The following is a 72,089-nucleotide window of genomic DNA, read 5'->3' as shown; positions in this document are numbered from 1 at the left end:
AGAGGTAGCCGAGTGGATGACGACCAGCCGCCTGAAACTGAACTCGGACAAGACGGAGGTCCTCATCCTGGGCCCCTCACCCTCCGCCTGGGACGACTCCTGGTGGCCTCCCGCCCTGGGCACCGCACCCAAACCGACAGACCATGCACGCAACCTGGGCTCCATCCTGGACTCCTCCCTCTCCATGACCAGGCAAGTCAACAACGTTTCCTCGGCGTGCTTCAACATCCTACGCATGCTACGGAAGATCTTCTGGTGGATCCCCACCGAGACCAGGAAGACCGTCACCCAGGCCCTCGTCACTAGCCGACTGGACTACGGCAACGCCCTCTACGCCAGTACCACCGCCAAGCTCCAGAAGAGACTCCAGCGGATCCAGAACGCCTCAGCCAGACTCATCCTCGACATCCCACGAACCAGCCACATCTCCGGACACCTGAGAGACCTTCACTGGCTCCCCGTCAACAAAAGAATCACCTTCCGCCTCCTCACCCACGCACACAAAGCCCTACACGACCAAGGCCCGAGCTACCTCAACAGCCGAATCAACTTCTACGCTCCCAAACGCCACCTCCGATCAGCCAACCACGCCCTCGCCGCCGTCCCCCGCATCCGAAGAGCGACTACAGGAGGAAGGTCCTTCTCCTTCCTGGCCGCCAAGACCTGGAACTCCCTCCCGACCGACCTGCGCCGGACCCAAGACCACCTCTCCTTCAGGAAGAAGCTGAAGACCTGGCTGTTCGAGCAGTAGCGGCACCCCCCCCCACCCCCAGCGCCTTGAGACCCTACGGGTATGTAGTGCGCTTTATAAATGTCATTGATTGATTGATTGATTAGTTAGTTTTCCTGAACAGTTAACCACCACACACAATAAAGAATCCTTCCTCTAACATGATAACCTTAACAATAAAAAACACATTATAATAATTTCTACAACAGATAACTTAAAAAAATTAATGCAATGTCAAATATGAATGACGGCTGGAACATTCAAAATGTCCCCAAACCATTTACTCAGATATACACCATACATGGTGAATATACAAACATTAATATACCATTCATATGCTCCCTGCGGCCCAATAAACGAAGTTGCACTTACTGCAAAATACTGAACCACATTAACATTAAAACAAACAAACAACTACTCCCCACATAAAATAATAATTGATTTTGAAGAAGCCATGATTCAAACTATCCTTAAACCTTACCCACACACAGCTATACATTCATTTTAACAAAAGCATTTGGAGACAGCTGAAATATTCTGCACTGCAAATTTGAAAGTAAAATTGCACAGCCAATTTTACTTTGAAATCAAAATAATGATTGCACTAAAATAATGATTGCTCTAGTCTATGTCCCTTTAACAGAGGTAGATACCCGCTACAACTTACTTATAGAAAGTTCATTCTACCAACTAAACAAACACAAACAAAGGGCCTGATTACGATGCCAGTTGGACTGACATCCTACCGGCACTGTGGCGGAAGCAGGACAGCCCGACTAGTAGTCGGCGGTACCGCTGCCCACATTACAATGCGACCACCATCACAGCGGTTGCAATGTGTATACATTGTATTGCGGCGTGTGCTGTGGTCTGCAGCATGTGCTGCATTACAAAATACACACCTTACATATCCCTGCACTATGTGGCAGGCACCATACAGTGCCTGCCATATTGTGCAGAGACATATGGGGGTGCCATAGGTGCCCCCCAGGGCCCATAGCAGAGACCCATGGGAAAAGGGGGCCCTGAAAGGGGCCCCCAAGTGACTTTCTGTCTGCCTTTTCACTGTGGGTTAACTGCCAGGAAAGGGTCGGCAGAAAAGGGCATCCTAATCCCTAAGGCGGTGCCTGAGCAGGCACTGCCCCATTGTAGGGAATAAGAGTCTGACCAACGTACCCACGGGATCCTTGATCCTGTCAGACGTGGCGGTCATTTCCCCCGCCAGTCGTGATTCGACTGCCTGCATCATAAAGAGGCAGTCGGATCGGATATGACGTGGCGGGCCCACCGCCATCATAATCAGGTCCTAAGTACCCTAATAGACTACTTTGAAGGCACATTCATTGGTAGACTACACCGCTCTCAACAAAGACGCCAACCGAAATTTCAAATACAATGGTGAAATGTCTACGACAGCAGCATAGGTCAAGAAGCTAAAACCAGCAACGCAGTACAAGGATGTCACAATGGCTTCCAATTTATACTAGACAGAACCCGCCTGCAAATTCATATAAAATCCCACAGAAAGAACAAAGCTACCAATAACTACACATAGAACAATTAGTACCCAAATTAAAACTTTAGTAAACAAACCAATAGAATGTACTTAATGCTACAATGTAAAGTAAAACTCTTTATTAAAATCAAAGGATTAAACTACTTAGAAACAATAGCCAAAACCCTATTATTAAAACACTGTCTTCATACATAACATAAATATTATAATTAAATTATACAAAACACATAACACAACATAACATTATATAATATTACATTGCTAGCAAACTCTAACTAAGCCTAACACAGAACACTAGTAAACAAAATATCAAATTTGCACATAAACCTTCAAAAAAACTAGAAAGCAACTTATAATAACCATTTACTCGTACTTCCTATACCCCCTCCATTCAAAACCCTATACAAATTCTTAAAAAATGTCTTACCTGATCTGACGAACAGCAGTACCTTCCAGCAACTAATTTCCAGGAAAATGAACAGAAAAATGACACAAATAAACTGCAAGAGTTAAGCTACGGAAAACAAATGACAGCTAAATGGAACCAAAAAAATGTGGATTTAAATGAAAAAATTAAGAAAACGTTTAACCATTGTCAACATATTTGAATGTTGTGAAACATGAATAAATGTTATGTACACATACCAAATACTTGTGTAAAGTATACAACAAATAATACTATAAAAAATAAAAAAAAGAATATTATTTAAAATATATTTTAAATCATTTTAAACATTTCAAAAAAAATTCTTTGAAACAACAGTATATATGCTTAAAGAAAATCTACCACAATTTCAAAGATAAATGTTTGTTGTAGAAATGAACTATACAATTCCACAAGTTTAATTTAATATTAAAAGTCTGCTAAAATATTGTTCAAATATAGCAATGAAAGTATTTTTCCTATGTGTGCAAATATATATGCAAATAAAAATGAGAAATATACATTAAATAAATAGTACAAAAATGTAAGTAAAAATTACAAACTTTCCTTTAAAATTGTAGAAAATAAAAATATAACAAATATATGTGAGAAAATCTTACCTAACAGCCATCTTCCACTGGCTAACTCACCATCAGCTTGAATGTAATGAGAACGAGACTGATCTTCTATTTTTCTTAAAGCCCTAGAAACATGGCAGACTTTATGGCCAGTTGAGGCCCCCAACCCCGGCTCTCAGGGAAGTTCAGTGAATAATTTGGGTGTCAAATTCGAAGACTGTCTCTCTTTCTAACTCAGGTTAAAATGGTGGTGGCTACTTGTTTTAGATTGCTGCGTATTCCAAGGAAGTTTTTACATTTCTTTTCATTCACACCCAGGAAGCTGGTCATACATGCACTTATAACATCAAGGTTGGACTATGGTAATGCCCTGTATTTGGGACTTGCTAACTACCTTACTGATAGATCGCAGGTGGTCCGGAATGCAGTGGCCGGCACCCTTCTGGGCCTGCCTTTGAAAACACACTTGTCCCCGCACTTGTTGCTCTTTACTAGCTCCCGATAAAGAAGATATTTTGATTTAAAACTCTTGAGTTGGTCCACAGGGCTCTCCGTCACACAGGTGCATGCTGTCTCAGGGGCAGAATTGTTTCTACATCACCCCCAAGAAACCTGCAATCAGTCAATTCCCTCCTAGCCAGAATCCATTGGATTCACTGTACCAGAATTGAGGGAAGGTCCTTCCCTTTTTAGGGCCGTCAGCATGGAACAAACTTCCACTAGAGTTACGAACAATTGATGTAACCTCATTGTTCAGGAAAAACCTGAAAACATGGCTCTTTAAATAGGAGTAATTAGCTTAATGCACTCTGTATCGATGGTCCTGTGTGCAGGGCACTGGGACTCTCTTTGGAACAACTGTGCGCTATGCAAGTTGCTTTTCAATTCAATTCAATGCAATACCAGCTCCACTTAGGGGAAGATGTTACACACTAAAAGGATTACATTAACTACTCCCACTCCAAACTACATCAGTTCCAGGAAGGTGTTGGACCCAAAAGGTTACTTTTATTATTCCCACTCCAAACTAGACCATTTAAGGGAAGATGTTGGACACTAAAGGGGTTACATTTACTAGCCATACTCCATAGTAAAATATCTCACAATTTTTTTTCCAATACAGAAATTAAATAACATAACACACTCTTACCTAATAAATATCGTTATCATATAAAATAATTATCTGTAATTGCTAACAAATTAATTATACATTACATTCAATAGTATTGCTAAATAATAAAAAGATATTAAAATGACTGCATAAAATCACACATTAAGAAGTAACCAAATTAGAACATTAAAAACATTATTTAAGATTTATAATACCAGGTATCAATTATAATACACATATAACACATAATCATTTATGATTACATATATACCTATTTACATTATACTCACAATTACTTCATTTATAATATTTTAACTTTTCACTAGGTAAAAAAAATACATCATCTGAAAACAAAATCATGAAACTCGTTTGTTTTATTTTCTAAACATACATTTATTTTAATACATATTATGTGCATGCTATAACTAAAAAGTGACCATAAAAACATATACATTAACATTATTTTTATAATAAAATTGTACTTATTTTACACTCAAATTAATTAATAAATCAATACATTATTATTGTGCCCTAAAGCAAGATAATCAAATCACATATTGTGATTACATTTTAATAAATACAAATAAAACTATAAAATCATATGTTGTGATTACATTTTAATAAATAAAAAATTAAAACGTGAATGTTTAATTTATCCATTAGTAAATAATTACATGCAAATACTATATTTTGCAAACATAAAAGTACATGTTTTCAATAAAAATTGATCTTTTTATAAAACATGTTAACAAACTCAAAAACATTCTAAAATATTATACCATTACACACAAAGGTATATTTTTAATAAAAAAGTTACAGAAAGTATTTATAAATTAACTTATATAAAAACAATATAACTTAGAGCAATATTTTTAAAAACATCATTTTTACAACAATATTAAAAACAACACTATTCTTACTTTCAATATTCATGTCCGTGATATTTTTGTCATCATGATATTCTGGACATTATATCTATGTATTACAATATATTTTATATTTTGTCCAAACACCCTGGATACAGCCCTCAACCTTGTTCCACTGAAGGTTTTTAACTTCTGCAGTAAGAAATGCCCATTTTGCACAGTAACACGCATTTTCTACACATTTTTGTATCAGTTTTTTGGACTCTTCAAACTGGGCCCTGCCGGATGTGTGTGCTGTGACCCCTAAACACACTTGACATTGGTCCACAACTACCAGGCATATTTAACTTATCTATAAGTACCTAGTATATGGTAAAAAGTGTACCAAAAGCCTGTGAGTTGAATGTCACTACTGGACTTCAGCACTCATTTTGCCACCACTAAAGTGGCAATTCAAAACATGTTTGCAGGCCTAACATCAGTAACTTGGCTGTGCAAGTTTAAACTCCAAATTAAACTTGTCAAAATAGCCCTTTTTGATAGACTTCAACCCTCCTTTTAAGTATTAGTAACTCAGCCTTCAGTAGGCCTGAAATGTCCACGAGGCAGGGTGCATGATATTTAAACCTAGGACATGGAACTGTTTAATGTTAAACATGTCCTTTCACTGCCAATGACTCAAAAGCTATTTCCATTGTAGCAGGGTTGGCTTTCCCTAGGAGAGCCCTGGTATACATTATTAAAATGAATACAATTATCACCAGCTAGGAACCAGATTAAAAGTTAATCATTGGACTTTTTAAAATATTTATTGTAAATCCATTTCATTTAGATTTGTAACAAAATGTACTTTTAAAAATGTATTGTTTGCCTGCCTAAAGCCTGCAGAAAATCACTTGCATGTGCTTCCATCCATCACACAGAAGCTAAATAACTCTTTGATGAGTTGTGAATTGGAGGTGAGACAAAGGTCTTGGGTGTGGTGAGGTGTCCTGCACCTCTGATAGCATGACCAGCGGGCTGTGCCCAGAAACCTAATGAACTTCAAAGGATGCCTACCCAGTCACTGGCAGATGTAGCTAACGGATGGGCATGCCCTCTCTGTTGTCCTGCCAGCCAGCCAGCACTAAGCCCAATGGGAGGATTTGTTCATTTCCCTGTACACACTTCCACGGTGGGCACAAGAACTCTGCACTGGGGAAGAAAGAATCTGACATGTTTGTTTTAGGTTGAGAGGGAGCGCTGTCAGATAGTTTACAGTAAAATGCACAGAAAGTGCTGCAAAAGTGGGTAGAGTCACCACTGGGAACTTTTACCCCATTAATTATAATGTGGCCTGATGTTTTCCCCACTCACAGGCTGGAGTGGGGTCTCTCTAGTACCCTTCTCAGAATACTGCTGGCCTTGTGGAAGATAGAAGAAGGACTGCACCTGGTATTGTGACCAATGAAAAGAACCCTAATGGTGGAACTTGCTCTCACTTGTACCCAGGACCTAGAATAGACTCCAACAATCAGTTGGCTGGCCTCCTGTACAGCTAAAGAGACACAAAAGCTGTAAGAAGCCTGCTTTCCTGAAGAGCCCAGGTGACCTGTCCTGGACCCTGCTCATTGCTTCTCCTGGAATGAGTCCTGACCCCTAAATGCTGTTCCTGAGGTCTTGGGACCCTTGGCTGGTGTCAAAGTACTTGTCTTGCCCAAACTGCAAAGCTGGGACTTAGAACCCACTCAGAGATTAAACGCCTTCATCAATGACTGCATATGGACCCCACTCTTCAACAAACTCCCATTGTCAAACTCCTACTTGGATCCAAATTGTATCTTTCTCTGACAGCTCATAGGAGACCACCTTTTCACCAGAAAGATTTCTACGTCTGAAAGCAACTCTTTGACCAGGAACTATTTGGGCCTCGTATCCAACCTGCTCTTCTTTGCAGTCAACCTCAAATCTTACCCTTGTTCCAGTCTTGTGCTACCAGCTGCTCGTGGCTTGTGCTTTGTGCATTTTTTGGGACTGAGATTTGATTAAAATAAATTAAAAGCTCATATCCTCGCTTCCCCTTGTTGGACTTTTGTCATTTTAGTGTCAGGTTATTCATTAAACTATTCTGTATTTTTTGGGGATTGGAGTGTGAATTTTATTGTGCTGCATTTTGACTTTTTAACTGTTTAGGTATGTGTAAATTAATTTTCTCCAAGCCTGTTTGCTCTGTGCCATAGCTACCCAGAGTACAGCTTAGGTTTAAATTACTGAATACTTTTCCCGTACCTAACAGGTTAGTGACTGTATTACTGGTGGTGAATTGCCATCCAATAAAATGAATAAATTAATTTCTTACAAGGAGGTACCTACGTAAGGAAAGACAGCTTCAAACCAGATCATTAGTTCAGTTGTGGATTCCTCTAATCTTGCAACTCAGCACTACTGCCATTGGCTAGCCATGCAACACTCATACTGGCTAAGGCTCACAGGCCTTAAACTTGAAGTACTGCAGTGTATTTAGAATCTGAATTTTCCGGTACAAAACTTTTCAGAACTTATGTGATGAGGAGTTGTAGTGAATGAAGACTTATGGGTCGAATATGATGTCATTCGGAAAGGCACCGAACGGCTTTCGGTTAGTCCAAATCCAATTCAGAACTCGCCTTTCAGACCAACTCAGACACTTTTCCGGACAACTGATTATGATGGCTGGAAAGCATTCAGACTGTTCGAATTGGTTTCGAAAGGCATTGGGAGTAACCGAGTCTGTCGGAGCCGAATCTTAATGGTCTACAGACCACGTTTCCAGCCGAGCTATAAGGATGTCAGATTCGAACAGGGTTTCCTAATTGCTTGTTCCGACATGGATCGTCTGTCAGTATCTGACTTTGGGGGCCCCTAGCAGGCCACCCTTCACCCGGGGCCCTCCGAATCGGGCCCTTGGGGGTACCCATGGGTCACCCCGTCCTATGCATGCATAGTGTGGCAGGCACCATGGGGTGCCCACCACAATATGCAAGGTTTTGCCCAACCACCCCTTTTGTCAATGGGAGCCTATGTTTTTGTTCGGAACACAGGATCCCATTGAAGTTAATGCAAGTCCTACCAAATGATGTCCAGAAGCATCATAATCATTCGGTTGGACTTGCAGAACCCGATTTGTTCCAAAACCGATTCAGTCGGAAGAGTTTCTGGATGACATCACAATCGGCACCTAAGATGGAGGCTTTGAAAGCCTCAGACCTTGAAAAGGAAAATGTGTACAAGAAGCCTTGTAGGACTTACGATCCCCTTTACTTTGCATAGAGGTTTGCAACACCTTGTTCAGTGGCCTCAATATCAGCAGTCACGACATCAAAAATTATACTAGGGGAAGAAATTTTCAAGAGGCAGAGGTGGCCAGCAAACATGGGAGGCTGCAGGGAATCGTCCTGCAGGAGATCAAGTATGACTCCTCTCTTTGCCCTTTTCCGTAAGTTTCTCCAGTGAGGGAAACCATTGTGGGCCACTTTCAACAGTGGCAAAGCATCACAAAAGAAAAATGGGTTCTGAATATTGTGAAACGTTCTTGTTCTCTCAGGTTTATGTCCTCTCCTCCAGCCATGGCTCCAAAGAAGTCTCCTCTTTTCCAACTGGAGATGTTTCAACAAGAGCACTCTTTTGGTGAAACAAGTTGTGGAATCGGAAGCTTTTCCCAAAAAGGAATGTGGATTTATTTCTATAAATTTCAGATGTGAAAAAAGACACCAAAGCAAGACTGCACAATCTACTCTTAACTTGAAGGTTGTGAACACGGGGATAAACATGTAAATGTATCAAAAGCTGGTCTTAGCCCACATCTACCCTCAACTCAAACATGCAATTTAGATGTGCAAAATAGACCTTCGGGACACATAGCTGCATATTCCAGTGATATAGAAACATTGGAAGTTCCTGAGGTTTGTTTTGAGATATCAACATTAACAATATAAGGTCTTGCCAAATCTGTCCTAAGGCCATTATGCAAGTGTATTTCAGTGGTACCTGCTTTTCTAAAAAGACAGAATATTTATCTGCACATCTGGCAATAAAATTGTAAAGGTCTCAAGAAGCTTTGTTGCATTTCCAGAAAAGCTACATATCCTAAACATGCTAATTTTACAATTCAAGCATGCAAAGTCAATTATAATTCCATTTCAATCCATTGACTACTTGAGAGTGGTGCTGGATTCACAGACAGCAAAGATCTTTGTAAGAGATGCTGCTATCTATACATCTGAAGTGTTGAAATCTTCTGATGATTTCACAAGTATAAGCTTGTCAGATCTCATCCCTTCTGTAATTCAATGCACATTGAATTTTTCAAGTAACTTAGGCTCATGTCCACCACATGAATCCTCTTCAGCAGTGCCTGTAGAGTGGTGCCAGTTGGGAGTGTAAATTAGCTCTAATCCAAGCAGAGGTAGAGTCTCTATGGTGGTTAAAAGGGTAACTTTCAAAGGAAATTAATTTAATCAAGATACTGCAAGTCAAACAAATGTAACACATGCCTCTAATAGATTGAGGAGCTCTTGTGAATAATCTTCAAGAACTAGGCACATGGTACCCTCAAAGAAAGTCTGTAACATTTCAGCCTACTGGAATCAAAGAGAAACTCACCTGGTTATCAAATCTTTCTTCTGCCAATAAAGACAAATTGCTTGTTCTAACAAACAATATACAAAAAATGCATTTTACCTGAAAAAAAGGAAGGTGGTGTCAGGATTATTAGGGCGGCTTGCGGTCTAGGGCCCGCCCCACGCCACGTGCCATGTCCACGGCACTTGTGTGGTAAAGTGCATGGCTTTCCCTCAAGGAGATGGTGGTTTAATTGTCCATTATGATGTAATGTACTCCTTATGTTCTCTGTAAGTCCCCCTTGTCCGCCTAATGAGTGAGATTTGGCATTCTACACATGTCCGCGAGATGCGTGAGGTTTGGCAACCTCAACGCGTCCGCGAGATGCGTGAGAAACGGCAAGCGGCTTTAACACGTCCGCGAGATGCGTGGTATTTGGCAAGCGGTCGCATCCGCGAGATGCGTAGGCATTTCCAATGGACGCGTGTAAGGCAAAATCACCGGGCGTGATCACGTCAATGTACGCGACCACGCCCAGACCCCATTGCTCACTATTCTGGGGATTTCTATGGTGCAGCAGCTTCCTCCAGTGGCTCTTACTTGGAAGAAGAGCTTTGGAGGGTTTTTTGGATCTTTTGCAGAGTTCGAGCAGGCGCCAGCAAGAGGATCGTTTTGGATTGGCGTTTAGAGGTGAAGGTTGCTGAAAAGAAGTTTGGAGTAGCAGTTCTTTGTGGATTTAGGAGTTCCAGCAGCCACGCCCCCTTTTCCCAATGTATAGAGTAGGTCGTACTCTATAGGTAGGATCAGCCTAATTATTTCATGTAAAAGGTTGGCGCTATTTATGTAAAAGGAATAGAATGTTAAACCTTTGCTTTTGAGGAATAATGTGTTCTTTGGAATATTTTTCTAATGTGTTCTTTGGAATGTTTTAGAACAACTAATTTTGCAGTGATTTCAATGTGAAGAGGCAAAAGAATTTATTTTGCTGTAGTTATTTGAAACGCCAAGAGGATATGTACAAGGTGCAAAGAATTAATACAAGAAAAGAGAATATTTATATTGTGCAAAGAATTAGTATTGGTGTAAAGAAGAATATTTACAATTGCATAAAGAGATAATACTGATGTTTACAATTGCGCAAAGAGATAGTACTGATGTAAAAGGGAATTTACAATGCACAAAGTGTCATAGAGTTTTCTTATTGTTTAAAGGCTATTGAGCCTGAGAATACCAATTCACGGTTAAACTTGGTTTTGATGACTTTTGAGGAATTGTCTAAATAGTCTATAGTTTTGAGAGTTTATCATTGCTTTTTATTTGCTGAAGAGTTTTCAGGTATCATTAGGAAAAAACTTGCAGCACTAACTTTTCCTTTTCAGATCTCCCTCCCCGCAGTTCCTTTCCCAACACCCTTTTCCCCCCGCTTGATCACTTCAATATTCTGTGTATTTAATACAATCAGAATTGGAGGTATCGAGAGGTGGGCCCTCATATCGACTCGACAGATACTGAGGAAGACTTCATCTGACAGAATAGTGAGCCCACGAATTTTTCCCTCCCGATCTGTCTGAGTTGCTATAATGGCCACCTTAGATGATTTGATGGCGGTAATTGTAAAAATGCAAGCTGATTTAAATTAAACCATGAATGCAACAGTGTTATTGGCCGAAAAGGTGGAAAATATTCAACTTCAGAGTACACCACTTCCTGATGAGGTTCAGGATACCGGTATTAAGGCGCCCACTAAATTTCAGTTACTGTACCACCGCAAATTCCCTTAGCTTCTCCAGGACGCTTTTCTGGAGATCCTTCTAAAGTGCAAACCTTTTTAACCCAAATTGAGTTACATTATTCCTGCAAACAGCTTTTCCTACTCCTCAATCCAGGATTGCGTTCCTTATATCCTATCTGTCTGGAGATGCCGCTATCTGGGCGGTTCCATTAGTCAGACAAGATAGTGCTTTATTATATAACTGGAGACGCTTTGCAGAGGAATTTGAAAAGGTGTTTGATAGACGAACTGTGACTTTATCTGCAGACAGGGAATTATTGCAGTTAAGACAAGGGAACAGAGATCTTATTTCTTATCTCTCTCATTTTAATAGACTGGTGGCCGAAACCTCTTGGCCCGAAGAAAAGAGAGCTGCTCTTTTTTATCAGGGCTTGAGAGATGAGCTAAAGGATGTTCTTGCCCAAATTGATCCTCAACCAACAGCTTGTTCGGATTTGATTAATCTGACCTTACGTCTAGATCATCGGCTCTCAGAAAGAAGGTCAGATAAAAGAAAGAATGAGAAACCAAATTGGAAAAATGAATCTCGATCTCGAACTCAACTAACACACTCTGAATCCAGTACTGAACCAATGGAGATCGGAACCCTTAGACAACCATTATCTAAGGAAGAAAAAGATAACAGACGTAAAAATGGACAATGTCTTTACTGTGGTCGCAAAGGACATTTTGTAAAAGATTGCATGATGAAACCAAAAACTAAATCTTCGAGTGCAAACAAGGCGGCAATCTTTGAAAAAACAGATCAAACGTCGGAAAACTAGTTTGCCTGAGATGTTTAGAAGGGGATCTCTTGGGTACCATCGCTTACCCTTCCATAAACTCTTGTGTGTCCAACTACAAAGCTCATTTCCGGTTGGCAGTGCAAATTCAAATAACTCTTAAAATTTGGCAAATGGGAGTTTTAATAGATTCAGGAGCTACAGGAAATTTTGTTGATCTAGAAACTGTACAGAGACTAAGTATCATTTGTGAGAAAAAAAGAACCTCCAGAAATAGTTCAAGCAGTTGATGGGAAGGTTTTGTCCGGAGGGCCAGTAACAATGCAAACTTCAAAGGTGGTTATGATTTGTGAGGACTCAAGGAAACAAAGACATTTGGAAGAAGTGCAATTTGATGTGATTCAAGCTCCTCAATATGGGTTTATTCTTGGAATGCCTTGGCTCTGTTTGCATAATCCTCTAATCGACTGGCAAAAAAGAGAACTTGTATTCCTCTCAGATTTTTGTCAGTCATCTTGCTTAAAAACCTTGGAACCAATAGTGAGTAAAATAGCAACTGCAGAAGAAAAAGAGACAATTTTACCCAAAGTTTACAGAGAATATCAAGAGGTGTTCAGTGAAGAGAAAGCAGCAAAACTTCCACCTCATCGAAGCTATGATTGTCAGATTGATCTCATGCCAGGATCTTGTGTACCAAATTGTAGAATTTATGCTTTATCGGAAAAGGAAAATCAACACTTGAGAGACTATCTAGACCAATATCTAGAAAATGGTTTTATCCGTCCTTCTAAGTCTCCAGCCGCCTCCCCTTTGTTTTTCATCCCAAAAGCAAATGGGGAATTAAGAACTTGCATCGACTATAGGGCGCTGAATAAAATAACCATCAAGAATAAGCACAGGAATGGGACCAAATGCTAATAGAATTGGAAGAGACAGACCTGGACAGCCCGGGAGACCCGGTGGGATGAACATACACAGATGGCAGGGGGGGCTGAGGCTCACAAGCACTGGGGCAACTCACGGGGGTTAGACCAGACCTAGGACCTTACACAAATTCCAGATAGACAGAGCCACCTTGGCCCGGGATATCGAGTGTAGGAGAGGGACCAGCCAGGAGACAGGGGGGGCGGGCGGGGATGGGGGGACAGTTGGGGTTTGCCAATAATGAAAACCATGATTATGGTGTTTGAAACACATACTTGGGATGCACTCTGGGAATGTTATGATAAGGGACTCACATCTGAAATGTTATACCCCCACAATTAATGGTTAAGAAAATGGAAAAGACTGCTGAGTGATATGAGGTGCAATTGAACAGAAATGTATGTCATCCTGAAACAGTCACGAATAAAGAGTTTAAAAAAAAAAAAGAATAAATACCAGTTGCCATTAATCCCTGTCCTTTTGGATCAAGTCAAAACAGCAGTGATTTATACCAAACTTGATCTTAGAGGGGCTTATCATTTGGTACGAATCAGGCAGGGAGACGAGTGGAAGACTGCATTTAAAACCCAATATGGTCTGTTTGAATACTTGGTAATGCCATTTGGCCTTTGTAACGCCCCAGCAGCCTTCCAATTCTTTCTCAATGATGTTCTACGAGAATTTTTAGATCTGTTTGTTATTGTCTATATAGACGATATTTTAATCTAGTCAAACTCTGTGGAAGAACATGAAGGTCATGTAAAACAAGTTCTAAAGACTCTACAAACACATAATTTGTATTGTAAACTAACGAAATGTGACTTTCATGTGTTTGAAGTAGAATTTTTAGGAGTGTTACTCACACCAACGGGAATGAAAATGACTGATCGAAAAATTCAAGCAGTAGCTGAATGGCCTATCCCAAATTCAGTTCGTGATGTACAATGTTTTTTGGGTTTTGCAAACTTTTATCGTCGATTTATTGATCACTTTTCTGCAGTGGTAGCTCCTATCACTAGATTGCTGAGAAAGAAGGTAAAGTTTGAATGGTCTTCCGAGGCTAATGATGCATTTCAGAAACTTAAGAAAGCTTTTACAGCAGCCCCAATTTTAATGCATCCAGATGTTAATGAACCTTTCATAATTGAAGCAGATGCTTCAGATGTGGCAATTGCAGCTATTCTTTCTCAAAGACACCCTAAAACTGGCCAAATGCACCCGGTGGCATATATGTCTCGGAAATTGAACTCAGCTGAACAGAACTATATCATCGCAGAAAAAGAACTACTTGCTATTCTAGAAGCATTCAAAGAATGGAGACACTATATAATGGGAGCAAAATTCACAGTAACTGTATATACGGATCATAGAAATCTGCAATTCATGAGTTCAGCCAGAATGTTGACACCAAGACAGCTAAGGTGGATGATGTTCTTTGCAGAATACGATTTCGTAGTAACTTATCGTCCAGGACAAGACAATAAAAAAGCAGATGCTCTTTCTAGAAAAGACTCTTCTTTGCACAGGTTTGAAGGAGCTCCACAAGCAATTATAGACCCAGATAAAGTACTTTGTTTGTTATCAGCTGATCAATTCTTAGACAAAATTCATGAAAACTTCTCTCCTTCTCAATGGAAAAAATGGGAGAATAAAGAGGAGAATCAAACTATCAAAGAGGGAATACCATTTCATGGAAAACAGATTTACCTCCCTACCGAGGAATTACAAAGAACTGTTTTCAGTTGGTTACACTCCCATCCAATGGCAGGACATCCTGGTCCAAAAAAGACTGTAGAAAACATACAAAGAATATTCTGGTGGCCAACTCTACAGAAAGATGTAACTCAAATGGCTCAAAATTGTGAAACTTGTGCAAGATTTAAAACGGATCATAGTAAACCAAAAGGTTTGTTACAAGTGCTACCAACACCAACCAGACCTTGGGAACATATCTCCTTAGACTTTATTACAAATCTCCCGCAGAACAATCAACATTCAGTCATCTTAGTAGTTGTAGACAGTTTGACGAAGTATGCACATTTCATAGCTTGTAAACGATTGCCTACTGCAGGACAATTGGCACAAATCTTTCTAAAGAATATCGTGCGGCTGCATGGTCTACCTTCAGTACTGATATCGGACCGAGGTTCTCAGCTTTCATCCAAGTTTTGGCAACAATGGTGTCAGTGTCTACAGATTACGTCAAATATGTCAACCAGTCATCATCCACAAACGGATGGTCAAACCGAGCGATTAAACCAAACCTTGAAACAATATTTGAGATGTTATGTAACAGATTCCAAAGAATCTTGGTTAGATTTACTGTGGTTTGCTGAAATAGCTTATAACTCATCACCTCATTCATCCACAGGATCTTCTCCTTTTGAAGCTCTTTATGGATATCTACCAAAGACAATTCCTTTAACTTTGCCCAAAGAAGAGAGTAATGCACCTGCAGTTCAAGAGACAGTACAACTCATGCAGACCATCCATCGGAAAATTCACAAACGATTGCTACAAAGTAAAGAGAAATACAAACAGCAGTATGATAAACACTATCGAGCAGGACCAGTGTATGTTTCTGGAGATAAGGTGTGGTTATCCACAAAGAACTTACAGTTTAAACACAAGACCATGTTTCGCCCCAAATTCATCGGTCCATATTCAATAATCCGTCAAGTGAATCCAGTGACATATAAACTGCAACTTCCCGGAAATTGCGGATCCATCCTGTATTTCATACCTCTTTGTTAAAACCAGCTAGACAAGATGTAACTCCCAGACCAGCACCGATCCTGATTCAGGGCAATTGGGAATATGAGGTGCGGAAAATATTGGATTCTAAACATAGGGGTACAAAACTATGGTATCTGGTTTCTTGGAAAGGTTACGGTTCCGAGAATGATTCTTGGGAACCGGCTGAACATATTCATGCCCCTCAATTGTTATGCAGATTCCACCTCCTCCATCCTTCAAAGCCGGGCCCTAGACCGCTCTTGGGAGGGGGAGGTACTTTCAGGATTATTAGTGCGGCTTGCGGTCTAGGGCCCGCCCCACGCCACGTGCCATGTCCACGGCACTTGTGTGGTAAAGTGCATGGCTTTCCCTCAAGGAGATGGTGGTTTAATTGTCCATTATGATGTAATGTACTCCTTATGTTCTCTGTAAGTCCCCCTTGTCCGCCTAATGAGTGAGATTTGGCATTCTACACATGTCCGCGAGATGCGTGAGGTTTGGCAACCTCAACGCGTCCGCGAGATGCGTGAGAAACGGCAAGCGGCTTTAACGCGTCCGCGAGATGCGTGGTATTTGGCAAGCGGTCGCATCCGCGAGATGCGTAGGCATTTCCAATGAACGCGTGTAAGGCAAAATCACCGGGCGGGATCACGTCAATGTACGCGACCACGCCCAGACCCCTTTGCTCACTATTCTGGGGATTTCTATGGTGCAGCAGCTTCCTCCAGTGGCTCTTACTTGGAAGAAGAGCTTTGGAGGGTTTTTTGGATCTTTTGCAGAGTTCGAGCAGGCGCCAGCAAGAGGATCGTTTTGGATTGGCGTTTAGAGGTGAAGGTTTCTGAAAAGAAGTTTGGAGTAGCAGTTCTTTGTGGATTTAGGAGTTCCAGCAGCCACGCCCCTTTTTCCCAATGTATAGAGTAGGTCGTACTCTATAGGTAGGATCAGCCTAATTATTTCATGTAAAAGGTTGGCGCTATTTATGTAAAAGGAATAGAATGTTAAACCTTTGCTTTTGAGGAATAATGTGTTCTTTGGAATATTTTTCTAATGTGTTCTTTGGAATGTTTTAGAACAACTAATTTTGCAGTGATTTCAATGTGAAGAGGCAAAAGAATTTATTTTGCTGTAGTTATTTGAAACGCCAAGAGGATATGTACAAGGTGCAAAGAATTAATACAAGAAAAGAGAATATTTATATTGTGCAAAGAATTAGTATTGGTGTAAATAAGAATATTTACAATTGCATAAAGAGATAATACTGATGTTTACAATTGCGCAAAGAGATAGTACTGATGTAAAAGGGAATTTACAATGCACAAAGTGTCATAGAGTTTTCTTATTGTTTAAAGGCTATTGAGCCTGAGAATACCAATTCACGGTTAAACTTGGTTTTGATGACTTTTGAGGAATTGTCTAAATAGTCTTTAGTTTTGAGAGTTTATCATTGCTTTTTATTTGCTGAAGAGTTTTCAGGTATCATTAGGAAAAAACTTGCAGCACTAACTTTTCCTTTTCAGATCTCCCTCCCCTCAGTTCCTTTCCCAACACCCTTTTCCCCCCGCTTGATCACTTCAATATTCTGTGTATTTAATACAATCAGAAGTGGAGGTATCGAGAGGTGGGCCCTTATATCGACTCGACAGATCCTGAGGAAGACTTCATCTGACAGAATAGTGAGCCCACTAATTTTTTTCCTCCCGATCTGTCTGAGTTGCTATAATGGCCACCTTAGATGATTTGATGGCGGTAATAGTAAAAATGCAAGCTGATTTAAATGAAACCATGAATGCAACAGCGTTATTGGCCGAAAAGGTGGAAAATATTCAACTTCAGAGTACACCACTTCCTGATGAGGTTCAGGATACCGGTATTAAGGCGTCCACTAATATTTCAGTTACTGTACCATCGCAAATTCCCTTAGCTTCACCAGGACGCTTTTCTGGAGATCCTTCTAAAGTGCAAACCTTTTTAACCCAAATTGAGTTACATTATTCCTGCAGACCAACAGCTTTTCCTACTCCTCAATCCAGGATTGCGTTCCTTATATCCTATCTGTCTGGAGATGCCGCTAACTGGGCGGTTCCATTAGTCAGACAAGATAGTGCTTTATTATATAACTGGAGACGCTTTGTAGAGGAATTTGAAAAGGTGTTTGATAGACGAACTGTGACTTTATCTGCAGACAGGGAATTATTGCAGTTAAGACAAGGGAACAGAGATCTTATTTCTTATCTGTCTCATTTTAATAGACTGCTGGCTGAAACCTCTTGGCCCGAAGAAAAGAGAGCTGCTCTTTTTTATCAGGGCTTGAGAGATGAGCTAAAGGATGTTCTTGCCCAAAAGACAATAGCAGGTCTGAAGCCTATGGGCCTCTTCATAAAGGTTTGTCCATTTCAAAGCAGCCCATTTCCATTTGGATTGTTTCTTGGATAGTATTTTGTTATCAGAAAGCAAATAGATCCTTAATGGGTAAACCCAAGGTGCATTCTAATTTGGAAAAGCTGTGACCCTCGTATTATTTTTTTTTTTTTTTAATTTTTTAAAACCTTTATTGAAATCAGAACACACAGCTATTCAGCCTGACATCCCGGAGGCAAGGCAGCATGGGTAGCAGGAGAAAATTAGTGTCAAACAATTTAGACATAATCATCGAAGGTTAATCTTATATTAAGATGTAGTACAACAAAAGGGCGCCCGAGGGCGCGAAAGTGGCAATGGGGGAAGTGTGATGCTGGGTGTCAGGGATGGGTAGGGGAGGAAGGCAGGGAAATGTTCATCAAGGATAAGTTACCAGAATGGGAAGGAGGAGGGGGGGAGGGTAAACAGGAGAATATAGTATAATAGAGCTCAGTTGGCGTCACAGGCTAGGGAGACACATTATCATGCAGGCTGACTGATTCAGGCGGCAAGCACACATCTCCCCTGTACTCATTCCATGCTCCCCAAATTTTAGTCCAAGTTCGAGGTCTCCCTCTGGCCACATAGACTGTTTTCTCCCGGAACATGCACCAGTCCATGTTGGCTTTCCACTGTACCAGCAGGGGGGCTGCGGACGCGCCCCATTTCTGGGCTATATCCCTCTTAGCCACCATGTTCCCAAGGGTAACCCATCTAGTCTGCGCTACATTGTGATCGGAAGGCTCCCATACGTTCAGAAGGCATCTACGGGATTCCGCGCGGGCAGCCACGCCAGTCACCTCCTCCATAACTCGGTGAACTCTCCTCCAGTAGGAGGCGATTACTGGGCATTCCCATAGGATGTGCAAAAAAGTGGCAAGAGCTCCGCAGCCCCTACGGCAGAGACCGTCAGGCGAGAATCCCATGCGCATTAGTCGGGGTCCAGTCATATACACCCGGTGCAGGATCTTAAACTGCACGAGGCGAAGACGGGAAGAAATGGCAACCTCCTTAGGGGAGGAAACTGCACTCTGCCAATCCTCATCGTCCAGCTCAAGACCATCCGCCACCCACTGGTTCCTCAAACTAAGGAGGAGGTCTGTGCGCACATTGATCAATTTTTTATAGGAGAGGGAGATTGCGCTGTCCGGCATGTGCCCATCTAGTATCCTGTCCTTCAGAGGGGAGCTCTCAGGAATGACGCCGTCCGGCGGAGAGGCCGAAAGCAGCGCGTGTCTCAGTTGAGCATAACGAAAAAACTCCGTCGCGACCCTGGTATTATTGAGAAACAGTCCCATACCACAGATTGGTACGAAGTTAACATGGTGTACAGTCCACACATTCACAAGAGTCTGGATTGCACTTCTAGAGCAGATGCCCAGGTAGGACAAGCTTTATTTAGTAATATCTTAGGGCATAGCAGACATTTCTTTTTGTTTCACTCTATGATGTTTTGGATGGGCTTGCTAGTCTATTCAAAGTTTATGATTATCAATGGAGAGCCCTGAAGGAATAGGAAACGTTTCTCATCTATATTCATTGTTCTTCTTCAGGTGACTCTCCATTGAATAGGCAACCCTTCCTCCTCCCCAGAATAGAAAAAAAGTAAATCCATAGGGCCTTATTTATGAACCCTAACGCTATCATTGCATCACTTTTGTGATGCTGCAGTGGCGTAAACAATGTATCACACTGCGCCATATATACAAAGTGATGCATATAAGCAGATGCGTCACTTTGTAAACCCCTGCACTACATTATACCTGTGTCAGGTATAATGTATACAGGGTGGGTGTTCCCCCATATAAAAAAGGCTTGTAGAAGTGGCGCAGTGAAATCTATGAGATTTCACTGTGCCACTTCTATGCGTGTCAAATCCTTACACCTGCTGCAAGGACTGATGCATGCCCTTTTACATGGGACTCACCCATGTGTAATGACGTATTGCTGGAGTTGTGTCTGTTTTGCAACACACTCCAGCAGTGTGTAATTACTGCGCCACCAAATACATCAGGATTCCTGACGTAGCTGGTCAATCTTTGCAACACGGAGTGCCATCTTATAAATATGGAGCATCCATGGTGACGCAAGGAGTTTGAACTGATATGTGTTTCATCGCAGTTTTCAACACTTTTCATAAATGAGGCCCATAAAGGGCAGAATCCTAAGCCTCTGATCAAAAAGAACTGTAGTAATTGACAGGGCATGATGAGATACTGGTGGTACATGTTCCCTTTGAAGAGCAGTGTCCTCAATCTATGTGAAAATCTGTAAAAACATACACAAATGTTGTGACTCTTGTATTTCCTTCAATTTTGGAAACAATCATAATAAAAGGTTGTGGAGGAGAAGAACCCCGCACATGTATTTTTGTCAACAAAATATTTCATCAAAATATGTTTCTTAAAATATTTAGCAGTCAATTGTTTCTGGAAATATGAAACATTTCTTTGTATTTTCAGAAAAGTTTCTGAACATTCACTTTTCATACCATTGCAAAATGTGCTCTGACAGAAATGATATTTTTTACACATTTTAAAGATTCCCATATCCTGGCTTGTAAGATGGATGAAGGATGACAGCTGCATCAAGGACACATTGATATTCTTAGAAATGTACCTTCAGTGGCAGAGATTCATAGAGTTTGAGGAATGATAAACTGCTGGCTTTTCCATAAAGCTGATATGCAGCTGAGACCATTTAAAAGTATATGCAGACAGCAGAAAACATAGTAAGACGAAGAGTTTTGCTGCCGCAAGCCACATAACATTTTGACCCTCTCTATTTTGTCATAGCCTAAATTTTTTATAGGAACAACAGACCTCCGATATTTGAAATCATTATCATTGTGTGAGTAGAGGTGGAGGAGCATTGAAGGAGGTGGGGGTTGGAGAGAGGCAGGGACTTAACCCCTTTACTTCTTGACCAGTTGGGGATTTTCTTCCAAGCACTACCTGAGAGCCCCACCTAATTTTTTCCCTCAAAAAGAACGGCTTCTGAGGCTGCCACTGATATCCTGAGACGTATCAAAATGCCACAATGGACATATTGGCAGAGCCTCAACACTAGTCTGAAACACACACAATGCAGAAGTCTCCAGCTCAACTTGTGTTCCACCATGTGACATCACTGACTGACCATGTGAAGAAAGTCAATACTGTGTGACACATGGTGGCACCATGAGATTTGGTAGGTCTTGAGCAATTTAGAGACCCATGCTTGTCACTTCCGAGGTGCTTGCTTTCTTACTTATGCTTACTACCCCTCCTGGGGTATAGGCCATCAACTAGGACTCTCCAGCCACCTCAGTCCTGGGATTTTCTTTCAATGTGACTCTGGGTGTAACCCATCTCCTTGCAGTCAGCCTCGAGGCCTTGGCACCAGAAAATTCTTGGCCTTCCCCCTTTCCTTTTCCCTTGAGGGTTCCAGGTCAGGGCTTGCCTAGTGGTGTTTTATGCGGGCTTGCGGAGGGTGTGACCTTTCCAGACCCAACGTCTTTTCATGATTTCTTGATGAGCAGGGAGTTGGAAAGTGTGCTGCCAATGGTTGTTGTTGCTGATGGTGTTTGGCCAGCGGATTTGGAGGATTTTCCTCAGGCAGGTGTTGATGAAGGTCTGCACTTACTTGATGGTGATCACTGGTGTCCTCCAAGTTTCTTCTCCAAACAGAAGAATTGATTTTACATTGGTGTTAAAAAGCGTGATCTTGGTTTGCAGCGTTAGGTCCCTGGAGCTCCAGATCTTATTTAGCTGCATGTAGGGAGCCCTTGATGTGCTGATTCTTGACTTTACATCAGCATCTGTGCCGCCCTTCTTGTCTATGACACTGTCCGCGTAGGTGAAAGCCTCAACCTCTTCCAAAAGTGACTGCAGTGGTGCTGGTGGTGTTAGACTTCAGGATCATGGTTTTTCCCCTGTCAATACGGAGGCCAAGTTGTGCTGATGTGCCTGCCACCTTGTCGGTCTTCTCTTGCATCTGCGGATGAGTATAGGAGATTAGGTCCAGGTCATCTGCAAAGTCAAGGTCATTGAGCTGTGTCCAAGAAGTTTACTGGATCCCATTTCTTCTCCTTGCTGTGGGTATCTTCATAATTCAGTCTATGGCCAGCAGGAAGAGAAAAGGCGAGAGCAAACAACACTGGTGAACTCCGGTCCTCACTTGGAATGCTTCTGTGAGTTCCACCATTGACAATCTTGCAGGCCATTCTCTCGTAAGAAGTCCTGATGATTTTATCTGGCACACCATAATGGTGGAGGAGATTTGAAAGGGTCTCTCTGTCCATGCTGTTGAATGCCTTCGCTTAGTCGATGAAGTTGACATAATGGGGGGAGTCCTATTCTATCGACTGCTCAATGAAGACACACAGTGTTGCAATCTAGTCTGCACAGGATCAATCTTTGTGGAAGCCAGCTTGCTGATCTTTCAACTGAGCGTCAACTTGTTCCTTCATTCTGTTTAGGGTGACTCTGTTGAATAATTTGCTGGGATATATGGAAGAATTATCCCTCTGTAGTTTGCACAGTTATTCAGGTCACCTTTCTTGGGGATCCTGATGAGATATCCATCCTTTCAGTCTGACAGCACCTTTCCTCTTCCCAGATCCTTCCAAACATGGGGTAGAGCATGCTTCCTGATGTTTCAATGTGCGCCTTCAGTGCCTCGGCTGGAATGTTGTCGGGTCCTGCCGCCTTCCCATTTCTCAGATGTTTGATGGTTTGCCGTATTTCTTTCTTGGTTAGTCTCCTGTAATTGATTGGCAAGTCCTTGTTAGCTGGCTGTATGTCAAGTGGAGACTGCTGCATGGGCTGGTTCAACAGTTCTTCAAAGTGCTCCACCCAGCTTTGTTACTGGCCTTCGTTACCCAGGATTGTCTTCCTAGCTTTGCCTTTAACAGGTCTTTCTGGCTTGCTATATCTGCTGGAGAGTTTCCTTCTCATGTTGTAGACTTCTTTCAAGTTTCAATGGCTTGCAGATTCCTGGGCTTCTGTGGCAAGACTACCAATCAATCTTGGTGCTCCCCTGAGGCGGAAAGCCGGGGGATTAGGGTGCAAAGCTGTGTCCTTATTTTTAGAATTTGACTTTTTACTTTGTGTACTCTGCTGATTTTAAATAGCGCTTGCCTCTAATTAAATCGCACAAGCTGGCTGGTTGCTCCGGTGATACTCACCGATCTTATACCACCTCCTGACCCTCCGCGCAGCCGATTAGGCGCTGACGCGGAAGGGGGCTCAGGGAACCGCCATATTGGAGGTAGGGGAAGGTCTGCGGACTAGTTGTCGCAGCCTCCCACCCTCCTCCCGCCCCTTTATAATGACTACAGGGTCTCGCCCGCACAGCAGGCGGGCGCAGCGGGCTCGCCGGCGGCGCACTGAAGGCGTGCCAAAGGCAAGCCCGTCTGCGCCCGTCAGCGCCGGACCCGCGCCCAGCCCCACTACCCCTGGCCAACAACACACAGGCTCTCAGCTGAGGCGAGTATACAATCGAGCGCAGTTGCTGCATATGAGGGGGGGAAGTGGGGAAACGAGCTGCATGATACTGAAGCCAGACATAGAGTTGCAGACAGACCCGCGTTGGTGTTGATCATGCCAGCTGGATCTCCCGGTGTTCCTCTGTAGTCGAGTCAGGGCCTGTTCCTCCACCCCTTCCTTCAAAGAGAGACGGGGGTATCACAACACGAACTGTCTACTCATAAACGCCAGATCTCTGGTAAAGCACAGCATTGAGTGCACCGAGATGATTCTAGACAGGAATATCAAAATAGCGTTTATTACCGAGACCTGGACGGATGCAGCATCCGGCCCAGATCTAGTGAAGGCCACCCCACCTAATTACCTGAACTTTGTCCTGGATAGGCCAGGGAAGAGGGGAGGAGGCCTGGCGATTATTTTTCATGCCTCCATTCAAGGAACATTCCAGCCAGTGACCTCTGAAGCCTGTGAGGCCCTGGGGTTCAAGCTGTTGCTGTCCAACCATCAATCCTTCAAGGGCTGCCTCCTGTACAGACCGCCCGGGACAAAGCCCCTCTTCCTTGATACACTGGGCAGTATTTTAGAGGAAGCCCTGTGTGTCAATTCCTTTTCGGTCCTGGGGGACTTTAACTTTTATTTGGAAGAGGGCACTGACACTGATACGCTAGCCTTAGCGGAGGTAATGCATGGGGCCGGACTGACTCAAATGGTCACAGGGGCAACGCATCGCGCTGGGCACACACTAGACGGGATTTTCTCGAATAATCCCGACCTCAGGTTCTCTAAAACTGAACCAGTGACTTGGACTGATCATGCGGGGGTGCTGTTTACCATTCTCAGCCCCCCGCTGCAGAAGGCATCACATGATGGGAAATCAACCAGGATGTGTAGGGCGTGGAAAAATTTAGACGGTACTGCCTTGGAGGAATTGCTGATGGCCTCTAGGATAGTATTACCAGCGGATGTGAACAAAGCGGCTGCTGAGTACATGGACTGGATTGATCGGGCCTGTCCCACGCTGGCCCCTCCCAAGATTTGTCGGCCCACCCGAGTTGTTCCATGGGCTCCTTGGTTATCGGACGAGCTCAGAGAAGCCAAAGCAGCCTGCAAGAAGTTAGAGCGTATTTGGCGACTTAATTATAAGGAATTGGATAAAGAGAGATTGAAAGTCAGCCAAAGAGCTTACAAAGATAGTATTAGGAAAGCCAAGAGTAGCTATTTCACAGACCGTATAGAGAAAGCCAAGAATTCAGCGAGAGAACTTTTCGATACAGTGGCCAGTTTGACTACTCCCAAACCGGGGATCGTGCCTCCAAGCATCGATCTCTGTGAGTCCTTGGCCAATTTCTTCCAGAGCAAGGTACAAGCCATTTTTACATCACTTGAACCGCAGGTAGCTCAGAGCCTCTCGGAGGGGTCACATAGGGCTCCCCCTGCCAATCCATCGGAGACCAAATTCCTGGCGTTCTAGCCAGTTAGCTCCGAAGACATTGCTAAACTACTGCTCGCAACCAAGTCGGGATCTCCTTATGATCCCTGCCCAGCGTCAGTGGCGAAGCTGGCAGCCTTCCCAATAGCTGACACCCTTGCTCACCTTTTTAATTTGATGTTTGAAAAGGGTGACTTTCCCATGGAGTGGAAGCGGGCCTCGATCGCTCCACTGCTTAAGAAGCCCTCATTGGATATTGCAGATCCTAATAGCTATAGGCCCATTGCCAGATTGCCGTTGCCGGCCAAACTTGTTGAGAAGGCCATGAACTTTCTGCTTTGTGCTTTTCTGCGCACCTCACAGGGGCTGGACCCAGCCCAGCATGGGTTTAGGGAAGGACACAGTACAGAGACCGCCCTGATCAAGTCTACAGAGGAGATCAGGAAGGCACTTGACGATGGGGGTCAGGCGGTGCTGGTCCTCCTGGATCTGTCCGCGGCCTTCGATACGGTCCACCATACTGTTTTTGTGGACCGGTTAGAGGACTGCAGGGTCCAGGGTCTAGCACTGAGTATCCTGAAAGCCTTCCTCAAAGATCGGGTGCAAGTGGTGGCGATGGGAGATTTCGAGTCAAGATCTTTTGAACTCCCAGGGGGGGTCCCTCAAGGATCCTCCCTAAGCCCCACTTTGTTTAACATCTATGTTTCCCCCTTGCCCCGGTGATCCGTTCCTTCGGGTTCGAGTTAACATCTTAGGCTGACGATACCCAGATTGTGGTCTTGATGGTCCCTGGGAAAGAGCTGGGTGTGGCGGCCAGGTTTCAGGACTGCATGGCAGCAGTTAGTTCATGGATGGCAAAAAGTTGCCTAAAGTTGAATTCCGCTAAGACGGAGGTGTTGATCTTTGGGCCCAATACTAACATCTGGAGCCCAAAGTGGTGGTCGGATGACATGGGATCTCCTCCGTCTCCCGCTTCTAAGGTGAAGAACTTAGGAGTTAATATAGATAACCAACTCTCCTTCAAACCTCACGTTAAGGCAATTACGTCTTCCATTCATTGGACCCTGAAAATCATCAGGACAAATCTCCCCTTCCTACCTGGTGGGAGCAGAAAGACGGTGGTGACTGCACTTGTGCTCTCCCGCCTCGATTATTGTAACAGTCTTCTCCTCGAGGCCCAACAGAGACTGCTTAATAAACCCCAGGTCCTTCGAAACGCGTCGGCCCGCCTTATAGGGGGTTTGCCTAAATATTAATCAGTCACCAGGGAGCTGGAGAAGCTGCACTTGCTCCCGGTGTGGAAGCGGATACTGTTTAAATCTCTGTGCATTGTCTTCAAGGCACTGCACTGTCAGGGCCTGGGGTTCCTTCAGGAGTGCTTCCAATGGTACAGACCCGGTAGACAACTCAGGTCGGCCAGCAGGGTGTTGGTCAAAACAGCTCGCATCAGGAAGGTGCGCTGGAGGGGTAGAAGCTTTGTCACGGGAGCGGCGAAGGCTTGGAACGCCCTTCCCATGGGATGTATGACATTACAACGCATGCTATTACAACGCATACTATTACAACGCAACTATTAGAACGCAAATACTTTTACAACGCATGTTTTTACAACGTATGCTATTACAACGCGAAAATATAAAAGTAATAGTAAAGTACTATTACAACGAAAACCAATATAAAGCATACCATTACAACGCAATTATGTTAAAAAATAATATATTTTTTAAAGTAGTACAATAAATTCTGGCACGGGATGCAGGGAAAATAGGGGTTTTGGGTGGGGAAGTGTATTAAAATGTAGTCAAAAAACCCAACGGTAAAATGACGAATATGCATACCATCACAATGCATTTTGTGTAAAAAATAATATATTTTTAAAAATTGTACAATAAATTCTGGCTCGGGATGCAGGGAAAATAGGGGTTTTGGGTGGGGAAGTGTATTAAAATGTAGTAAAAAAATCTACCATTAAATTGACGAATAACGAGTATTTATTTACAATATTAGTACTCGAGTATTAAAAATAATATTCGAGTATTAAATTTAATACTCGAATATTAATTTACGTAAATATTTAATTAATTAAATAAAATATTATATTAAAACTTAATTCTACCGAAATGCAACCAAAGAGAAATAAAAAACATATTGCTTTAGAAAATATATTAAAAGATATCGGGAAATTAAACGTATTAAAATCAAATAAACCAAACATAGTACTCGAACAATGAATTAAATAATCCAGTATTTAAAGTAAGACTCTTTACATATTAAAATTACTTATAATCTTTAAAAAGTACTCGATTTACTATCATAACACTTCTAATAAATAAATATTTTAATTTAACTTTTCCAATTCACAAACACATACCAAATAAATAGCTGCCATTTTGGATAGGGATGATAAAAATAGTCCTGCAACTATTTCAACAAACAAAACACCACAACATTGAAATCAAAATAGACGCAAAAACGCTTTTTACACCGAAAAGAAACACTTTTTACTTCCAATATTTAAATTACAAGTTTCCACATTAAAATATTCTAAATTAAACGCTCGTTACAACGCACGTTGTCTCAAAAAATAAGAAGACAGTAACACAAACATATAAAAATGAAGCAGACACCATTTTGAAATCAGTTGATTATCAACTAGCAGAGTGAGCAGACGCCTGAACCTGACCCTCTGACCTACTGAACCTTGAAGAGCATTATGTGACTATACGATATATTTCTCAAAATAAATGAGTAAGTTTAAACATAGAGCAAAGCTAAAATAATAGTAACTAAATTAGAAACGACTTAATAATTAAATCCGAAATATATTTAATTTACAGATTATTGAAAATTTAATTTTTCCTGTTTACCAAAACACGTTTTAATAAAGAACGTAAATATTCACAGCAAAGTAAATACCTAATTTGAAACATTCATAATGTTTCAAATAAATTAAATTACCACATAATCTTTCATTATTTAAAAATGTTAATATATAGTATAAACTTTTCAAAGCACTTAAAATTAATACTCTACTTTTTAAAATCAATTGCAAAAATTTTCAAGAACAAAACAAGCCATATTTAAATAAATATATATGTCACACGAAAATCGTTCATGAAAAATAAAACATGCTGTCGCATAATTACTATTGTAACGGAAATAACAACATCAGAATAAAAACGTAGGACAAAGTCTATGTATCATTTAATTTCTTTTAAAACCAGTACATTTTATAAAAACGTATACCAAGAAATGCTAACATGTTAAATTAAAAAATAAACACTATTTACAATAAAAAACATAAGCAAACATTTTTCTTTTTTCTTACTCTCAAAAAAGTTTCCAGAAAAGAATTCAGAAACTCAAAACCCAACTCACCTGTGATAAATTGAACGAAAAAAGAGCAGACTCAAAAGGTAAATCAAATTACACATGTAAACCAATTTTTTATAAAACGTTTTTTAATAGTGCTTAATGAATGTACATGACCCTCCTCGTTAAACAGCATAATACATTACTATTCCAACTCCAAGAAGATGCAACAGCAGAAAAAGTGAGAGATAGAAAAAGGATATAATTTACAAGTCCAAATCCAGGAAGGTATATCAGTAGGGAAAGTGAAGGATTATGTAAGGGTTAAAATTTACAATTCTCACTCCAGGAAGGTGCAACAGTAAGGTAAGTAATGAATAGTGTGAGGGTAAAATTAACTATTCCCACTCCAAAAAGGTGCAGCAGTAAGGAAAGTGATGGATAGTATAAGGGTATAATTTACTATTCCCACTCCAGGAAGGTGCAGCAGTAGGGAAAATGATAGGTGCATCAGTAAGGAAAGTGATGGATAGTGTAAGGGTATAATTAACTATTCCCGCTCCAGGAAGGTGCAGCAGTAATGAAAGTGATGGATAATATAAGGGTATAATTTAAAATTCCCACTCCAAGAATGTGCAGCAGTAGGAAAAGTGAAGGAAAAATGTAAAGTGTAATTTACTAATGAAATTCCAGCTAAGTGCAGCAGAAAGAAAATAAAACATTTACATTTCTTATTTTCTTTTTTTTAGAAACTCAAAGCCATCTTTTAAGAAAACCAAACTCCACATCTAAGAAATCCAACAAACACAAAATCCAGCAAGAAAAAGAATATCCACAAATAAAAACTGCAATATTAAAGGTAAATAAAATACATGAAACGAGAAACACATTTTGTAAAATGCAAACATTTTAAAACTATTTACACTTTTGATACCAGAAGCAAAAGAGAAACATTTGAATGATAAAGAAATATGCTAAATTATGGATAGTGTAATGGTAAAATGCACTATTCCAACTCCAGAAAGTTGCAGCATTAAAGAAAGTGATGGATAGTGTAAAGGAATAATATACATTTCCCACTCCAGAAAGGTGCAGCAGTAGGGAAAGTGATAGATAAAGTAAGGGTATAATTTACTATTCCCACTCCAGAAAGGTGCATCAGTAGGGAAAGTGATGGATAGTGTAAGGGAATAATTTACTATTCCCACTCCAGAAAGGTGCAGCAGTAGGGAAAGTGATGGATAGTATAAGGGTATAATTTACTATTCCCACTCCAGGAAGGTGCAGCAGTAGGAAAAGTGATGGATAGTGTAAAGGTATAATTTACTATTCCCACTCCAGAAAGGTGCATCAGTAGGGAAAGTGATGGATACTGTAAGGGTATATTTTACTATTCCCACTCCAGAAAGGTGCATCAGTAAGGAAAGTGATGGATAGTATAAGGGAATAATTTACTATTCCCACTCCAGGAAGGTGCAACAGTAAGGAAAGTGATGGATAGTGTAAGGGTATAATTTACTATTCCCACTCCAGGAAGTTGCATCAGTAGGGAAAGTGACGAATAGTGTAAGGGTATAATTTCTTATTCCCACTCCAGGAAGATGCAATAGTAAGGTAAATAATGAATAGAGTAAGGGTAAAATTAACTCTTCCCACTCCAGAAAGAAACAGCAGTAAGAAAAGTGACGGAAAAATGTAAGGTGTAATTTACTAATCAAAGTCCAGCTAAATGCAGCAGAAAGCAAATAAAACATTTACATTTCTAATTTCCTTTTTTTTTAGAAACTCAAAGTAATCTTTTAAGAAAACCAAACTCCACATCTAAAGAAGCCAACAAACACAAAGGCCAGCAAGAAAAAGAGGACCACAAATGAAAACAGCATCTTAAAGGTAAATAAAATATATGAAATGAAAAACACATTTTCTAAAGTGCAAGATTTTTAATACTAGTTACACTTTTGATACCAGAAGCAAAAGAGAAACAAAAAGGAAGGGATTCCTGCAGGAGGCAAGATGGCCGCGGACCGATCCGCTGAGTGAGAGGCTGATATCTCTCCTCTCTCCTATCTCCAGTTTAAGAAAATAGATGCGAGCAGAAAAGACGTAGTTACATACGTCCATGCAGCTAAAGGAGAGGAAACACGGAGGCATTACACTAAAATGGTTAATGCTGAAGCAAAGGATTTTTCATCGCGTAGAGTTAGTGACCCGGCTGGTAAAGGGCATAGCTTTACTCCTGGGGCTTGAAGAGGCGGCGAAAAACATTAAAAGACCGATATACGGAGCACGAGAGCAGAGCAGTCTGGAAAGGATGCCCTCACAGATTGCAACGAGGAATCAGGTTGCCAGGTCCAAGAAACCGGACTTGGAAGCAGACATGGATTCAGCCGCAAAAAAGAGAGAGCTGAGGCGAAAGGAGAAGGAGCGCGAGGCCGGTCTTAAAGCAGAGCAGAAGGCTGAGCGCCGGGCAATGGCAGCGGCAGCAAGCATTGGACGAGCGGAAAAGAAAGCATTAAGAGCGGAGATGGCAGCAAAAGAAATCACCCCCAGAGTCAGCAGAGGGGGGCTAAGACAGCCTACCTTGGCGGAATCCTTCGGTGGGGGGAATAACAGCAGAGAGGCTTCGATGGATCGTAGCAGAGGGCGAGTACAGGCTGATGCTGAGGACACCATGACGCCGCCGCCACGAGAACCAGCTTCAGCTCCAGTTTCAGGAGACGCAGTGAAAGCAGTGGCAGAGTCAGAACAAGTCGAAGGAGTGGGAGCACCGGTGGAAGACAAGACTCATACAGAGGAACAAAGGCCGGCAGGAGTTACAGAGCTGGGCCCGGGAGAGCTGTTAACTGTGACCAGCGCCGTATTGGAGGTATGTGCAGTAAGCGGGGAAGCAGGACTGGAGAACATGGAGAACATGGCAGCACTCGAGGGGAATAACTCAGGCGATACATCTGGAGCAATGGAGGGGGAAATAAAAGACAGTGCTGAGGACAATGTAGGTGCAGCAAGCGGAAATGCAGTAAGTGCAGAACTGGGGGGGGGAAGACCTACATCATTAGTACTAGAAAACATGGCAACACCCGAGGGAAACAAAGCAGGCGATACATCTGGAGCATTTGAGGGGGGGGGGGAAAAGGACAGCGCCAAGGAGAATGGTAACAGCAACGTTAGTGGAACTATCAACCAGAGCAGCAGCAGCAACCAGAGTAATGGCTGCCCTGCGATCTGCCCCGAAGTGAGTGTGATAGGGGCAGGGGCAGGGGCACCAGTAGAAAAGGCTACTACTAACCGTCCGCCCCACAATGAGGGTAATAGTGTCTCGGAAATCACCGCCAGTCAAAGCGTGACAGAAGCACTCACACTGGTCGACCCTTTATGTCCAGGACCTCAAGGCATACCAGCAGTGGATAAGAGGGGCGGGGTAGACAATAGTGCTGATAAGACTATGGGGAAAAGTGTCAACGCCAATGCCATTGCAAGAGGCTCAAACTTGAACAAAAGTAAGGAACATTCAAGAGATGCGTCTGCGCTTTCAGGGGGGCTCAATGCTCCAGTTCTAGCAGGAGCAGCAGGTCTATTGCCAGGCCCGCTACTAGGGACCCCAGGGGAAGACATTTTTTACTCAGTGAATGATGAGACCGACGAAACAGATGAGACCTCGGGCGTACACAAAAACAAGGGAATACCCCCTGAGACCCAAACAGATGATTCGGATGCGAGCCTTGAAGAAACGGAAGTATCTACTTCGGAACTGGACACTGAGTCGGACCCTGAGTCCGAGACGGGCCTGACCCAATCTTCCCTGGATGACAGTACTCAGAGGCAAACGGTTGTAAGAAAGAAACAACAAACCACTAGGAAACAGCAAAGAAGGTCTAGCCCTAGGCATAGCGAGAGGCCTAGTAAACTGGTCTGGGATTACTCCGCAACCTCTAAGCTATACCACGACGAAGGAGGGAGTAGGTCCCAGCATAATAATGGCTCTTCAGGCCCGCAGACACAAGGACAGGGCCCTACAATAGAGATGCTTTACAATACTCTTAGGCAAATGGAGGGAGAAGGTAGAGCTGAAGCCGAGAGGGCGAAGAGAGCAAGCAAGAAAATTGAGAGGTCACTGAGCAAAGTAAACAAGATGTATGCGGAGATGGCTGGCCGTATGGCAGAAGTGGAGGAAAGAACAGGCCAATTGGAGGACGAAGTCTCTCAGTGGAAGGAGTTCAAGTCGGCGCAGGAAAAATTCAACGAGGATTTACAATGGAAGGCAGAAGATGCGGAAAACAGGCAGAGGAGGAATAATATTAGGTTACTGGGGATTCCAGAGGGGGTCGAGGAACAGAACCCCAGGGCCTTTGTGGTCACCTTGTTAAAAGAATCATTTCCGGAGATCACAGCCTGGAATTGGGACGTTGAGGTACAACGGGCCCACAGATTTCCTCTGACAATGAAGAAATCATATGGCGCTCCTCAGAATGAGAGACCAAGAGCTATGCTCATATACATTGGGAATTTTCTGGCCAGACAGGAGATTATGGACAAGGCTAGGCCACAAGATCACCGGGCCTTTAAAGGAAATTCCTTCTTCGCTCGACCGGACTTTTGTCACGCTACGGTGGAGAGGAGATGGAGATTACGACAAATGATAGATCCGTTTCAAAAAGTTGGATGTGAGGCCTACCTCCTGTTCCCTGCAAGGCTGAAAGTAATACTAGAGGGGCGTACTAGAATGTTTTTCTCGGAAATTAAAGCACAGAGCTTTTTGACTGAACTAAGTGAAAAAAGAGAAAATAGAAAATAGAAGAAAACAGAATTAGATAACAAAGGAAGAGATACTAACTGACTAGATTGGAAAGGACACAATGCGGTGATGGACCATAGTATTCTGTATATACACAGAGGGAATGGCTCTGGGGAGACACAATGTAGGGGGCAAGGAACACTTAGAAGGGGCTTGTGTGGACATATTTAAAAGTTATACTATTTTCTTTTGTATTCGTGGCTAATAAAGGAGCATAAATGTAGGGAGAGGGGAGGGTACAGCATCACTCAAGGGGGTTGGGAACCAGTCATACGTAGGTCAGGATTGACCTAGTTGCCTGTGGAAAGGGGGGTCGGGGGGGAGGGATAGGGGGGGGGAGCACCAGAAAGAGAGAGACAGGGGGGTACGGGCAGGTTGTGGGCAAAGAAGGGAAACTAGATTTCAATTCACAGTGGGGGAAAACAAAGAAATTGATGAAAACAAGGATACGTAACAAAAATAAGAGCTGCGCAGGTCACTGGGGTATAGGAGTAGGGCTAAGAGATGGACAGTTCAGAATGCTGGAAGATCTGAAAATTTTCCTATGAGCACAAACATTAAAATCGTGACGATGAATGTATGCGGGCTGAACGATAGAACAAAAAGGCAGCGGGTATCTCTATTACTGAAAAACACCGGGGCGGATTTTTTTTGCTTACAGGAAACACATGTCGAAGGGAATAGGTCATTTTTGTTGGAGCAAATGGGATTTAGGTTACTAGCTAACTCCAAACAGGGGGCCAGAATTAGAGGGGTTGCTATCCTGACAAAACACTCAAATATAAGAACGAGGAAGAAATTCGAGGACCAGTGGGGGAGATGTGCCTTGATCGAGTGCTTCATAGGGGAAGAATGGGTCACTATAGGCTCTATCTATGGGTCGACAGATGATGATCCAGAGCTGTTTGAATTTCTAGACATCGAACTACCTGCGTGGGCACCAAGAGCTATCTTGGCAGGAGATTTTAATATTGATGGGGCTAGGGGATTGGGACTAGATTCTATGGGACAATACCAGGGGAGGAAAAAGAGGGTATGTAGGGCAATTCAGAATCTAGCCAGAAATAACGCATTGACGGATGTGTGGGGGGCCAAGAAACCTTCTGATCCTGGCTATACATTTTTTTCTGCTCCGCATCGGAAATGCGTTAGATTAGATTATTTTTTTGTATCTAGGACACTATTAGGTACTTCAGCGATAGATAGGATGCCAAGGATATTGTCAGATCATAATCCCCTAAAGTTAACTATAGAAGGAAGCGGGTTCAAGAGAGTGACAGGATCATGGACATTTGAAAGGGGATTATTGAAAGATGACGACTATATTACACATATGCACTTGTGGATTAGGGATTTTTGGGACATTAATAGGGGGAGCACCACCATTGGGAATGACTGGGACACATTTAAGGCAGGGGTAAGAGGCGAAACTTTGAGCTACTCTATCGCCAAACGAAGGAAGGAAAAAATAGAGGGTGAACGGGTAAATAATGCCCTGAGAATAGCGGAAGCAAGATTGGAACAAGCCACATTAGATCAGTGCGAATACAATGAGCGGGTTTTGGAAGTAACGATAGCAAGAGCAGAGGCTGTAGAAGGGGTGGCAATTAAGGCTGCTAGATTATATGATACACAGAGAGAAAGGTGCTACGAATTTAGTGAAAAGATAGGACATACCTTAGCAGCACGTACAAGACAAAGGGTGGCTAAGGGAGAGATTAAAGAAATAAAAGACAACACTGGGCGTTTAATCACGGATGAGAAGGGTATAGCAGAGGTATTTAGGGAGTTTTACAGCAAGCTATACAAGGAAGAACAAGTACGGGACAGGGGGGAAATATCGGACTACCTACAGAATATTCCGGGCAAGGTTTTAAATAGGGAGGATAGAGAGTTTCTTGATGCTGACCTGAGAGATGAGGAGATTAAGGAGGCTATATTGGGTTTGCCAAAGGGGAAAGCAGCAGGTCCAGACTTGATACCAGGAGAGTTTTATAAGGTATTTCTGCACTCAATATTTAAAGATTTAGCAAGAACATTTAGGGGGGTGCAACATGGCCAGGCAATACCGGTAAGTTGGGCCGGGGCGGACATCGTAATAATATTGAAAAAAGGAAAGGATGCAACAGAACCAGGGTCGTACCGCCCCATAACATTAATTAACGCAGACACCAAAATATTCTCGAAAATACAGGCAGAGAGATTCGCTAAGATAATAACCCAATTAGTCAGCACTAATCAACATGGCTTTATACCACAAAGGGGCACTACACTTCATATCAGGAAAATGATAACACTTTTTGATGTTCAGGAAGTAGAAGGGAAACCTATAGCGGCCATGTTATTGGACGCAGAAAAAGCCTTTGACAGGGTGGCATGGGAGTATTTGTGGGCGGTTTTAAGAAGGGGAGGGGTAGGTGAGGTTTTTGTCAAAGTCATTCAATCACTCTATACGAACCCTACTGCCTGTGTTAGGGTGAACTCTGGCCGCACCAGACCCCTGGATATTACAAGGGGCACTAGGCAAGGATGCCCTTGCTCGCCCCTATTATTTGCTATGTACATCGACCCCTTGATATTGAGGTTAGAGCAGAACGATCGAATTAATCCAATAAACACTAGCAGGGGAGATATTAAGGTCCTAGCATATGCAGATGACATTGCGGTCATTACACCTAGCCCAATAGATGCAATAAGGGAAATAGAATTAGAGGCAGATCGGTTCGGAAGAATAGCAGGGTACGCTCTGAACAAAAGCAAGTCACAAATTATAAAGAATGTCTACACAATATGTACAGATGCAAGGGTGGTTGAGGAGGGGATGTATTTAGGTGTTACGATCACGGCTGAACTGGAAAAATTGGTGGAAATTAACATTAATCCCATTATTACAAAAGCAAAGAAAGATCTGGATAGGGTAAATAATTTACATATGTCCATAGTAGGTAGAGTAAACTACGTAAAAATGAACTTGTTGCCGAAATTTCTGTATTTATTTAGAACAATTCCGCTGTTTTTTAGTATGAGTTGGTTCAATAAGTTGGAGAATATGGTAAATCGATTTGTTTGGTCCCAGGGGAAGACGAGAAGAGCATTGAAGTACATGTCATTACCACGAGACAGGGGGGGATGGGCGTTGCCAGATTTCAAAATGTATTACTGGGCGGCAGCATTACAGCAGATGACGGGTTTATTGGGTGGTGCTGAGGGGGAAATTGAGATTCCTACGGGATCAACAGAGGTGTACGGGATAATACTTGGCGGGGAGACAAACAATGCTTTCCTTAGATACTCGGAGCCAAGCTATTTTAAGCGGACCAGGTTCAAGACGCTAGAAGCTGCTGGTAAAATATGGAAAGCGTTCAAGAAAAGTTTTGGCTTGGGAAGACTTCATGCACACACTAGATTAATGGAGGATCCAATGCTGCCCACAGAAATATTTGCGGATGCTATATTTAAGGAATGGGTTCGATTGGGAATTAAGAACTTGGGAGATCTAATAGGGGAGGCAGGGGTAAGGCAATTCACTGAAATCCAGCAGGAATTTGGTGTTAGCAATAGGACCTTTTTTAAATATTTACAACTAAGAAGCTTTCTAGGTAATAAACGAGGTGGACCGATGGGTTTTAAAGCAAATCCGATAATACAGATGGTTGAGGGGGGCCAATCTTGCTCAATCAAAAGGCTGTATGCTGAACTAATAGAACACCGAGGGGATGACCTTGAAAAATATGAGACTAAATGGAGGGAAGCAATAGGAGTAACAGAGGGCGTATTCTTAAGGTCACTAAGATCAGGACGGGAAACTCTGTGTTCAGCGGCACTGCAGGCACAACACTACAAGACGCTATACAAACTCTACTACACACCAGCTAGAATTGCCCAGTGGGGAGGAACACAGGGGGTTAGGTGCCCTAGGTGCGACAGTACGGAGGCAGAAATAGTGCATATGTTTGCGGGGTGCCCAAACCTTTCTCCGCTAATAAAAAGTATTGAAACATTTTTTGATAACTCCTTGGCATATAAATTGAAGCTGACACCAGAAGTAATACTACTAGGACTAGAGGGGAGTAACTCACAGCAAAATCAAAATGGGGGGTTTTTGTTTGTGGCCATGGCTGTTTTGCGCCTATGTATAGCAGCTGCTTGGAAAGATAAGATACCACCCCCGTTCCAGCACTGGTTGGCTAGGTTACTGCATATGTATAATCTGGAGAAAGCTATCTATGCCAGAAGGGGGAAAAAGGGTAGAGCACTGGGACTACAGCTGTGGAAGCCCATTTTAGAATGGAAAAGTAGGATGGCAACTGCCTAGGGGGGTGCAGAGCTGGATGTGAAAAAATATTTATACGCCTTACATATGCTTCTTTGGGGTATCTTCTGTCCCCTTTATATTTCCCTTTACCTGCGTTTTATTAATGTTTTCTTATCTACTGTGTTCTTCTTTTTCTTCCCCAATTCGTTTTGTCTTGCTATAAGATGTACATATTATGGAAGTATGCAAGTACGCAATGGAATTGATTTATGTGATTATTCAGAAATTTACCTGCTGTTGAAAGATATTGACTGGTGCGGGGGGGGGGTAAAAAATTGTTGTAAAAATCGTCAATAAAAATATTTAAAAAAAAAAAAAAAAGAAGCAAAAGAGAAACATTAGAATGATAAAGAAATATGATAAATGATGGATACTGTAAAGTTAAAATGCACTATTCCAACTCCAGAAAGGTGCAGCAGTAGGGAAAGTGATGGATACTATAAGGGTATAATTTACTATTCCCACTCCAGGAAGGTGCAGCAGTAGGGAAAGTGATGGACGGTGTAAGGATATAATTTAATATTCCTGCTCCTGGAAGGTGCAACAGTAAGGTAAGTAATGGATAGTATAAGGGTAAAATTAACTATTCCCACTACAGGAAGGTGCAGCAGTAATGAAAGTGATGGATAAAATAAGGGTATAATTTAAAATTCCCACTCCAAGAATGTGCAACAGTAGGAAAAGTGAAGGAAAAAAGTAAAGTGTAATTTACTAATGAAATTCCAGCTAAGTGCAGCAGAAAGCAAATAAACATTTACATTTCTTATTTTCTTTTTTTTAGAAACTCAAAGCAATCTTTTAAGAAAACAAAACTCCACATCTAAGGAAGCCAACAAACACAAAAGCCAGCAAGAAAAAGAATATCCACAAATAAAAACTGCAATATTAAAGGTAAATAAAATACATGAAACGATAAACACATTTTCTAAAATGCTAAATTTTTAATACTATTTACACTTTTGATACCAGAAGCAAAAGAGAAACATTTGAATGATAAAGAAATATGCTAAATTGTGGATAGTGTAATGGTAAAATGCACTATTCCAACTCCAGAAAGTTGCAGCATTAAAGAAAGTGATGGATAGTTTAAAGGAATAACATACATTTCCCACTCCAGAACGGTGCAGCAGTAGGGAAAGTGATAGATAAAGTAAGGGTATAATTTATTATTCCCACTCCAGGAAGGTGCAACAGTAAGGCAAGTAATGGATAGTGTAAGGGTAAAATTAACTGTTCCCTCTCCAAAAAGGTGCAGCAGTAGGGAAAGTGATGGATAGTATAAGGGTATAATTTACTATTCCCACTCCAGGAAGGTGCATCAGTAAGGAAAGTGAAGGATAGTGTAAGGGTATAATTTACTATTCCCACTCCAGAAAGGTGCATCATTAGAGAAAGTGATGGATAGTGTAAGGGAATAATTTACTATTCCCACTCCAGAAAGGTGCAGCAGTAGGGAAAGTGATGGATAGTATAAGGGTATAATTTACTATTCCCACTCCAGGAAGGTGCAGCAGTAGGAAAAGTGATGGACAGTGTAAGGGTATAACTTATTATTCCCACTCCAGGAAGGTGCAACAGTAAGGTAAGTAATGAATAGAGTAAGGTTAAAATTAACTATTCCCACTCCAGGAAGGTGCAGCAGTAGGGAAAGTGATGGAAAAATGTAAGGTGTAATTTACTAATCAAAGTCCAGCTAAATGCTGCAAAAAGCAAATAAAACACATACATTTCTTATTTCCTTTTTTTTAGAAACTCAAAGTAATCTTTTAAGAAAACCCAACTCCACATCTAAAGAAGCCAACAAACAGAAAAGCCAGCAAGAAAAAAAAGACCACAAATAAAAAAAGCATCTTAAAGGTAAATAAAATACATGAAATGAAAAACACATTTTCTAAAGTGCAAGATTTTTAATACTATTTACACTTTTGATACCAGAAGCAAAAGAGAAACATAAGAATGATAAAGAAATATGATAAATGATGGATACTGTAAGAGTAAAATGCACTATTCCAACTCCAGAAAGGTGCAGCAGTAGGGAAAGTGATGGATAGTATAAGGGTATAATTTACTATTCCCACTCCAGGAAGGTGCAGCAGTAGGGAAAGTAATGCATAGTGTAAGGGTATAATTTATTATTCCCACTCCAGGAAGGTGCAATAGTAAGGTAAGTAATGGATAGTGTAAGGGTTAAATTAAATATTCCTACTCCAGAAAAGTGCAGCAGTAGAGAAAGTGATGGATAGTATAAGGGTATAATTTACTATTCCCACTCCAGGAAGGTGCATCAGTAGGGAAAGTGATGGATAGTGTAAGGGTATAATTTACTATTCCCACTCAAGGAAGGGGCACCAGTAGGGAAAGTGATGGATAGTGTAAAGGTATAATTTACTATTCCCACTCCAGAAAGGTGCATCAGTAGGGAAAGTGATGGATACTGTAAGGGAATAATTTACTATTCCCTCTCCAGGAAGGTACATCAGTAAGGAAAGTGATGGATACTGTAAGGGTATAATTTACTATTCCCACTCCAGGAAGGTGCATCAGTAAGGAAAGTGATGGATAGTATAAAGTTCAAATGAACTATTCCCACTCTAGGAAGGTGTAGCAGGAAGGAAAGTGATGGATAGTGTAAGGGTAAAATGTACTATTCCCACTCCAGGAAGGTGCAGCTGTAGAGTAAATGAAAGATAGTGTAAGAGGAATATGAACTACTCCTAATACAGGAAAGTGCAGCAGTAATGAAAGTGATGGATAATATAAGGTTCAAATGTACTATTCCAACTCCAGGAATGCGCAGCAGTAACGTAAATAATGAATAGTGAAAGTTTGTAAATTACTAATCCTAATCCAGATAGATAAACCCTTATAAAAATTATACATTAAAATATGTATCTGTAATTAAACCGAAACACAAAAATTAATTTTGTTTTTCATTTCTACTTTTTTCAACAGAAAATGTCAAGCCAAGCTACTGCCACCTATATCAGATCCAGGAAAGAAAACAGGTTATTGAAACATTGTGGATATATATATTGCAATGAAAGGATAAGTGAACCAAGGAGACATTGGAGGTGTGTGCAATATTATTCATCCCGTTGCAGCGGCAGAGCGGTTACTGTTGGAGATAACATTATAAAAACCACAGAACATAACCACTCTGCCTCTGCAATGGAGATTGAAATTCGTGAAACCATTAATGAAATTAAAGATATTGCATCCACCTCCAATGCCACACCTGGTTCAATTTTAAGAGAGGTTGCACAGCATGTCCCCGGTCATGTTGCTTGTAATATGCCTATTATTCCAAATTTGCGACAAATTATCCAAAGAAAAAAGCAGGCAAGTAACACTCACACTGAAACTCCACACACTTTTGCAGACATACATATTCCTAATGAACTTACAATCTCTTTCTCCAATGAACCCGTCTTACTCTACGACAGCCAAAACCCTCAAAAACGTATACTAATCTTTAGCACTCCCCGCAACCTAGTAAAATTAGAGAATACTGAAATTTGGATGATGGATGGGATGTTTAAAAGTACCCCCCATCTTTTCACCCAAATTTATAGTATTCATGCACAGATTCAAAATAATGTAGTTCCCTTAGTGTATAGTTTACTTCCTGATAAGCAATCAGCAACTTATACTGAATTTTTGTCAGTAAAAAAAACTTCCAACAAAAGTCCTAGGAAAATTATTGTGGATTATGAATTGACTATGATCAATGTGATCAAAAAAACGTACACGGATACCCAAATTCAGGGATGTTTTTTTCATTTTTCCCAGGCATTTTGGCGTAAGTTACAAAAAACATCCCTAGTTACTGATTACTGTTCAGATAGCAAACTACAGGTAGAATAAAAAAACTAACAGCACTTTGTTTTGTACCTCCTGAAAGTGTAGACGAGTACTACACTGCAATTTCTGAATCTGAATATTATGTCGAAAATTAAGATAAATTGGCACCCTTGTTAAATTATTTCGAAGACACATGGATTGGACATCTAAGTAGATCGGGTCGCAGGAAGAAGCCACGTTTCCATGTGGAGTGGTGGAACTGCTACACAACCTGCTTAGAAGGAGGTGCTAAAACAAACAATGCCATAGAGGGATGGCATAACTCCTTCAACTACACAATTGGTAAACCACACCCCAATTTCTACTCTTTCTTAATAACTTTGAAGAAGGAGCAAAGTTATCAAGAAATGAGAATTGCACAAACCTTGACAGGTAGCCTAAATCCACGGATTTCAAAACAATCTAAGGAGATGTCTCAGAGACTATTGGCAATACTTCAACAGTTTTCGTTGAGTGTGACATTAGACTACCTGGAAAATGTTGCTAACATTTTACATTTTTAAACACATACACCCAACTTACTTTCCTGCTTTTACCTAAAAAAAAATTATATTATTAATTCAATTGAGTTTTTTTTAAATTATTTTTTAAAATTTTTGGTCGTGTCATCAAACCATTAATAATTTATGAATTTACATTCATCTTTTTTTATTATATTTCCTAAATATAATTTGCAGGAAATAATTTTTTTTATTTGATAAACTTACAATACCATCATAAAAAAATTTGTAAATCAAACATCTTTGATATAAACCAATTAGCATTTTGTACATCTTTTCCATAAATTTTTTTTAAAAAGACTTTGTAAAAACATTTTCAACGAAACATTAAATTACTTATTTTCACCCTTTCCACTATTTCAAACAAAAGTTTGTTTTGGTATTATTTCTATAAAAACTACTGTTTTTTGTAATTAAACTCATGCAAACCATTTATCTATCTATTATATGAAATTACCCCACCAAATGTATCTTTTTTTCAAAATTTTTATTTTTTTAACAACAAACCTTTCCTATTTAAATCCAACAATTTTTTTAAAATTCAAGTGTCCCATTTTTGTAATAAAAAATAATGTAAAAATGTATTTAATATTTTTTTACATTATCTAAATCAATGAATTAACAGCAAAACATTTTTTTTATTTCTTTATGTCACAATCAAATTCATCTCAACCTTAAATTGGAACACCAGATAAAATATCCAATGTTATCAAACTCCTTTTTATCTTGCTAACTAAAACATAATTTTTTTAAGTCATTTCCTACCTGCTAATATTCTCACTAAGCAACTTTATTTTTTGCAAACATTTACATAAAAATGAATTCTACAAACGCATTTTCAAAAAATATCTCCTACTAAACCAACAGTTAAAAGTAATCAATTTTTCAAAAGTAACACAAAAACCAGTATTAAAAATACTCGATAAAACCAAAAACCCACTTTTGTGACAACTAACGAAACTGTCTTCTTTTTTTTCTTTTCGATTTCCTTAAAACCATACATTTTTTTTACAGCAAACTTTTATTTACGTTCAAAATGTTTTACAACAAAGAGAAAATACTTATATTGATGAACTTTTCCCGTTCCCCTTCTCAAAATACAACCCGACAAAGGTATATTATTCTACCATGATCGGCGACATGTTATATATACATCCAAAACATCATATTTTACTTATGCAACCTCTCCTTATCCTTACGTAGCAATATATATATCCACAATGTTTACTTTAACTAATATAAAAGTTTTTAAAGTTTCCTACCTGTGCGCAGATCAGCTTCCAGCTGCTTCCTCCAATCGATGCTGTCCAAAATGGCCGCTTGCGTCGACGTTAACGTGACGACGTGATACAAAGCTACTAAGATAAAAAAAGGACTATTATACAAAGCTAATATTTTTGAAATGTTATTACTTAATAAAAATAGTAATCATGTTTAAAAAAATTATTAAAAATATGTTTTATTTATAATAAAATTATCTTGTTTTTATTATATTTTTTGAAATTAAAATAAAAATAGAGAACAATAAAATCTGTTTCTTTCTTTTTTTAACTGTTTTAAATTATTCCTTTTATAACAATATTTTACATGTAAAAATTATTATTAATGTCACTTACCACAATGCTGATTGTATTTCCATGATTATCTGCCTATTTCCTGCTTTTCAAGCACTTTCAGAAGCATAACGCGGAATGCAATGGAAAAGGTACTGAAATAAAAGAAGGACAAATCACGCCATAGAAAACAATGTTAAAACGTGGGAAAATAATAAACTTTGCTTACTTAATGAAGCCCTTATAATTAAAAAATATTAAACAATTTTCTAAAATAGTGAAAAAAACATAACACTATATTAAATTATAATTATATATACATTTTATTTTTTTAAACAAAAAAAAATATTTTTCATTAAAACTCTCCTCAAAGTTATATCAAACAAAGAAAAAATAAACCATATATAAGCTTACTTTTTATATAAAAATCTAAATTTACAAAGAAATAATATTAAATTAAGAGTCCATCAAAAATTTAAATGTAAATTTAAAAAACAATCCTTTTTAATTTTTTAAATTATTAACTAATACAATCATATTTTACCTTTGCAAAATCTATTTAAAAAAATGATTATTATTATTTATTTACAAATAAATACTTACTTATTATGTATAAAACTATTTTTTTTTTAATATATAAAGTTTAAATTAGGTACTTATATTTTAAATATTAGTATTAAATAGAAACTAAAACATTATTTATTAATTCAATTCTTCTTAAATACTTTATTAAAAAATAATCATTTAAATATTATTTAATAAATGAAATATTAAATATATATTTTTTGAAAAAATTAAATCCAAAAATAATACCTAAAATATTTAAATAAAATTAATTTTACAAAAAATAACTTAATTTCGATGTAAAAACATGCGTTGTAACAGTACTTGCGTTGTAATAGCATGCATTGTAAAAACATGCGTTGTAAAAGCACTTGCGTTGTAAAAGTTGCATTGTAAAAGTAGTGCGTTGTAAAAGTTGCGTGGGTTCCTTCAGGAGTGCTTCTAATGGTACAGACCCAGTAGACAACTCAGGTCGGCCAGCAGGGTGTTGGTCAAAACAGCTCGCATCAGGAAGGTGCGCTGGAGGGGTAGAAGCTTTGTCACGGGAGCGGCGAAGGCTTTGAACGCCCTTCCCATGGCCCTCAAACAAAACGCAAATCTGATGGCATTCAGGAAAAAATGAAAAACATGGCTTTTCACCCTTTAGTCTGTTGAGGCTTGAAGCTCAGGGAGTTACAATTTCAGCGCCAGGACACCGGTTGGTATCAGCGCGCTTTAGAAATTATATAAATAAATAAATAAATACATTTTCACTTTTCTGATCTTAAGCCTCTCTTGGCTTCCCTATTGGTTTTGGTGTTTTTGCCTTTAGCTTTTGCTTTTTTTGCTCGTGTTTGGCTGATGTTGACTTTTCCTTCGCTTGAATTTTGGGGAGTATTGGTGTAAATTGATACTTTATCCTGATATTTCTTGGGACCCACTATCTCCAGGCAGGTTGATGTCACTGTTTCTTTGATCTTCTCTCACTGAATTTCCACTGGGTCTCTGTCTCTAGTTCTTGCAGAACTTGAAACTTGTTACTAAGGGTGGCTGACTATTCTGTGCATCTTTGAGGAGGGTGGTGTTATATTGCTGATGTTGAATGTTGGTTCCATCCATGCTTTCTTCAGCTGTAGCCATAACAAGGTGATAGTCCAATACCACATCCGCTCCTCTCATCACTTTAATGTCCCGCAGGGACCTCCAGAACTTCTTGGCAATGCAGACATGGTGGATATGTTTCTCTGTTGAATAATCTGGTGGCACCCACATTGACTTGTGTATTCTTCTATGTGGGAATATACTGCCTCCATCACCAGACTGGTCAGGGTACAGAGATCTTCAAGCCTTTCACCGTTCTCATTCATGTTGTAAAGGCCATGTTTGTCTATGATTTCTTCATACCCATTGTTGTTACTTCTAATCTTGGCATTGAGTTCCTCCATCAACATTTCTCTAGGATGGACTGGAGTCTGATGTAAAATTGTTCTTTTTCCTCTTCTTTGCTATCATTTGTAGGCATATCACTGGATAACATTCATGTTGATCCTCATTTTCTTTGTGCGAAAGGTCACTGTGATGATTCTGGAACTGTGGGTTTCCCAACCAATCAGAAAATTGTTTGTCTGCTGACGTTACCAGCAGTGCTACTCCCTGAGTATGTAGTACATACTCTTCCTCGTGTCCAGAATACAGCAGCAATCCTCCTGGAGCTAGTGCCTTCTGTACGGACTGTGTCCACCTGTTTTCGCTGGCCAAGATTGTATTTTTTCATCTTCACTGCCACGTGGGCTGTCTTGTCTGTCTCGTACATGGTCCTCATGTTCCATGTCCCGATGATGATGGTCTTGGTCGAAAGCAGGTGGATCAGCTTTGCGACTTCCAGGAATCTCTGGCTTTCACCACATCATAGCTCTCCATGAAGGAGATTCCTCTCTCCCCAAGGCCAGGATGTCTTTTGGTCTAGTATTTTTTTACATGATGGGGTAGCAAGCCCCATGCATAACCCTTCTCCTCTCGCAACAGGGCTTGGGACCAGCCATGGCAGAGTTTCTTCCAAGTTGTTGCTTTTCATTAGATATAACTCTGACTGCAGACATGCACCTCACTGATGAATGAGGAGCATTGTTTTGGAATACCTTGATCAATTCTACATATGAAGCTTACAATGATCAACTCTACTCTCCATTAAATGATCCAATGTTATCGAACCAATAAAATATACCTCTCAAAAAGGAGGCTGACTGGGAGATCACAAATGTTGAGAAAAGACATAAAAGCCCTCATTACAATGTCGGGCGGGACACCGTTGCAGGGAAGGAACCGCCAGACCATAGGTCAGTGGTTCCAACACCCTAATTTGGATGCAACTGCAAAACTTCAATTTTTCAATGGGATCGTGTGTGGTGGTCTGAATCTGCCTGCAGCACAAGCTCCCATTAAAAAATGGAAGTTTGCAAACATCCCTTACCATGTGGCAGGCACCGTGAGGTGCCTGCTACACAGCGAAAGGTTGTTGATGGGTCACCCAGGCCCATATGAGGAGGGCCAGTGGGGAAGGGTGCCCTGCTGGTGCCCCCCAAAGTCCCTTTCCGACATCGAATCCATCATTGAAGGGATTACTGTTCTGCTCGTGTCCTCATGGGCTCTGTGAGCCCATTGAAAGAGTAGCGGAATCCCCGTGAGGTTTTCCCGCTGACCACAGTATTCAAAATACAGCCGTCAGAGGGAAAACTCAGGATGTCGGGTGGAGATCCTCCAACTTCTAGTTGGAGACTCTCCGCCCGACATCCAAATTGGGCCCTTTGTGTTGAATAGTGAATAAGAAGAGAGAGATATGTTACAAGTGACAATACATGAGGGTAAACACAGAATGTTTTTATGACTACCTGTAAAATATCCTCAATTTGTCAAGCAAGGTGCTAAAAGCCTCATAGCAAGTAATTAAAAGAAGGAACAATTGTTGACTAATAGTGCAAGCTTACTGCAGAGATTATATTGCGCTGATTAGTCATCAAAAACCTGTGGCCTTTGAGATTGTTGGTACTGTTGTTCTCATGCCTCTTCATGATTACTGAATGACTATAAATGCAGACATGCTGATGTCCGGGTCACGTCTCACATTCTAACTGCTCAGACAGAAGAGGCAACATGCAAAACGGAAGCTTAAGTTGTAGATTGGTACGCCCTCTCCTCTTTGGACATAGTGAGATAGGCTAGGGCCTGACCAACAAACTGTCTCCTGCAATTACCTAAGTCCAACATCTATCCCCGAACAGACCTTAGAGTTCAAGTAGAATATTAGGTAGAAGCTGCTGAATTCACTTCATCATGAGCCTGCCATTTTAACTTTTAATTAGAATAGAGCATTTCAGGGAGCGATAACGAGCAATGGGACTGTAAGAACAGCATGTGTGTGATATTCACATTTCATTTCCGACTACTGAGGTAATGTCATTGGAGTTGAATTCACAGTAAAAAGTATTTCCCCATTTCTCTACTATCCACTTTTTTACTCTGGTAGTATTAATTCTTAATTGTAGGTATAATTTCTGGGCTTTGAAACCAAATACACTCTTTCTATTCTTCTGACCTGCTGGATCCACTTCACAGCCAAAACCTCCCACGATGCCCTTTCTACGCACCAACAAAAACTACTCTGACTTTAAAATATTGCCTTGCCTAGTCCTGTTATACCAACGTTGTACAGTGCCTCCACCTGCATCCCAATGTTGTGTTATAGGAACCTAATAGTTTGATTACGGAAAATTGCATCACCTCTTAAAGTCTATTAGTTCTGTGCCACCTTGACCTTGGACCCAATAGTATAGAATATTTCTAATTCTTATGAAAATTGTTCAGCAAAGATCTCCTGCATAAGTGCTGAACTGATCCATTTATGCCACATTTTTATGAAAACCATTGTCTGGGTAAACAAGCTTCATTGAATCACATTTTATGAAGACTTATTCTAAGTGGATGTCCTGAAAATTTGACATTGATCTGGCCCTCCTGGAAACCCCTATTTTAAAGTGATTGGGACCAGTTTGATATTTTGCAAACCAACCTATTTACTAATCGGTTGGTTCGTAAAACACTGAACCTTAGTGGGTCGCAATTGGACCTACCTAATGAATGTTAATGAGGTAGGTCGCAAGTTGGGACCCACTACGATTCGGTGTGATCAAAGGGATAATGGCTTATTAGGGTAAGCAGACTGACATGTCTATGACTGTTTTTAAATAATGCAATCAGTTTTTTTTAAATGCAGCCCATTTTCCTTTAAAAAAAATGGGATGCATTGAAAAAGAAGTGAAAAGTTTTACAAACATTATTTAAGCTTAAGCTGTGGTTCACGAGAGCTCTTCCTAGTCTTAAATATGTTTTTGTCAACATTCACAAAGTGAAGGGCATGTCTTGGGGACCTGTCTGTGATGGGTTACCACTTCTTTTGTGTAGCCAGTAAAATATCAATGTTTTGCAACCAGATTTTGGTTAAAAAACATTAACACACCCCATTCCGAATGGCTATTTGGAAGGGCTGACCTAAACATGCCCCTTACTAATACTGATTCAGTATGTCAAACAGTCTCCGAGCACTCCGTAAATTATAAATTGAGATTGTGGTGTCAGCAGTTATGCTCTTTATTTTCATTTCTTTTTAACAAACTTTGCCCTTCACGTGTTTTGCCTGTGCTGACCATGTTGCAGCAGACTTCTTCAGGGCTGGTCCAGTCGTATTATTACAAACACAATCTCCTAATCTCATAGACACTATTGATTGTTAAATGTAACCACTAAATATGTATACGCTCCTTATGCATTAAATCAAACATAAGTGTGAATTTGGCACAAATATATAATAGATGTGCCATTGTATCTCCAGGAGAGTGCTCCCTCCACGTTGTCAACTCGCCTATCTATTCAGTGTTTAGACTGTATGCAGTCAGACATCTAAACTGTGATTAGGTAACATGTTACTGAATTCCAATTTGTGCTTGCTATGTTCCAAAATGCCTTTTTGCAATCATAAATGACCCAATTTTGCGAATCGGACCCACTGTAAATGTAAACGCCTTACTACATTTTACAATATTTATTCTTGGAAATTATCTTAGTGCAATTTAGACATATGTCAATGCTGTTTAATGTGAATTGGCACAGGGTCTGCTGTATTGACATTATGCTTAGACACTTTACTATTAGGAATGTTTAACAAATGCTTATTTATTCATACACTGAGCATTTCATAGTGAAGGCTTTCCATGCCTTTTGGAGAGATAACACCTTCTGCATAAATTATCACCAGGGGTCCACATTGTTTATTTATTTATTGTAGAGTTTTGTATAGCTCTAGCCAGACCCAAAGATATCAGAGCGCTTCACAACATGGGTTAAAGCAACATATTTAGGCGATCGTACACACATTGATTCAAGGTGCAATTGGAAGTCTCAGTGTATTGAATAACATTACTGGAAAGGAAGACACAGAGAGTCACAATAATGAGCACAAGCAAGGAGGTGAAGAGGTATATATGTTGGTGGGGCAGTGGGTAAATGGAGCGTAATCTTCCAATGTGCCCGCGTGATGGTAAATCTGCCCAAAGCACACTGCACTTTGTACTGTTTTGTAATTTTTATAGGGACTTAAGGAAATCGATTCTATGCCCACTTTTTATTTTCAATAGTTTATACTCCTTTAGAACTGCTTTTTATTTTATTTGTAACTTAGAATATGTTTCGAATCGTAATGCGGTAATTGCCTTCACTCGACTAGCCATTAAGCGAAGGAAAGAGCTCTCATATCTGGAATCACTTGTCTATGAAATTGAATAGTTTACAAAATCTCTAGCCTCTCTAAACATATTAAGTATTTTCTAAGGCTTTTGCAATTTTATGTGCCCTAAAAAAAAATGTATTGACTGCTATGGTGTCTATATATTACTGTTGAAATATGTACCTTTTTAAAATATTCTTATCAGGGGGGAAATTAGGATACAGAAAAATTTATTTTGATGAATTGACCTTTTTATTGGTATATAATTCTTCACAATTTGTTTTTACTATGTAGAATGCTTTTATGGATATTTTTTTATATACCAAATAAAGCTTGTTTTGAGTTTGAACTGGGATGGAGTTCCAGATTTTGGGGGCATTTCCAGAGAAGGATCGGGAAGCTTTTTTTGTTTGCGGATTTTCAGCGGGATGAGGAGTAGAGTGTTGGAACTTCTGAGGCTTCTTGTCTGACCCGCCTTCTTGAGTTTGGCAGCCAGGTAGGGGGGTTTCCTTGTGTGAAGGGCTTTGTGCGTGAGGCAGGCTGTTCTGACATTAGCACGCATTTCAATTGGGAGCCATTTTAGCACTCTGAGTGCAGGCAAGATGTGATCAAACTTCTTCACTCCGGTGACCATTCTGGCTGCCGCGTTGAGTGTAGATCTGAGGGGGGCTAGGTGGGATTTTGCTGTACCTGTGAGGGAAGCATTCCCGTAGTCTAGTCTGGACAGCACCAGGGATTAAGTGGCTTGTTTGAGGTCGTTAGGCGGGATGAAGGGTTTAATTTTGTTAAGAAGCTTCAGGTTAAGGCAGGCGCTTTTGGCAGTGTTCTTAATGTGTTTGGTCATGTGAAGTTTGGGGTCAAGGGTGATTCCAAGCGATTTTACGGAATCCGCCAGAGTGAGATTGTCCTTTAGAGTGTCGATTCCTTTTAGCTATTCTGCGATTTGGGGGTTCTACTCTTTGTTGGAGATGAGGAGGATTTCTGTTTTGTCTTTATTGAGTTTCAGGTGGTTTTGAGATTACCAGTGTTGGACTACTCTTAGAGTATTGTTGAGTCTGTAAATATCATCAATGGAGGATGGTTCAAGGTAGATCTGGGTGTCGTCCGCATAGAGGTGGAAGGGGATGATCGACTTTTAAGGTCTCGGCTAGCATAGGCTGCGCTTGCGCAGTCTCGCTGGCGAGATTTTATGTTTTCTAGTACGGAGGTTAAAAAAGCCAGCTCTTCTCCATTGGCTGGCTTCCTAAACGGCGGCCAGCCACTGGAGAAGAGCTTTGTCTGTCACTTTAAGCACCGTCCGTTTCGGATTGAGGGGCATGTTTTTTCATGTTTTTTCTCTCTGTGACGTCTTCCGTCAATCAACAGAAAGAAAGTCTAAAGAAACACGCCCCCCAGTCTGAAAAGGATGGGGCTTATCCGCAGTTGCTGCCACCATTTTGCTTGTTTGTCTGGGCTCTTACTGACGATTTATTTATTTATTGTACATGGCCCGGAAGCCCACCAGGATATGATTTTCACCCAATGCTGGTTAAGTACTGTGCAGAAAGTTAGGAATTGCCTCAAAGCCGGAAGAAAATAAACGTAACCACTATTAAGTTACAGTAGCGGACCTGACCAGGGCGAGACAACCTCTTACAGCCGGCTTCACTTTTCACAGCAAGATCCGCTAATCAGTTTTGGTCACCCACAAGAAATATCCAACACCTACAATCTGCATAGCATCCACCACCTGACGAGACGAGTGATGGTTGCAGACCGAATTTTAATGAACCTCTGAGGCACTTGCGGTGCAGAATCAACAACAAATGAGTACTCTGGGTTTCTGTATGTCGTACTAGGATTGGCTGAGGTTTCGTCAATGTTCCAATCCTAGGCCACTTTACAGTTCGCGAGTCCCTCCCGTTCCATAAGATTCCTATAATATGTTCAGCCATTTGGATTGGCTGTCAAGCGACCCGGAAGTACTTATATCACGAAGAAGTGTTGTCGATAAAAGATCCACAACGGGCAGCAGTGATTGGACTGAATTTACAACAAATCAACTTTGAACCGAAATATATTTGTTAAGTATGGGTGAATTTTAAGAATCAGCGGTTCGCAAATTCGTGCAAAATCGCCAAAAAATCTGCGAATTCGTGGATTTCCCTGCAAAATCGCAGATTTTTTTGTGATTTTGCACCACCGCTAGTGTGTGTGTGTGGGGGGCAAATGGGGGGGCTTCTATGCGAGTTCACATGCCTCTGGTGTGTATAAAAGGACGGGCAGATCAGAGCAGCAGATGAGGAGAAAGAACTTGTGGTCACAGGAACTGCACAGGGATAGAGCTCGTGAAAGTCAAGGATGCAAAGGCCTCCATCAAGCATCATAGCTAATTTTTGATGGTAGATATGGGGAGAAAACACACCTGCCCAGCCACGACAAAGCGCACATTTTTTTGGGGCTGATTAACTTTGCCATCGCGCTGAAGGGTGCCGGCTAAAGGGCGGGAAGACGGTGCACACCACTAGTGTGTGTGGGGGGGGGCAAATGGGCGGGCTTCTATGCGAGTTCACATGCCTCTTCTGTGTATAAAAGGACAGGCACCGATCAGAGCAGCAGATGAGGAGAAAGAACTTGTGGTCACAGGAACTTCACGGGGATAGAGCTCGTGAAAGTCAAGGATGCAAAGGCCTCCATCAAGCATCAAAGCTAATTTTCGACTGTAGATATGGGGAGAACACACACCTGCCCAGCCTCGACAAAGCGCACATTTTTTTGGGCTGATTAACTTTGCCATCGTGCTGAAGGGCGCTGGGGTCTCTCGAGTGAGCTGTCCATCATAGTGGCTAAAGGGCGGGATGACGGTGCACACCGCTAGTGTGTGGGGGGGACAAACAGGGGGGGGCTTCTATGCAAGTTCACATGCCTCTCGTGTGTATAAAAGGACAGGCACCGATCAGAGCAGCAGATCCGGGGAGAAAGAAGCTTGTGGTCACAGGAACTGCACGGGATAGAGCTCGTGAAAGTCAAGGATGCAAAGGCCTCCATCAAGCATCATAGCTAATTTTCGACGGTGGATATGGGGAGAACACACACCTGCCCAGCCTGGACAAAACGCACATTTTTTGGGGGCTGATTAACTTTACATTCGCGCCGAAGGGTGCGGGGGTCCCTCGAGTGAGCTGTCCATCATAGTGGCTAAAGGGCGGGAAGACGGTGCACACCACTAGTGTGTGTGGGGGGGGCAAACGGGCAGGCTTCTATGAGAGTTCACATGCCTCTTCTGTGTATAAAAGGACAGGCACCAATCAGAGCAGCAGATGAGGAGAAAGAAGCTTGTGGTCACAGGAACTGCACGGGGATAGAGCTCGTGAAAGTCAAGGATGTAAAGGCCTCCATAAAGCATCATAGCTAATTTTCAACGGTAGATATGGGGAGAACACACACCTGCCCAGCCTCGACAAAGCGCACATTTCTTTTGGGCTGATTAACTTTGCTATCGCGCTGAAGGCGCCGGGGTCTCTCGAGTGAGCTGTCCATCATAGTGGCTAAAGGGCGGGAAGATGGTACACACTGCTAGTGTGTGTGGGGGGTAAACGGGGGGGGCTTCTATGCAAGTTCACATGCCTCTTGTGTGTATAAAAGGACAGGCACCGATCAGAGCAGCAGATGGGGAGAAAGAAGCTCGTGGTCACAGGAACTGCACGGGGATAGAGCTCGTGAAAGTCAAGGATGTAAAGGCCTCCATCAAGCATCATAGCTAATATTCTACGGTAGATATGGGGAGAACACACACCTGCCCAGCCTCGACAAAACGCACATTTTTTTGGGGCTGATTAAGGAGTTACTGAATTTGACCTTCAACTCAGGCACCTGCTTTATCTATATCTGTAAGTGCTTCCTGCAGGAGCCTCGTTGTCTACTTGTAACTATTCTCTGACCCTGCTTCGACGGTCAGAGCAGGGTCAGAGAATAGTTGCAAGTAGGCAAGGAGGCACCGCTCAGGAAGCACTTACAGCGTTACAGCAGGTGCCCAAGTTGAAGTTAATTTCTTTGTAACCATTTTGTAAATGGTTACAAAGAAATTAGATCCAATTTCGCGCGATTTGCAGATCGCGAAATCGCTGACAACGCCGGTGGTTAATTTGTAAAAGAATATGGTCCTGAGCCTAAAGTTTTGCTCAAAAGCCCGTGGCTGGTGCGATCATATTTCGGGGGTGCCACCATGAAAGGCTGCGTAGTCTTGATTCTGCGTCTTTTACCCACCACTACACACTTCCTGCCCCTTCATCTCACTGTTTCATGTTCTTTTTCACCCTTGATTTCTTTCCCTGTCACAGGTTTTAGGTCTTACTCTTATTCTTCCATTGTACGTTTTGTGTTTTTCTCTTTATTGTTCTGTGTCAAAAATTGATGAGGAAAAATGAGTGCCGATTGGCACCACCGGTAACTGCTGACTCAAATTAAGCCCTGCATCACAAGTCACAAAAAAATATAATTAACAGGATGCTACAGTTCTGCGATGTCCACTGTTGCTCCACACTATTTGCAAAGCTCTGTTTCCCTAAGGAGGTGTCACAAGTGCAGCACGAAGCTGCATGTGCTACCAGCGACTGAAGTTGCTTATTGTCCAGTGTGCTTCAATGGTTAGCCGACATGGGCACATCAAAGCTCAAAATACATTTAGAAATGAGCCTATTACTAATTCAGCAGTATCCAGTGAAATTCTTACCACAGTTTGCAATAATTTGGTCAACTCGTACTTTTAGTAGTGTTTGTAATGCCTCTGGCGCATTACTTTTTTGTCAGAATGCCATTTTGTCTACTATCAGCTTGTCAGGAAGCCATGAGAAAAGTATTGCAAGATATCAAGCAAGTTCTACTGTTTAGGATGACATCCTGGTCTTTGTCAATGATAGGTCTTGAACATGATACAATTCTGATAGAAGTGTTCACCAAATTACGGAACAGTTTAACAATGAATAGAGAAATGTGCCAGTTCAGAGTGGACATTATATAGTGTATTTGGGGCATATGATTTTGGGTGATGGGATAAGTCCCTAGACTGAGTCGATTGAAGTTATTGTTAAGTCCCTGATAGCTTATTCTTGGATACATTATGGCCTTGTGATGCCAAAAAGCGTAGTGTAGTAAGAAAGGCAGTGCGAGCCAGGGCCGGAGTGTCTGCAGCTCTGTGGGTGTGTGTGGGGCTCTCTGTGTGTGTGTGTGTGTGGGGCTCTGTGTATGTTTGTGTGTGTGTGTGTGGCTCTGTGTGTGTGTGAGTCTGTGGCATGCCGGTGCAAGTCTCTCGTAGTTCGGTGTGTCTGGATTTGGCTTGCTGTGCCTGGAGTGTGAGAGACATCATTGTGTGTAAGAAAGACAGCAGTGTGTGTGTGAGAAACAGCAGTGTGTGTGAGAGAGACAGCAGTGTGTGTGCTCTAGGGAGAGACAGCAGTGTGAGAGAGACAGCAGTGTGAGTGAAAGAGACAGCAGTGTGAGAGAGACACCAGAGTGAGAGACAGCAGTGTGAGAGACAGCAGTGTGAGAGACAGCAGTGTGACAGAGACAGCAGTGTGAGAGACCTTTTATTTATGTCACTCTCTACTAACTATTAATCACTGCTAATACTCTCTACTACTGTCTAATGCTTACCTATTGCCATTGTAAATGACAATACCATATATTTATCTGTTTAAAAAAAACAATAAATGAAAAAAATGAAATTTGCAATGCCAATAGCTCTAACTTTAACAAAGATGAGACCATTGCATTGTAAATGCTTGTTGAGTATGGTGGTGAGGGGTTCCATGTAGATGTTGAACAGTTGAGGTGATAGATCTGATCCGTGGGGGACGCCTCTGCTGACGGGGTGGAAGTCTGATGAAAAGTTTCTAATCTTATTCTTTGGCTGGGGTTCTGGGGAAAGAAGGAAAACCACTTTAGGACCACTTCTTCTGCCCCTACCCTATCATGAAGTACCTTGATGAGTAGGTTATGGTCCACCATGTCGAAGTCAGACAATAGGTCCAGGAAAATGAGTAGAGAGCATTGGCCTGCATAGAGCGATTTGTGTAAATCATCGATGACATTGAGGATCGCTGTCTTTGCGCTGCTGCCTTTTCTGAAGCCAGCTTGGTGGGTGTCTAAGAGGTTGTTGCTGTCTGTGTGTTGAGTCAATTGGAGGAGAACACACCTTCCCAGGATTTTGGTTAGGAGAGAAAATTTGGAGATGGGTCTGAAGTTGTCTTAGACACATCACAGGCATGCATGTGTGAACTGTAATTGCTGTCTTGTATTCAGAAATAAATATAGACACAATGGAAGCTATATTCAGTAATGACTTGTCCAGCCGGACAGAGGTCCAATTTTTACTTAGAAGAGAGTTCACACAAGGATACCTTCAACAATTCTACGAAGTAGGGCACAAGCCTGTACCCAAACGTATACAGATTGGCATGGTGAAGAAAGTAGTCAAGAAGTAGAACAGAGTTTTTAGGCAGAAGCTGTGGATTTCTGTAAGTTACAAAATAACAGAAATTCAATTCAACACCATTATGAGCCTAACACATAAGTTACACATTCACAGTATATGGTGTTAAAGAAGTCGACGGCGTTTTGATCCCATTATAAAATCAGAGGGATCATCATCAGGACAAAATGATGCCTAAATAGTACAAGCCACAGTAGCCTAAAAGGAGAAAGGGGGGAAAATCCATACAATGTACAAATTAGAAGAACTCACAGTGGTGAAGAATTCACATAGTGGTTGTGACGGTGACTTAGTTTAACCAAATTGAAATTGTGACAGTGCGGGTGCCGCAGAAAGAATATTAGGCCAGTACGATCACGGGAGGTAATGGGCAATGAGGGTGCGCAAGGGTCAAGGTAGCCACAACCCGGGTTGACGTAAAATCCTTAATGTGAGGCTAAAAAACGGCATGCTTGCCGATTATCGACGAGATAACAGTGAGAAATAAACGGAATGTGAGTTAAAAAGTGAAAAATTGGAAATCTGCCTAACCCGAAATTTCTTTATGTTTGACAATGAATACTTCCAGCAAGTAAAAGGCACTTCCATGGGTGCAATTTTTGCTCCCACTCTGGCTATTCTATACATGGACTGGCTTGAATGTGACATTATCCTCCCCTCCACCAACCCATTCCATCAAGGGGTGCATATGTGGAAGCGATATATAGACGACGTCTTTATGATCTGGGGTGGACCAGTTGAAGCTCTGCCATTATTTCAGCACTGGTTGAACAACAACTGTAATGGCCTAACCTTCACCCTGACTCACAGCAAAACTAGTATCCCCTTTCTAGATCTGTGTATTCAGCATAAGGATGGCTTGTTGTTTACCTCTCTTTTTCGTAAACAGACTGAGAGGAACACACTATTAAGCTATAACAGCTGCCACCCTAGAGCTTTGAAAGATAGCCTACCCTACTCCCAATTCTTGAGGTTGAGGCGAAATTTTTTTCTCAAATCAGACTATTTCAGGGAGGCTAACACACTAGCCGATAAACTCAGATTCAGGGGCTACCCACGCCGCCTAGTAAAGAATGCCATGAAAAGGGCGTGGTATTGTCCACGTGAAACTCTACTAGAACCTAGAGAAAAAAAGCCATCTGACAAACTTGTCTGTGTCATCACTTTCTCCCATGTGTCCAACAAAATCCGCAAGAGTATCAAAAAGAACTGGCATATTCTCAACTCAGGGAATCTAGATTTAGATACTCCCATGTTTGCTTTCAAGAGAAGCAAAAACCTAAAAGACCACCTGGTGAGGGCCGCTCTTCCCCTCCCGAAAACAGTCAACACCACTCTTATTGATCTTTGGTCGCTTCCTCCTCTGAGGGGACACTCTAAATGTGGCTGTTGTGTAGTGTGTGACTATTGCATTGAAGGGAAAGACTTTGTCTTCAAAGAAACGAGAAATGTGCTGAAAACTTTCACCAATTGTAACAGTCTAGGCAATTCTGTGCCCTTGTGATTTGATCTACGTGGGACAGACCAAACAAAAAATCAAGTTAAGGATCTTGCAACATCGGAGTAGAATCAGATGTAAAACCATGAATGCCCCTCTTGAGAAACATTTTATTGAAAAAGGACACACGGAGAATGAGATAAGATGGACTGTGATCAGCCAAGTGACCCTGCCCCCGAGAGGTGGTGACCTATCCAAAATGCTAAACAAAGAGGAGCTCAAATGGATCCTGCGAACCGATAGCTTGAATTCGGGGCTCAACCTACAGGAGGACTGGACTAATTTAATGCAATTTAATGTAATTCAGGTCATGATAAATGTCAGTAACGCAATTCAGTTAAGTGTACTTTGTATAGTAATCTAATGTTTTCCCCCCTCGCAATTTTGTTCACTTGATCACTCTTGGTGCATGTTGCCACTCACTTAATATGGCCGCCGCGTTGTCCTACACCTATCTTTACCGTTGCATGTGGCTCCTTTCCAGCCAACCACGAGCCCTATCAAATCCAGGTGCATGTTGCCACTCACTCAATATGGCCGCCGCGTTGTCCTACACCTATCTTTACCGTCGCATGTGGCTCCTTTCCAGCCAACCACGAGCCCTTTTAAATTTCCCCCTTGGCAGTAAGCCACTGCAACTGCCAGGGAAGACACTACAGCCCATCGACAAGGTAAGCATCCTCCCCGGTTCAATACCGTCAGCAACTGCTTTTTAGTTTTGGCTTGGTATACTAATCCGGCTCTCCCCCGGTTTTTTACTCAAGCTCACCTTCCCCCCTTACGCGACCGAGCAATCCTCCGGCGCGCTACCCTAAGTCTTCCTTATCACGGGTAAGCTCTACCATCGTCGATACTCTTTTCTAGCCATGCATGCCCTTACTTAGAGGTTTCAATTCCCCCCCTCTCTTCCTTACACAGGAGGCCGATCTCTTTTAAATAATCCAACAAGCAACCGAGTATCCTTGCCGGTCTGTGTCTGCAAGGCCTCCTAAATACGGGTAAGAGACATACTAAGTCCATCCCCTTTCTTAAAATCAGCGTGGGAAACTTCAGGCATCAATTGTTCTCTCTATCCTAGATTCCCTTGATACTCCATTTCCCCTAAGTCTACCTGGCTTACATCCTCTGCGCGACACCTTAGGTAAGCACCCTCACTTTGCGACGCGATGCAATTGTCCACCTCGCGGCTTAGTCACTTTTTAACTCACATTCCGTTTATTTCTCACTGTTATCTCGTCGATAATCGGCAAGCATGTCGTTTTTTAGCCTCACATTAAGGATTTTACGTACCACGTCCTAGTGGCTGTGTCAACCCGAGTTGCGGCTACCTTGACCCTTGCGCACCCTCATTGCCCATTACCTCCCGTGATCGTACTGGCCTAATATTCTTTCTGCGGCACCCGCACTGTCACAATTTCAATTTGGTTAAACTAAGTCACCGTCACAACCACTATGTGAATTCTTCACCACTGTGAGTTCTTCTAATTTGTACATTGTATGGATTTTCCCCCCTTTCTCCTTTTAGGCTACTGTGGCTTGTACTATTTAGGCATCATTTTGTCCTGATGATGATCCCTCTGATTTTATAATGGGATCAAAACGCCGTCGACTTCTTTAACACCATATACTGTGAATGTGTAACTTATGTGTTAGGCTCGTAATGGTGTTGAATTGAATTTCTGTTATTTTGTAACTTACAGAAATCTACAGCTTCTGCCTAAAAACTCTGTTCTACTTCTTGACTACTTTCTTCACCATGCCAATCTGTATACGTTTGGGTACAGGCTTGTGCCCTACTTCGTAGAATTGTTGAAGGTATCTTTGTGTGAACTCTCTTCTAAGTAAAAATTGGACCTCTGTCCGGCTGGACAAGTCATTACTGAATATTGCTTCCATTGTGTCTATATTTATTTGTGCTCGTATATTTCCTATGCATGGGACCACTGTTGCTCTATAAAATATGTTCCCCGAGGTCCTGTGCTGACTCGTATGGGTGCCCTTGTTGTTCTATATGATTTGTCTTGTATTCAGAGGCGTGATTTACGGTGATGGTTGCCAAAAGAAAACTCAAGGATTAATGACTTTTTAGGTCGAGCATTCGAGACATCTTGTATATACTTTAGTATATACTTAAATGCGTATGTACTGTGTGGGCTCTGGAGATCAGAGCAGCCCTAGGACTTGTTTGCTTCTTCTTAGGGACCTTTTTTTCAGTTCAACTGCCTCTATTTAACTGTTGTGATAGAAAACGACCAATAGAGGTCAGTAAAATACCAGAATTGCTTTCTGCTTAGGGATTTCTTTTTAAACATTTTCTGGCAGGGGCGTGGCCAAGATGGCGGCAGAGTAGGACGTGCTTCTGTGTCCCTCCGGCGCCTGGCCGTTCTTAACATTGTAAAAGCACCCTTTCGGAGCCCGGCTCCCGACGTTTGTACGCCTCTACCTCTCCCCGAGGCGGTGAGCTTGGTTCCTGATGCCCGACTATCGACAGGGCGGTGACCCAGGAGCTGATCTGGGCGCGGCCCGCGACCTGTGCCCGGCCTGCAAGCGTGGTGACCTCCGGCCTGTGTTGGGAACGGCTGCGGAGCCCTTCTGATCGTGAAACCTGGCCGGGGTTTCCCCTGGGACCCCGTGGGTAACCCGCGAGGTGAGCGGTGCCGGGAGCGGACCCGAGAGGCGCTCTGAGGCGGTGTTCCAGTGGAGTCCGAAGGCCTGAGTGCCCGGCGGGGGAGGAGAGCAGCCTGCTGCTCGGCAGACTACGCGAGACCGCGGCTTCTGGGCCGCGGCCCCGACGTTGCTGAGGGAAGGAGCGGAGGGAGAAAAGATCCGGGGCCCGATTTGTACAGCAGTGGTTACTGGAGACGACGGCTGGGGGAAGCGGGGGCGGCCCGCCCCATAAGAGATCTGCCGTTGTTCAGAGCGGCCCTCCCGAACCTAGACGCCGCGTTCTTCCTGCCAGCGGGGGTTGGAGCTAAATCTGGCCATTATGGTGCACGAAGGGTCTCCCCCGGCTCTGCGGACCTGTGCATGGTGGAGCTGAGTTGCCCATCGGGGGACCGGACCTTTGGGGCCTACGGAGGCTTTCTCCACAAGTACTGGTGAGTCCCGGCTAGGGTGCGCTATACCTCCACTCCCTGCGCCCCGGCCCTGCCTATTGTCTGACCGGGTGGCAGCCGGCTCCGCGAAGTGCCCCTTTTCTGCGAAGGACTGGCGCTGCGGGCCGAGTTTGGAGGCCTCGAGGTGAAGTGAGGCACGTGTGGCTGGTCTGAGGCCTGGTGGGCCACGTGCGTGCCTGGGCCCAGTTGTGAGGGCGGTGCAGCGGCCTTTACTTGCCACGGGAGCGTCCTGCGGCGGAGGGGCCCACTTGGCTCGACCGTGGCGACGGCTAGGGTGAGGAAAGACAAGGGGCAAGGACGGAATACCAAAAAGCGCGGCACAGACCGTGTCCCCAGTGGCTGACAAGTCTCCGGGTCGGAGCCTGGCGGAGAAACCTGCGATCAAAGCCTTCATGTTGGAACTCTTTGCAGCCATCAAGGAGGACATTGCAGGACTGCGCACTCAGCTGGCCGCGGACCTAAGGGAGGTCCGAAGAGACGTGGATGACATAGGAGAGCGGGTGGCCACGCTGGAAGAGCACGACCTTGGGACAGGGGGCGATATCCATCAGCTTCAGCAGGACGTTATCCGGCTCACCGAGCAGAACCTCGACCTGCAGGCACATGCGGAGGATTTGGAGAACCGGTCCCGCCGCAACAATATTCGGATCAGAGCGGTGCCGTGGAAGGGTGAGGGGTCGGATCTACAGGAGTACGTCGAGGCCCTCTTTAAGCAGGTCCTGCAAGACGAGGAGATCTCGGACATTCGTATGGACAGAGTGCATCGGGTGGGGCTACCCAAGGGTGCGAAGGCACCGCGGCCGGACATCCTCGTCTGCTTGCATGATTTTCAATTGAAGTAACATATCCTCAAGATGGCACGAGACGTCGTCCCTCTGCAGTTCCGTGGGCATAATCTAGTGCTCTATCAGGATTTGGCGGCATCAACACTGCAGAAGCGCAGGGACTTCAAACCAGTCACGTCCTACCTGCGGGATCACAACATAGCATACATGTGGGGTCATCCGTTCCGACTCATTTTCCGTTGGCAAAACAAACTGGTTCAGTTGCGCTCGCTCACGGCTGCCATGGACCTCCTTGTTATAGAGCGCACGGAGACGGAGACTGCGGGCAGGGGCGATACCCCCAGGCGATGAAGACGCTCGACGGATTGGCAGACAGTGGGTCGCTTTACACCCAAGAAAGGGCCTGATCCCTCAATGCGCCTCCAGGAGAGGGGCGCAGCTGTGGCCTCCGTGGCCCTGGTTACGGAGGGGGCTCCAGATGATGTCTCGGAGGTGCCGTGAGGCCCGGGAGGGTACACTGCTGGCGTCGGAGGGGGGCATCCCCTGAAGGTACTCTAGTATGTCCTGCTGGATGAGTGAGTCCCGTATCAGGAACTGGAAGACTGTGGACTGATACCTATTCCCCTTGCCTTTGTGGCCTGTATTACGAACTTTCGTACCTCACTCTGTTCTTTTTCTACTTCTGTTTGGTTCTGTAGGGGGGGTTCAGTATGTGTGTTGGGGGAAGGGGGGGTGGGTAGTGTGGGGGGACTCTGCATCAGACCTATGCCTCTTGTGTGCATATGTGCACTTCCACTCCTTTCCTTTATGCCGGTGGATGTGTGCGCTGGGCGTGTGGGAGGGGTGCGCTTAGCTCTGGATTCGCTCTGGGGCACATTCGCTGCTGATCTTGTTAGACTGGGATGGCTAGGGAGCTGAAAGTGGTGAGCCTCAATGTTAGGGGGCTAAACAATCCAGTGAAACGCTCTGCGGTCCTATCCCTCCTTGAACAATCCGGGGGTGATGTATGCCTCTTGCAGGAGACGCATCTCCTGCATAAGGATGAGCGTCGAATGCGAGATAAGAGATTCCCCCTTCAGCTATGGTCATCGGGCCCGGCTAAGAAGAACGGAGTTGCCCTCCTCTTCAGCGCCCGGATGCGATGTAAGATCTTGGCCCACCTGGTAGACATACGGGGGAGATTTCTGGCGGTGCGGGTGCAGTGGGGGGACGCGACCTTTACCATTGGGTCCATGTACCCGCCGAACACACAACAGGAGCCTTTTCTGCGCGCAGCTCTGGCCCAGGTCCTTGCTTCCCCTGATGCTTTCCTCTTGGTGGGAGGGGACTTTAACCTTGTAATGGATGAGACCCTCGATAGATCGGCGAATAGACTGCACAACTCGGGGACCTGGTCGGCAGAAGGGAAGCAGTGGTTGTCAGATGGCGGTTTGCATGATGTGTGTCGGCTAAAACACCCCCAGGAGGAGCGCGACTACACATATTACTCGGCTGCACACCAGACATACGCCCACCTGGACCACTTTCTGGCTTCTTCTGCCCTGTTGCCCCACCTCCATGATGCGGATATTGCCCCCCGTTCCCTCTCAGACCATGCGCCCCTCACGGTCGCTTTTACCCTATGCTGCACGCGCCCTCCCTCAGCTGGCTGGCGACTACGCGACTCTATGCTCCGCGCTGACTCTGTAGTGGGGAAGATTAGGGACACTATCACACATTACTTTGCCGAGAACCCCATCGGAGAAACGGCGATAGCATCTATTTGGGAGGCGCTGAAGCAGGTGGTTAGGGGGGACTTTATTGCTTTAGCGGCCACGTACTCCAAGCTTCGAAGAGATAAGAGTGAGGAGCTGGAGGCAGAGGTGCGAGGCTTGGAGTCTATCCACAAACGTACTGGTGCTCGCAGGGTTTGGAGAGAGCTTGAAACCAAGAGGCGCATGCTGAAACATCTGGATCTCGATAGGGCAGAATATGCGCTGCTGCACTTGCGTCATAAGTTCTACTTGAGCGGGGACAAGGGGGGCAAAATGCTGGCACATCACTTGCGGGCCCAGGCCCAATCTCAGGCCATCACCAACATCCGTGACCACCAATCTGTGTCGCACACCACCGACTCCGAGATCGTAGCGGCCTTTCGCCATTTTTACCAGACCTTGTACACGAAGGAGGGTACATCGCTCGTAGATTGTGACCGGTACATTGAGGCGGCTGGCGTTACCCCCTTATTAGAGAATGCTGTCGAGGACCTGAACGCGGAGATCTGCGTGGAGGAGGTTATCTCCGCCATTGCCTGGCTTAAGTTAGCTAAATCCCCTGGGCCCGATGGTTTCTCAGCACTTTTTTTATAAAACCTTTTGTCGGGAACTGGCTCAGTTTCTGACCCGCCTTTTTAATTCGTTCCTGGACACTGGCTCAGTCACGCCCTCCATGTCCGATGCCGCCATAACGGTCATACTTAAACCTGGCAAAGACCCCGCTTATTGTAGTTCCTATTAGCCAATCTCTCTCCTTAACATCGACGCCAAGCTCTTCGCGGGCATTCTTGCGGCGCGGCTTAGCCCCCTTTTGGATGGCGTGGTTGAACCGGACCAATCGGGCTTTATTCCTACCCGCCAAGGTAGTGACAATTCCAAGAATTTGCTGCACCTGCTGGATGGAGTCCATCGCGCAAAGACCCAGGCCTTCCTCCTATCCAACGATGCGGAAAAGGTCTTTGACAGGGTCGAGTGGGGATTCTTTTTCCGAGTGCTACAGGCGTTCGGCCTCAAGGGTAATTTCTTGCACTGGATTCAGGCCCTGTATGCGTCCCCGAAAGCGGTCGTGCGGGTCAATGGTTGTAGATCGGCTCCATTCTCCATCACCAGGGGGACGTGGCAGGGGTGCCCTCTCTTGCCGCTCCTGTTTGCGTTTTATATGGAGCCCTTTGCCCAGCATGTCAGATCCCACCCCGACATTGTGGGCATTAGATTTGGAGCCGACGAACATAAAATAAGTCTGTATGCCGTTGATGTTATTTTGGCACTACAGGACTCCGCTGCCTCTTTGCGCTGCCTCTCAGCGGAGATTCGGGCTTTCCATGACGCGGCTGGCTTTAAGGTTAACTTTACTAAATCTGAAATCCTAAACATTTCTGTCCCGCCGGAGGAGGTGGCTGAATTGCAGCGGGACTTTGACTTCCCCTGGGCGCAATCTGACATCACGTATCTGGGCATCCGCCTCGCGCCAACTGTGCCCCGGACGCTTTCCTTGAATTACACTAATCTGATAGAGAAGACTACCAAATCTATCTCTGCATGGTCGCGCCTTAACCTGTCGTGGTTTGGCAGGTTAGCGGCTATTAAAATGACTCTTCTGCCCAGAATACTATACGTCTTTCAGATGCTCCCCCTCACACCACCGAAAGGAGCTCTGAAGAAACTCCAGGGCTTGCTGAATAGGTTTTTCTGGGACAACAAGCGCCCCGAGCGGTGTTTGCGACGACCACACTCCCGAAAGCAGCTGGCGGTTTGGGCTTTCCTCATCTCCTGGCCTATTTTCAAGCCACCTGCCTAGGCTGCGTGGTTGAATGGAATAGGCCGGAATCAAGTAAACATTGGTTGTTCATGGATCAGGCTGTGGCGGGTTGCAACATTTGGCGGGAACTCTGGTTGCCTCGCAAAGATAGGGCATGGGGGCTATATTCCTCGCCAGTGACGTCACCAACACTCAAGGCCTGGGATCAATTGGCGCTTCGTAAGGGCTGGACGACCTTCCCCTCACCTATGACACCGATTGTGGACAATCCCGCCTTCCCCCCTGGCCTTGCATCGCCAGTCTTCCACCGCTGGAGAGAGAAGGATTGTAAGAGAGTGGGTATGCTTTTTGATCTCGAGGGACTCGTCCCCTTCTCTGAGCTGCGATCTGAACATTCCTTACTGGATGTGTCGGATTGTTTTGCCTATGCACAGGTCGCACACTGGGTGACACAGCCGGCTAATGTGGCATTGATGTCGCGCTCCCTCACGACTTTCGAGCAATGGCTCCTGCGCAAAAAGAATGATCGGAGCCTTATCTCTGAGCTATATGCCATGATTTTGAGTGACCCACGGAGGCAGCGTACAAAAGCGCAGGTGCGTTGGGAGGTGGAGCTGGGGCGGCCACTCTCGCAGAAGGAGTGGGAGCAAGTATTCTATCGCGCACATCACACAACAGCTAACACAGTGAGTACGGAGTCGGCCTACAAGCTGGCAACGTATTGGTACTATACACCACCACGCGTTGCGTCCTGGGACAGGGCTAAATCTAGTCTTTGCTGGAGAGGGTGCGGTATGTCGGGCAATCTCTTGCATTTGTTATGGCACTGCCCCAAGCTGGAACGATATTGGAAAACGGTGCTCGATGAACTAGATGCTGCATTTCAAGTCTCACTGCCCAGGCTCCCCGAGCATACACTGCTAGGCCTCCCATCCCCTACTTGTTTCCCTCTGCGCACGCCACTAGGACGACAAATTGCACTGGGACCGCTGACTGCGCGACAGGTCCTGCTGGCGCGCTGGGGCTCCCCGGATGTTCCGGATGTGCGTGACTGTTTGATGCGCTTGTGGCATGCCCTGGCGATGGAACGTCTTTCTTTAAATATAGTTGGCAGAGGGTCCGAATATGCTACCTTGTGGGCCCCGTTTTTGCAACTTCTGTCCAAGGAGTTTAGAGAAGTTACATGCCCAAAGTACCTACAAGTCTTACAACTTATTCCCCTGGATCCGATGGGTGCAGTGCCAGGGCCCTAGCTTTTAGGGATGGATCTGTCTGGATCAGAGCGATGGGTGTGATGCTCCTCCCTGGGCTGATGGTTGATGCGGAGGGGGGAGGGAGGGTGGGCGGGAATGGGGGGATTCGACTGGGGTGGGATGGGTGGAGGGAGGGGTGGGGGGTGTTTCTACCCTTTTTCTATCTTGTTCTTGCTGGTTTTCTCTTCTATGAAAATTGCGGACCCCGCTATGCCGGTGGGGAGTGTCTTTGGCTTTTACTACGCAGGACCGCCCTCCGGGTTGTAGGTCCGAATGCTGTGTTTAATCACTACTTGCTTACGCCCTGCCGGCGAGTCGATGTAGGCAGCTGGGCTGTGTATGATGCTAACTGGCCGCATAATAAAATGTTTGATTCTAAATTTTTCTGGCAACTGCCTCTATTTAACTTTCTTGACAGACAGTAAAATACCAGAATCACTTTAGCATTCTCTAGATTCCAGTCCATAGAAATTGTCTTCCACAAGTACCCGTTAGACAATAATATTTTTTTCAAATCTTGTATTTTCAGTGATATGACTACCGAATGCCCTGATTTTACATAAAGAATAGAGCTTTGAACTATTCCATTACCCGCTGAGAAGCAATATTTATCTCCATGTGTTCCCATACCTGCACGTCTTGCAGTTTGGTGCTTACTTTCTTTCCATGTTAAAGAACCGTAGATGTTTCAGCACCCAGGCTAATGTGCTGCATAGCTAAATACATATAAGGTCCCAACGCGAGACTGATTGCATTGCAAATGTTTGTTTTAGATCGAGTGAGCACCAGGAAAACAGCCAGGGCGGTGTGTGTTGTGTTTGTGTTCTCTGTGAATCGTGCATTCTTGCTTTTGTGTTGTCTCAATATCACAGTTCCTTCTCAAACAGAGCTCACAATTGAGCCATGACTTTTATTTCATTGTGTGTTCTAATTCACTGGCAGGAAGCGGTCAATATTCATTGCACATGTAGGAACAGTTGCTCAGGTCTGCAGATAATCAAGTAATTGTGTAAATCTCGAAGGACACTTGCAAATACAGCGAAACAGAGAAAACCAATACTAATGGCTGGAATTCGCTGGACTGCAAAAATGCAATTATACCTGCACAAAAAAGATCTACTTAAGTGTACGGAAACATCATTAAGAGGCCTGAAGATGGGCCCTCTTCTCCCACGCCGCCTCTTTCAAAGAATTCCATCCCGCGAATAACTCAGTATATAGGAATTCATAATTTTTCAAAGACAGGGCAAAAACCTTCAACTATTCTGGCAGATAGCTCATGTCGTCACATAGCAAATAATGTTTATTTAAATGTTGGACACAAACTCCAGCTTGCTTGCTTTGATCCTATTCAGTCCATCCTTTCAGACCTCCTTGAATACATGGATCCAATTTTGAAAGGGCACAGGCATTGCATGTCCTCTGACAAGCCAGACCGATCATACAATATCTGTAACAGAATGCTTTCACAGATTAACTTTATGACAAGATGAACTTGACTGGTGGCTAAGAACCACAGACACAAGAATTTGACTTTAACCATCCTTACCTGGTTTATAGATTTTTCAACCTACAGCCATATAGCTTTTTAGCCTCCTTTTTTATCTGATTTTGATTATCTATTTTACTGCAGTTCCAAATAATAGTTCTAATGACAAAAGGTTTTCATTCTTTGGGTTTCCAGCAACACCACACTTCTGGAAGCAATTTCTGGAGAAAACTGATTGAAATCCAAGTAGATGATCCACTTTGACATACCCTCATTTCTCAAAGTTGGTGCTACCACATAGGCCAGCTGATAAGGCCATCACAGGTCACCTGCCACAAACGTAACTGACAGTCTAGATGCACTCATTTTGCAATGAAGCATTCCACACTTCTCTAAACCCACTTCCGGCCACACACTGACAATATTTTAGTTAGAAGCCGGGGATGGGGCAAGAAAGAGAAACAAGGACACTGGCTATCATCACACTGCCGGACAGCACAGCTAACCTTCATCTGACTGCAGGGGCATCAATATCTAAAACCAAGAGCAAAAGAAGACATTCTGGGCCCAATTACGATGTGGGTCGGGGTCCATAAACTGTTACTTGATAAATGTGCATTAATATCATATAGTTTGCCTAAAAAAACAGCAAGCACGCAGAAATATAAAGCAAAACCTTAAAACCATATATCTTCAGAAAGGTTATCTATGTATGTGCAGGAGAATGGTGTTTTCACTCCTTTTGTAGAAACAAATCACAGCAAATCCAAGTGTTTGTAAAAACCTTCATGGATCACTCCTTGTGGAAACAAACTAGTGCATACGTAAAATGAATGGCGGTTTGCTATAATACTTCTCTAAAGCCAGTGTATTCTTGTGTCAACTTTCAAACAATAACAAACTGCTAGGCTTATGGAATTCTGACGAAAACGTCCCCAAAAGACCAATATAAGAGTATGTAAACCTCAAAGGATTACACCTTGTTGGAAAAAATACATGCAAACACAAGATAGAGACTTATGAAAACATGAGTGTTGTGTTCGAATACTTCTCTACCTCCAGGGTATTCATTTTTCGACTTCCAAACACCCAAACAATATTTCTGTAGAAACTTTGTACCAAAAGTGCCTATCAAAGATGCTATGAGCCATAAGAATTTTGGGGCATATTTATCTAAGTAGTTATGTCAATCTTGCAACATGCAACATGGTATATGAGAACTCAAGTCCACAATGCGATTTATGCAGCCATGCAAAGCAACCTTGCGCAGCTCCGAGTGGCTTCATAAATCTGGAGTAACGCAATGCAGCGCAAATCGTGGTGTTACCTTATCCTTCCTTGGAAAGGCATTACATGTGCGTTGCGTGGGTGTTCCCACACAACTCCCATGGTTTTTGAAAGATTCCCAGATTTACAAAAAGGGGTAGACCTGCGAATGCACCAAGAAGATGTGCCTTCTCAGGGGGAAGCATAACAAGGAGAAATATCTATTTTCTCCTTATTAGTTAAGCAGATTGTTTTCGTGCAGGAAGACGCCCCTTCCTGCACAAAAACAACCCTGCAGGCAACACAGACAGCCAAGGTGCAAGTGTTCCTGCATTGGCGCTAGGCAGCCAAAATGGCACCAGTGCAGGGATAAAGGAAAAAAGACTGGAATGCACTGCGCTGTTTGACATTCCCATAAATATTCCTCTTATACTCTAAGCATTCAAGGTGGCAGTCCTCATTTGAAAATCTTGACTGAGCCTAGTGGCTCCACGGATCATGAAGTTCCTTTTTGTCTTCTCTCATGTGTTTAGTATAGCATGAAGGCACAGGTGGCATCCACTCTCTGCACAACCCACCAGCCGCTTCTGCTCCTAAAGATGTGTGTGTTCAAGGGATAAGAAGTAATGCTCCACGGAGGACCGACATGCAAAGATAAGCACATCCTAAAGATTAGGGCACCAGCTCACCACGGAGCAAACAATTCTTCAATTATCCATTAATCGCACAACTTGAACCCTTACCCCAAAATATAAAAACATAATAATCTATTACCCAGTCCTGAACTATAAACAACTGGACAACTGCATAAAACATCTCTTTAAAACAAGATCTCTGAACTGAAATTGGTCTCAGTGGTGACTGAAAAGTGGGTGAACACAAAGTCTGGCAGTGGTTAGAGGCGTTAGGCATTCAGCATAAAAGTAAAAGCAGCCTGCAGCAATAGCTTCAGCTGCACCAAAATCAAAATCCCTAAAAGCTTGAAAAAGCACACCATCAGAAGTAACTTTAGCTGCAATACAAATTACAATGTGTATTGCCTCATTTGTCCATGTGGCAAACTGTACATAGGCAGTACCATTCATAAGGAAAACAATCATATATTTGAACACAGAAGGGCCATTAGACACAATGACAGTACCCTATAGTAAGACACTTTATGGAGCTTCATTTCATTTCTAAAAGGAAAAACTTCTCAGGTTTGTGGTAATTGATGCTATTCAATCAGATATCAGGAGCAGATACAGAGAACACAGATTGAGTGTTATGGAGTTCAAATACATTGTGGATTTTGAAACTTCAATTCTGGGTGGTTTGAACTCAAATGAAGAATTGTCTGTGCATCTTGGTTAACTTTTCAAGAGGATATCTAACATGTTGTCCTTCGTTTCGGTATTTTTACTGTGGCACTTTTATCTGATTGTAATTGCACTTATTTTAATTAGTTGCCCACACAAGTTTTTTCACACTGTTCGAGAGTAGCCAGTTGAACACTACACATTGTTTAATCTACACTTTAGTTATGAACAACTTATAAACTAATATTTGACATGTCGTCCAACATCAGCAGTAATGTATGATTGATTTCTTTGCACAACAATAAGGCACTTTTGCCCACTTGGGCAGGACTGTATCAGACATTCTATTTTATGTTATTTGGTATAATTTTATCTGACTGAGTCCACATGCTCAAGACATGGATTCAACCACTTTAGCATTATTTTCTAATGCTCCGATACACATGCTGAATCCCTTATGTGAGTGTGTTAGATATTTATATCATGGATCTGGCACCTGGCCATTTAACATAGCATTTGTTGAGCGCAAAAAACCCTTAGAGGTCGTGGTGAAACCTGCAAACATTTGTAGCCGATGGTGATAATAATCAATTGGTCGTGAAACATCGAGTTGCTGACGATTTGCAAAAGTGAAGGGACAGTAGAAGCGCGTGGATTCTTTTTAAATAGTTGCTGGTAAGATATAATAGCGATTCCTGAAAGAACATCCTAACGCCGTACTCGGCTGGCATCAAATAAAGCTGGGTCGAAGATTGTCGACTCTCGTGGATGTATATTTAGTGAAGCCGTCCATTTCGAATCATGATTCTTCAGCTATTGCAACCGATACACCTTATTTTCCCCTGACGACGGGATCATTCCCGAAATGCATTGGGATTGGACGACATTGTTAATTTTTTCCTTTTGTTTATTGTTAGTGAGGAAATTATGTGTTTAGCTTAGAGCATAGTAAATTGGAAATCACTAGTTGATTTGTATTTTGTGCAAAAAATGAACTAATGAATAGAGCTGCATAACCACATTGAATGTCAAATAAAAAAAGATAGCAGCAAAACACAAGTAGTGGATGATTTAATATGGGCCGAAGGAACTCTGCCATTTAGCTGTGCGGCAAGGGTCTGGTGATTTTGGTCACCAGATTGGTTCATCATTTAACATAGCAGGCAGAATTTCCAATCCATGTATTTTACAATGGTACATGCTCCATAGAGCACACATATTTTTTATTGTATGGTATACTTTAGTTAGTGGCACATGGGTTATCTTGTAATCCAGGCAGGAGTACTCAGATGATGCTCGCAGGATTAGATTAATGCACTACGTTCCACACAATCCCTTGTGTCAGTTGAAGTTGGTATGATGTTATCCCAATTATACTACTGCCTTGCAGTACGGCAAGCAGAACCAATCTGAAATTTACTATTTTTAGCGATTTTTGAGGTCAATCTCTTATTTCCCTACACCCATACGTGCTACGTG

At 42.7% G+C, this 72,089-nt stretch overlaps 1 pseudogene; it reads right to left on the bottom strand.

Moving 5' to 3' along the window:
* Positions 1–21,679: 21,679 nt before the first annotated feature.
* On the bottom strand, positions 21,680–61,400 carry LOC147698515 (uncharacterized; annotated as a pseudogene).
* Between the last annotated feature and the right edge of the window lie 10,689 nt (positions 61,401–72,089).

The sequence above is a fragment of the Lissotriton vulgaris genome, chromosome 8 (genome assembly GCF_964263255.1).
Source record: "Lissotriton vulgaris chromosome 8, aLisVul1.2, whole genome shotgun sequence".
Taxonomy (NCBI): domain Eukaryota; kingdom Metazoa; phylum Chordata; class Amphibia; order Caudata; family Salamandridae; genus Lissotriton; species Lissotriton vulgaris.
Note: the sequence above shows the minus strand (reverse complement) of the source record. Positions and strands in the feature narration are given on the sequence as shown.